The sequence below is a fragment of the Jatropha curcas genome, chromosome 1 (genome assembly GCF_041381405.1).
Source record: "Jatropha curcas cultivar XTBG-Jc1 chromosome 1, XTBG_Jcur_1.0, whole genome shotgun sequence".
Classification (NCBI taxonomy): domain Eukaryota; kingdom Viridiplantae; phylum Streptophyta; class Magnoliopsida; order Malpighiales; family Euphorbiaceae; genus Jatropha; species Jatropha curcas.
In genome coordinates this window covers 26,720,835-26,792,923 of record NC_143151.1, presented here as the reverse complement: position 1 = coordinate 26,792,923, position 72,089 = coordinate 26,720,835, and the positions used below count along the sequence as shown (strand labels likewise).

At 30.9% G+C, this 72,089-nt stretch overlaps 5 protein-coding genes and 2 long non-coding RNA genes across 9 annotated transcripts; 3 read left to right on the top strand and 4 right to left on the bottom strand.

Annotated features, from left to right (window-relative positions):
- Window positions 1–2,260: 2,260 nt before the first annotated feature.
- LOC149499255 (uncharacterized) lies at window positions 2,261–4,420 on the bottom strand. Its single transcript, XR_016322703.1, has 3 exons — window positions 4,103–4,420; window positions 3,237–3,321; window positions 2,261–2,432 (listed from the first exon to the last, which is right to left on the bottom strand). It is a non-coding gene; the product is annotated as an uncharacterized LOC149499255 (long non-coding RNA).
- A 4,969-nt stretch (window positions 4,421–9,389) lies between these two features.
- Window positions 9,390–11,549, bottom strand: LOC149499254 (uncharacterized). Its single transcript, XR_016319405.1, has 3 exons — window positions 11,232–11,549; window positions 10,366–10,450; window positions 9,390–9,561 (listed from the first exon to the last, which is right to left on the bottom strand). It is a non-coding gene; the product is annotated as an uncharacterized LOC149499254 (long non-coding RNA).
- A 13,118-nt stretch (window positions 11,550–24,667) lies between these two features.
- On the top strand, window positions 24,668–25,803 carry GRP2B (glycine-rich protein 2B). The gene has a single exon (XM_012226347.4). It carries the CDS (start codon window positions 24,800–24,802, stop codon window positions 25,415–25,417), a length of 618 nt encoding a protein of 205 aa, XP_012081737.1. The 5' UTR covers window positions 24,668–24,799; the 3' UTR covers window positions 25,418–25,803.
- Window positions 25,804–32,560: 6,757 nt separating this feature from the next.
- Window positions 32,561–36,678, bottom strand: LOC105641753 (auxin transporter-like protein 2). The gene is made up of 8 exons (XM_012226348.3): window positions 36,338–36,678; window positions 36,059–36,244; window positions 35,828–35,940; window positions 35,501–35,684; window positions 35,141–35,238; window positions 34,278–34,485; window positions 33,917–34,174; window positions 32,561–33,118 (listed from the first exon to the last, which is right to left on the bottom strand). The coding sequence occupies exons 1-8, from the start codon at window positions 36,497–36,499 to the stop codon at window positions 32,852–32,854; spliced, it is 1,476 nt and encodes a 491-aa protein (XP_012081738.1). The 5' UTR covers window positions 36,500–36,678; the 3' UTR covers window positions 32,561–32,851.
- Window positions 36,679–43,471: 6,793 nt separating this feature from the next.
- Window positions 43,472–47,386, top strand: LOC105641755 (hypothetical protein). Of its 2 annotated transcripts, none has more exons than XM_020682362.3 (5): window positions 43,472–43,720; window positions 45,594–45,764; window positions 46,131–46,448; window positions 46,517–46,589; window positions 46,659–47,386. In XM_020682362.3, exons 3-5 carry the CDS (start codon window positions 46,293–46,295, stop codon window positions 47,144–47,146), a joined length of 717 nt encoding a protein of 238 aa, XP_020538021.2. In that variant the 5' UTR covers window positions 43,472–43,720; window positions 45,594–45,764; window positions 46,131–46,292; the 3' UTR covers window positions 47,147–47,386. The 2 variants fall into 2 exon arrangements, with proteins under 2 accessions (XP_020538021.2, XP_012081739.2); XM_012226349.4 differs by having other exon boundaries at window positions 46,102–46,448.
- A 376-nt stretch (window positions 47,387–47,762) lies between these two features.
- On the top strand, window positions 47,763–58,314 carry LOC105641756 (Pathogenesis-related thaumatin superfamily protein). 2 transcript variants are annotated; one of them, XM_020682360.3, is made up of 4 exons: window positions 47,764–48,120; window positions 48,211–48,907; window positions 57,704–57,807; window positions 57,924–58,314. In XM_020682360.3, exons 1-4 carry the CDS (start codon window positions 48,054–48,056, stop codon window positions 57,929–57,931), a joined length of 876 nt encoding a protein of 291 aa, XP_020538019.1. In that variant the 5' UTR covers window positions 47,764–48,053; the 3' UTR covers window positions 57,932–58,314. The 2 variants fall into 2 exon arrangements, with proteins under 2 accessions (XP_012081742.1, XP_020538019.1); XM_012226352.4 differs by having other exon boundaries at window positions 47,763–48,120; window positions 57,704–58,314.
- A 6,087-nt stretch (window positions 58,315–64,401) lies between these two features.
- LOC149499253 (uncharacterized) lies at window positions 64,402–64,896 on the bottom strand. Its single transcript, XM_089722463.1, has one exon. It carries the CDS (start codon window positions 64,894–64,896, stop codon window positions 64,402–64,404), a length of 495 nt encoding a protein of 164 aa, XP_089578589.1.
- Window positions 64,897–72,089: the final 7,193 nt, after the last annotated feature.

The window sequence follows — 72,089 nt, the reverse complement described above, 5'->3', positions numbered from 1 at the left end:
TTTTTTTTAATTTATTAATCATTGTAGTCACCACCACTAATTATCATTTATGACCGACCACCACCACCACCGGTTACCACCATGACTACCGGTGGTCACCACCATTGGCCATTGGCGGTTTTCATAGTTTACATTTTTTTTTTTTTTACATTCTTCTCATATTTACCAATAAAATTTTTAAATTCTAAAATTTTTATTATTATTAATATTTTTTTATGGTCTTATGAGATAAAGACTATAATATTTTTAAATAATTTTCAATATTACAATTAAACAATGGAAAATAAATTATTTGGAAAATATTTTTCAAAAAAAAAACTTTTCGAGCAAGTTATTTTACGGAAACAAATAGAGCATATCCATTTATAAATCTCTAATTTCAATTTAAATAATTTATTTTTGCCAAAATTAACTTAGGTGAAAATTGTGGTAAATTAAGGAGGGTGTATTGGATTAAGACTCTATTAAATTTTAAAAGATTTTAAAATTTCAATGGTATTTGATCTAAATTTTTTTGGAGTTTATTAAAATCTTGTGGTATTCAACTCAGACTCTTATCGAATCCATAAAAGTCTGATGGCATTCAATTATTACTTTTTAAATGTCCATACAAATTTGATGGTATTCAAAAAATTATTAATTTAGAAGGATTTTATAAAATTACGGATTTTGTTGGATTTTAAAGTTCTAGATATGAATAAAAAAGTCATTCACAAATTTATCCTCCAACCCAAAGATTTCAAAAATCTTTTAAAATCTAACAGAATTTTAATCCACACCCCTTAATAAGGATGAAAGCGGAGCGGATACCCGCGAATTTTAAACGTTTCCATTTAAAAATTTACTATTCGTATCCATTCTAAACTTATTTAAATAGTCATTTAAGTACCCGTTTAAATTTTATTACTGATATCTATCCAAAACTTATTTAAAGTACCTATTAAATAGGTTGGGTGCCTGTGACTCTTAAACTATTTGATTCGAATTTATGTAAAATATATTTTTACTAATAATGGACAGGGTACTCACGGATACCCACTACCGAACATGTTTAATACAAAGGTTAACAGGTAGTTGGTTTTCAAATATCTATACACGTATCCTACCTATATCCATTATGAATAGCAATTTCACTATTCATATTTGTGTTATAGGTAGTAATTTTATTATCCATATATGTTCCAAACTCTTTTATAATTACCCATGTCCTCTTTAAATAGATTGGAGCAGAGCGTGTATCCTAAAGCACCTATACCACTTTCATCTCTACCTCTTAAGATGTAAAACAATATATTAATTCTTGGATTAGTTTTCAATTAATTCATGTGCTGAAAATTGATATTTTAATAAAAATTAATATTAATGGTGTTATAAATTTTCAAAATTAATTTGATTATTTTTTGAAATTTTTATACGTTGATTTCAATTAAATAATGATTTAATCAAATAAAAAAATTGAAAAAGCTTTGAAATAGTGAGAGAACTAAAAATACAATATGCCATTGTTGTGGCTAGACCACTAGCCTCTGTGAGCCGCAAGCGACGGGCCGTGCATCGATTTTAAATTAATATAAAACCACATCCTTGAGCGAGCTTTAGTAGTTAGCGCAGTTCCTGGCTAGCGGTGGTTGCTAGTTTTCAATTTTATATATATATATATATATATATATACCTACGATTTTCCGATGAAACGGTCGCTATTTAGTCAAGGAACAAGAAGCATGTAATCTTCTGACCACATCATGATTGTTCTAGGAGCACAGGATGGTCGACAGCGAAGCTAGCTATTGCAGGCCTTTCACTGTCAGCAGTGGTAAGGTTTTAATGAAGAAAACAAAACGATTTTAGAGAAGATGACACATTTATTTTTTGGTCCCTCATTGTTTTTTAATTTTTCAATTCAGCTCCAAAACCTTTTAATTTATTTAGTCAGGTCGTGAAATTAATTTTGATTAGATATATAAAAATCACCGTAATTTCATCAAAATCAATCAAAATCTATAAAAAAAGTTCCATCAATTCCATAAATATTTATGTAGAATTTTAGTGGAATATGTGGAAATTTTTAGAAAATTTTAAATTACATCAAACTCAGCAATTCTTTTAAAATCTTATACAATCGTAATCCAATACTGTCACGACCCATTTCCATGGACCGGACCGGCCCTAGGACCTGGGTGGGCTTAAGGCCCCCGAAGCCCGTAGTAAGCCTAACTTATTTAAATCTCACCTTCTATTCATAATTATAGATTCAGGCCCATTAACTCAAAATGCAGTTCATATATTTAATATGGACTTTTACTATTTATTTACAACCCAACTGGAATACAATTGCGGAACTCTACCTTTATATTTACATCGTTATTTCTATCATTAAAAGTCTTCTACAATAAGTGTCTCAACTCCACAAGGCTTTTATTTCTTTCTATTACCTGAAAAAAAAATAGTAGGCAGGGGTGAGCGCCAAACTCAATGAGTAGGGTTAGATAACCCTCTCACCCCACACAATCACACAGAAGCTAAATATTTTTATCTAGTTACCGTTTAATTATATGATCATGCAGTTTGTCACACAAATGGCAATACAGCAGCAATCACAAGTATCATCACCTTCATATAATCACATCACGTGGAAATTAGTCAGTGGCACCACCTGAAACCCCAACGAGCCGTCCTCACACATGGCTCGCCCTCTCATACATGTGCACCGGGGAGCCGATCCCCCATACGGCCAACTGGTCTAATCCTCACTGACCAGTCCTCTCATTGTTTTTCTATTCTCTCTTTTCTTTTCCATACCCACAGGAGGCAACCCGGTGGTCTCCATCCAATCTAGATCATCAAGTGCTCACAACAGGAGGCCACCCTGCGGGCTACAATCAAATCTAGATTATCAGGTGCGCAACAACAAGAAGCCATCCTGTGGTTTTCCATACAATCCATATCATCAGGTGCACACGGGGGCGCCGATCTCCCATTTTCCCGGCCGACGGTCAATATCATATCATATTCAGGATCCATATCACAGACCGTCCTCACAAACCCATGGTGGTCCACTTCATCCCAATTCCACACAAACAAGGCACAGTATATTCATAGCACAAGTAATCAAACAATTTTTACTATCAACAAATAGTGCATCATAATATGGCACTTCAATAGAATAATGCATGATAACATTTAGCCGTGAATGCATGCATGCAGGCGGATGAAGCGAATTATCTAACACTACTCACATTTCTTTATTGTCCTTTAAAAGGACTGTCTTTATCACTCCATGCTTCCAGCTTTCGTCCTCGCATTTCGAAATTTTATAAACCTCTATAATAAACAATAGAATTCTAAGTAAGAATTTTAAATTTGAAGATTCTATTTTATATTCGTTTACTAGTTTTGGCAGTCATTTAATTCATTTATTAATTTAAACTATATATATATATTTATAGATACAGATATTGGGTTTCCTTATTTATTTATCACTCTAATAATCTTATTCTATATTTTTAATTTCTATAAATAATTTAATCTCTATTAAGTAATTTAATTTCTATAATTAATTTATTTTCTACCGAAATTTCGGCAGCATCTCCCCTAAAATTTAGACTATCTACCTGCTAAAATATCAACAATTTCACAATTATTCAATCCATACGGCCCATCCATCGGGCAATTAATCAAACAACATTTTCCCATCCTCCTTTAATCTCAACATCACCACACAATCCAAATTATACATTACAATAACATTATATTTAAACTACCTTAATTAAATCAACACTAAAATTATAACACTGTTAACTACTCACAATTATCAAATTAAATTAACCAAATTAATTAACTACAAATAATAAAATTAATTTAATTAACTAGCGTTACTAACATGAACTTAACTAAACTAATTGACTACAAGTAATAAAATTAATTTCATTAACTAATATTACTAAATTAATTAACTTCAAATAATAAAATTAATTTAATTAACTAATTTTACTAACATTAACTAAGTCAACTAAAATTATTAAAAGTAAACTAACTAAATTTAAGTAACTATCATTAATAAAATTAAATTCATTAACTAAAATATATTTAAATTAATTTATACCCCAATATAATTTTTTTTGTTGAATTTCTGCTAGATCGGAAATTGCCACGTGTGCCGGATCGGAGAGCAGTGGCTGTCGGTGGTCGGAGGCACGCTGGAGCGGCGGCAGAGGCGCAATCCGGTGGTCAGAGGCTTGCTGGAGCTGCTGCAGTCGCTGGCAGTGACGCAGACCCAGTTGCAGGGAAGAAGAAAAGGGAAAGAAAGAAAGAAAAAGGAAAGAAAGAAAGAAGAAGAAAAAAGAAGAAGAAAAAGAAGAAGAGAGGGAGGTGTGGTGGTGCGGTGGTGGGCTGGAGGTGGCATAGAAATGGTGAGAGTGAAGGAGATAGGCGTTGAAGATAAAGGGAAAAGGATGTTTCTAGATGGTTTGGGTCGAACCGGTTCGATTCGGCCCAAATCTTCGATTTTCAACCGGTTTCGGCTTTTTCAATCGGTTTTCGATTCGATTTCTCATAGTATTCGCACTAAAATATTAATAGCAATTTCCAGGCTGTCGGTTCGTTAAATTAAATTGGAAAATGTTTTGAAAATAAAAATTCGGGGTATTTCAATCTCCCCCCCTTAAGACAATTCGTCCTCGAATTGAATCTAGTGGGAAAGAATATGAAAGGACGCACGGGAAAGTTTAAAGTTACAAGAAATGGCTTCCAATACCAAGGAGACAGCTCAAAAGCGAAAATACAGATCGAAGAAAGGCAGCGAGTGGGGTATTCTGATTGTACTTCTACCGCCAATTATTATATTTAGAATAAAATTTCATTCAATTTATATAGTACCACCTAGTTGAAGCTTATAAGAAACTTTATTTCCGAAATCTCCAATACTATCATCGAACAGTTACTGAAATCTTTAGAAAATCGGTCTTTAATTCAATATCTTTTAATTAACTGAGTTGTGCAATAAATGCGTAATAGTAATAATATTTACAAAAGCAAAACAATGTAAAATTCAATTTATGTATAATAAGAATTGATTCATTTAATTTATATATGTTACGACTAAATCGTTTACTAATCAAGGTTGCAAAACTGTTATTTTAATCCAAAATTTTCAAAAAAATTCTCTTGTAATTTTCGTTGTCTATAATATCGCAGGGTTATTCGAACTCACTCTATCGGTTCTTTTTATACAAGTTGTATTCTTATAATATTTTTATGGTACACTAGCGCAATTATTTAAATAGCTCATTTACTAAGGACATCCCTGCACTATTAGTTTTCTTACTCTATATGGATTCCCACATTTTCTATTTAATCGCCTTACTTACATCTACCACTTATTCCTTAAATTATCTTAACATGTATCATTAAAAGTTGCCTTCTATACTACATCTTTTGCTTTTCAATCCTCTATTTCACGTATGTTGCTTACTAATTCTTCCCAAGAATATTGAAGCATACTTTTTAATTATTCCATCTACTATTAATCATTAATAGTAATTTATCTCATTAACAATATTTCATCCTAACATTTATTACTTACCCCAACTATTTACATTTTACCTAATACCTATCAATATATAAAAGTCTTAAATGAAATTTCTTATGTTCCAACTTTATGTTACCTTACCATCCAAATGGTACATCAAATAAATAGGCGTCAAATTCTATGTCAACTAAATAATTTATTCATTTCTATATGAGACTTCAGTTCATGCCTTAATTATGAATTAATAACAAATCTCTAATTAGTATCTATAATACATAAACAAATTATTTCGCTTTTCATCAAAGTTTTAAAATATAATATCAACTTATCTATCTCACCTGTCTTTAGTTCGTTAATCTCTCTTATTTAAGTCTAGCAAGGTATCTATAACTTCCTTTAATTTATTCCTTTAACCTTATCAACTCTAGTTTCTCAGGTTAGCACAAGGCCACATGATGTGATTGTCTAGATTTGACTTAGTTCAGGTCTTTCCTCCTTCCGCTGACATGTCAAAATTCTTATCAATCACCTCACGGTTCATTTCACTAGTTTCTTTTCATTAGATTTATTCTTCTCTTTATCAAATTCATGCGATTACACATTATGACATCATTAAAACCAATTCCAACCAAAGATCATATCTTAATCCAGTAGCCCCCTCAAATCACAATTATATTCCAATCCCACAATCGAATCTAATTATATTTATATTATTCAATGCAAAACAATCATCACCATAGCCACATAGGTTCAGTTTTCCTTGGAAATTTCTTCATGAAATTTTCCTTTCATCAGTTATACATAATCACAATACCAATTAGTCATACCAGATACAAGGAATTCATTAGTTCCAATTTTTCAATTCAAGTCACAAGTTAAGTCTTACCTTATTATTAACTCCAAAGGATTTCTTAAAATTTAAATAATTCTCTTTTGATCAAGTAAACTATCCGAAGGTTCAGATTTAAATAGTAATTTTCCTCTAGTTCTGATTTGTCACAATTCCTTGTAGTCTAAAAGGCATAGTATTAAAATTTCAATTCTTAATATACCTCTTTCAAAGTTTCACTAATTTGTATCTCTTATACCAAGTTAATTTCTACCTTAATAAATTCATTTCTTTTATTGATGTCATATCTCTTTTTCTTAAGAAAGAATTTATTTCAGTGGGTTCATTTATAATAATGGTCTACAACACTAGTTATCTCATATCAAACCTTTCATCAAATGTGTCTACTAAGGATTTTTGAGCAATTTAAGTCTTTATTTACTAATATTCACTGATATAAATTGGTAGATTAATCGTTTATTCAAAAATTCGACGAATGAGTTAACAACTACAGCCTAGGTGGACCATCCTATGGGTAACTGACTATTTAAAAACTTTTAAAATAATTTTCCTTTTCCACTTTTAAAAACATCGGCATGTCACTCACACAAAACCTTGAAATTCTTTTAATAGAAATTTGCATTTACTTTTATTTTAAACCAATCTCAATCGTGGTATAAAAATATTTTCATGAAGTTTGAAAATCAATACTCATTGTATTTTCTACAACCTTTTGGTATTTAACAAAAATGAATTGTCTATCTCCACGAGGACAATCCTGAAATCATCTAGTTCCAGTCTAATGTTACATATTTCATCCCTAAATGATCCTTTTAAACCAAGAATATTCTAATCTCCATCATTACTATTCCTTTCACTATTACTAGCCTCTCAAGTAGATTGGTCCACACCTTAAATTTTCCCAAAAGTTATTTTCAGTAGTGATTTATATTTATATTATTATTTTATCTTTATTTATTTAGTTATTTATTTTATCATCATCATTATATTTTTTTTTATTTTTTTTTTTTATATGTGTATTTCTTACATCTGAATTTTTCTTCTTTCCCAATTTGTTTCTAATTATTTATTCTAGTATTCCACAGTAGATAAATTAATTGACCATATTATCATCATCGGCTTTTCTACGATTTAACATCCCCTAGTCTTATCCAAATTCTTTAGCCTTTTGATTCATTTTAATCTTTCTTTTATCCTTCATATCTCCTTAGTGTACCCAACCTCATTTAAGTCTTATCCGTAAAAGAGTTTTAAGGATGGGTACATGAATCTAAGGCGTAAAACCATTATTTTACACAAAATTTAATTCCATCCTAAGGTCATTGCTTCTCAGATTTCTTTATTCTAATTTTTCAATCTCTATTTCATTATTATGAGTTATCTTTGACCTTTATTCTCTTCCAAATTTATTAACTTTTATTTTATTTTATTTAGCACCTCGATCTAATTTCCTTAATTTATTAAGCTTTCCTACAGCATCCACGTTCCTTTCCCCATTCATTCCCCATTTGTGATTTAAAGTTATTCACCATCTTCTACATTCATTTTATTATAATAGATTTATGAACTTAGTCTAGCCCTTTAAGTATCCTACATGTGCTAGGATCTTAATTATATAATGTCTAATAAATTTATTACAAACTAAACTTTCACCTTACTAATTTTTTTAGATTATACCAACTATCCCTTAGTTACACATTAGTTCCATAAGTCTATTATCGATTCAATCTAATTGCTCATTTTATTATAATAGATTCATAATTATTTCATGGCTTGTAATTATTTCTATTAACTATTAGTCAATCTTTTCCATATTAATCAAATTTTAACTTCACAACTTTTGCCCAATTATTCACTAACGACTTTAATTCTATATTAAAACACCCAAAATTTTACCCTTCATACTAATTGTTCAGAGGAAGTTTTACCTGCTTCTTTATCATGTTTACATTATTTTATATTGCTATAATTAATTTAACCTATTCAGTTAACATTATGTTCTTCACATTCAAGCACATAATTCATTTAACATTTTCTTTTATATTCTTAAGTTTCACCTTGAATAATTGAGGATTTCTTGTCTATTATGATTATTTGTCTTAGATCCTCCTTTTCTAACCCTTGATTTAATTTAAATTACCATTTTCACTTTTTAATCCCTAACAGTAACATTTCTAGAATTTAATCTATATCTTAATTGACATTTTCAGTCAGATTCATATTCTATACTATTTATTATTAACTTATCAGTATTAATTTCTATAGGCCTAATTTAGTCCTCGGGATAGACAATATGATAAAAATTTAATCAAACATGCAATCATTGTAAATAATTAAAATTCTAAAATCAGATAAATTTTTGACATGCCGACAAAATAAGAAAACCAAACAATTAATTGCAACTTCAAAACATTTCCAGTAAGCAAATAATAAAACATGTTTCTCAAATCGTAGTTCAAATAAATTTACTTTCTTATTATCTTTAAAACTCCGACTTCTTTTCTAAATAATTTCAAATAATTTTCGAAGCAGTGTCTCCTGTCGAATCATGGTGTACTGGGTGATCAGACCATTACACCAATTTCCAACTGATCCTCTGCTTCAAAATAGATGGAGGGGATTTAGCAAAACTCGAAGTATTTATTTTAGAAACGTCAGTTACCCGGACTCTTTTTATAATTCCCTATTATTTCTGTACTTTTAATTCTCGTCCTAAGTTTCATACAGATTTCCTTCCATCCTCGTGCACGATGCGTCCACCGGCACTAAAATGGAATTCAATCCCGACTACAGCTCCTTTGTTGGTTACGGCCGATCCCAACATAGGAGTTCTCTATTTAATTTCCTATGTTCCGCAATTCAATCCCGGGCTCTGATACCACCTTTGTCACGACCCATTTCCATGGACCGGACCGGCCCTAGGACCTGGGTGGGCTTAAGGCCCCCGAAGCCCGTAGTAAGCCTAACTTATTTAAATCTCACCTTCTATTCATAATTATAGATTCAGGCCCATTAACTCAAAATGCAGTTCATATATTTAATATGGACTTTTACTATTTATTTACAACCCAACTGGAATACAATTGCGGAACTCTACCTTTATATTTACATCGTTATTTCTATCATTAAAAGTCTTCTACAATAAGTGTCTCAACTCCACAAGGCTTTTATTTCTTTCTATTACCTGAAAAAAAAATAGTAGGCAGGGGTGAGCGCCAAACTCAATGAGTAGGGTTAGATAACCCTCTCACCCCACACAATCACACAGAAGCTAAATATTTTTATCTAGTTACCGTTTAATTATATGATCATGCAGTTTGTCACACAAATGGCAATGCAGCAGCAATCACAAGTATCATCACCTTCATATAATCACATCACGTGGAAATTAGTCAGTGGCACCACCTGAAACCCCAACGAGCCGTCCTCACACATGGCTCGCCCTCTCATACATGTGCACCGGGGAGCCGATCCCCCATACGGCCAACTGGTCTAATCCTCACTGACCAGTCCTCTCATTGTTTTTCTATTCTCTCTTTTCTTTTCCATACCCACAGGAGGCAACCCGGTGGTCTCCATCCAATCTAGATCATCAAGTGCTCACAACAGGAGGCCACCCTGCGGGCTACAATCAAATCTAGATTATCAGGTGCGCAACAACAAGAAGCCATCCTGTGGTTTTCCATACAATCCATATCATCAGGTGCACACGGGGGCGCCGATCTCCCATTTTCCCGGCCGACGGTCAATATCATATCATATTCAGGATCCATATCACAGACCGTCCTCACAAACCCATGGTGGTCCACTTCATCCCAATTCCACACAAACAAGGCACAGTATATTCATAGCACAAGTAATCAAACAATTTTTACTATCAACAAATAGTGCATCATAATATGGCACTTCAATAGAATAATGCATGATAACATTTAGCCGTGAATGCATGCATGCAGGCGGATGAAGCGAATTATCTAACACTACTCACATTTCTTTATTGTCCTTTAAAAGGACTGTCTTTATCACTCCATGCTTCCAGCTTTCGTCCTCGCATTTCGAAATTTTATAAACCTCTATAATAAACAATAGAATTCTAAGTAAGAATTTTAAATTTGAAGATTCTATTTTATATTCGTTTACTAGTTTTGGCAGTCATTTAATTCATTTATTAATTTAAACTATATATATATATTTATAGATACAGATATTGGGTTTCCTTATTTATTTATCACTCTAATAATCTTATTCTATATTTTTAATTTCTATAAATAATTTAATCTCTATTAAGTAATTTAATTTCTATAATTAATTTATTTTCTACCGAAATTTCGGCAGCATCTCCCCTAAAATTTAGACTATCTACCTGCTAAAATATCAACAATTTCACAATTATTCAATCCATACGGCCCATCCATCGGGCAATTAATCAAACAACATTTTCCCATCCTCCTTTAATCTCAACATCACCACACAATCCAAATTATACATTACAATAACATTATATTTAAACTACCTTAATTAAATCAACACTAAAATTATAACACTGTTAACTACTCACAATTATCAAATTAAATTAACCAAATTAATTAACTACAAATAATAAAATTAATTTAATTAACTAGCGTTACTAACATGAACTTAACTAAACTAATTGACTACAAGTAATAAAATTAATTTCATTAACTAATATTACTAAATTAATTAACTTCAAATAATAAAATTAATTTAATTAACTAATTTTACTAACATTAACTAAGTCAACTAAAATTATTAAAAGTAAACTAACTAAATTTAAGTAACTATCATTAATAAAATTAAATTCATTAACTAAAATATATTTAAATTAATTTATACCCCAATATAATTTTTTTTGTTGAATTTCTGCTAGATCGAAAATTGCCACGTGTGCCGGATCGGAGAGCAGTGGCTGTCGGTGGTCGGAGGCACGCTGGAGCGGCGGCAGAGGCGCAATCCGGTGGTCAGAGGCTTGCTGGAGCTGCTGCAGTCGCTGGCAGTGACGCAGACCCAGTTGCAGGGAAGAAGAAAAGGGAAAGAAAGAAAGAAAAAGGAAAGAAAGAAAGAAGAAGAAAAAAAGAAGAAGAAAAAGAAGAAGAGAGGGAGGTGTGGTGGTGCGGTGGTGGGCTGGAGGTGGCATAGAAATGGTGAGAGTGAAGGAGATAGGCGTTGAAGATAAAGGGAAAAGGATGTTTCTAGATGGTTTGGGTCGAACCGGTTCGATTCGGTTCGATTCGGCCCAAATCTTCGATTTTCAACCGGTTTCGGCTTTTTCAATCGGTTTTCGATTCGATTTTTCATAGTATTCGCACTAAAATATTAATAGCAATTTCCAGGCTGTCGGTTCGTTAAATTAAATTGGAAAATGTTTTGAAAATAAAAATTCGGGGTATTTCAAATACACCCCTAAATCAATGAGAAAATTTTCGTTTTCTTTTCCTCCTCACCTTTGCAAACAAGGAGAGAATTGAAAATTTTCTATTACCAATTTATTGTTAATTGTATAAATTGTTTCTAAAATAGGCACTTTGAGTTTTTAATTTTTTTCCATTTAGCTTTTATTTTTTAAAAAAAAATAATTTAATTAAAAATAAACAATAGTTTTTTTTTTTGTTAAGATTTAATTGTCAAACTTTTTATTTAAATTTTATTTTAGATTTTTTTATTTAATTTTTTAAATATGAAAAGATATGTTTGATATTTTTATTTTATTTTACAATAACAAATATATCTGAAAATTTTAAATAAACAAATAAAAATTATTTTTCTAAACCTTAGTCTCAAACTAGTTGAGTATATGTGACCATACGTCCATCTCAGGATTCATAGGGCAACTTTCATCTTGTGAATATATTGAAGATTTTTTTTTATGGTTTTCATATATTCGAAAGTTTTTTTTTTTAAAAAAAAAAAATTGATAAGGAGACTCAATGCATCTAAATAACACAACGAGCTATACAACTGCAGTAGTTCTCTCCTTAACTCATCAAATTGATGAAAATTCTTATAATATATACTATTAAATTAAAAATAATAAATACATTTTAATAATATTTTACTATTACAAGAAAAAAATAAACCATCAAGGATAAAATTTACCTAAACTCAATATATGGCCCACCTATAAATCAAATCAACACAATCGAAAATTTTAAAAAATTACTTTCATTTTTATTTTTATTTTTAAAACAAGCGAGCTGTAAAAAGACCGATGAATCATAGTCAGAAAAAAATTTCACTTTTTCGCCGATCTCAAGCTTCAAAGGTTTAATACAAGAAAGATACAAAAGGTCTTACATTGCCAAACCAATTATATTTAATCGGAGAAAATGAAACGAATTCCTAAATTTAAGATACGAATTCCATTACTTTTGCAAAGAAACTTCGACATCTTTGATTTTTAATTTTGTGAACTATAAGGTGATTCCAAACATAATTTAGGGATTTAACTTTTTTTTTCTAATTAACTTAAAAGACCTTTATATCGCATGAATAGATTAAATAAAAATTTATAAATAAATTACACTATATAAATAAATAAATAAAGGTTTTTGACTTATTATATTTAAAATTAAAACTTCAAATTAAGTGCAATGATTTATTTATTTATATCAAATATTCCCTCCGTCCTCCAAAGATAAATTTATTGCATTTCCTATTTATTTGTTTCAAATTATAGATCTTTGTCACGATTCGTTTCTAAAGACATGATCAGCACTAGAACTTTAGTTAACTTAACGGTTCCAAGACTCACAATAAGCCTAATACCAAGCATGAAGTCCATATACATGGTAAACCTTTAAATTTTGACGATAAACATATAATTATGCGTACAATTATTGTACTTAAAAGTTTAAATTATAATCCATATTAACTACAATTGTGGAACTTTAATGATTTATATTTATATTTTTTATTATTCTAAAGAATAATTGCATTACTTACATAAGTTACAATAATTATACATGATTCATCTTGGTGAATTTAATAAATATCCAAAATCTAAAAATATTTAAGATAAGAGTCAACGTCTAAATCTAATAAATAGAGCTAGATGTCTCTCTCACTTTTATACCCTTATAGGACCTTTCAATTATTTATGAAAGGACAGATATTATGCAAATCAAACATCATCGTCAAAAACTATTGTAATTTCAAGTATTGGACAATGACATCATCATCGAAAATGATATACATACGCCCTAAGTATGCTTCACAATCATAATTCATACATGGTTATTATCATGTACGCTCAAATAACCCATTCTCGTTTGGGCTTGATGGTTTCCAACCTGTCATTAAATTATTTTTTTCTTTCTTTCTTCCAATTTTCATATTTTTCTTTTACCAATATCAATGATGCACATCAAGTTATAGAGTGCACAGAGAAGATGTTCTATAACAATCACAACAAATTACAACTAGTCACATTAATTTCAATACACTAACAAATTATATACTTTATTTCACACGCATTTAATATATTTACCCTTAGATGACAATATATGTATGCATGTGACAATATGTAAGATCATATATGCATGCAGCATACATAAATGGATTGTAACATCCCTTCCCGGTCCACCCGTTAAACCCGAATGAACCGAGCCGAGACGCTACAATCTGGTTGAACCTATGTCCTGTCATGCGGATATCATACTGTATGCAAAATATGAATATAAACACTCCCAATTACACTCTAAACTTCCAACATTTCCAAAGAATCATCATAACACAATAACACTTTATATATATCTTTTCATAATTGTATAAATTCTCAATAGCATTTAATATCTAGCAATTAATTTCATCAGAATCTATATCAAGTTTTCATGACCTAATCATACCAACTATAGTAAACTATTTCATCTTCAATCATTTCATAAGTATTATTCTTATCTCCAACTACTTACACCAAAATAATTACATGTTTCACTTATATTTACAATCACATAAGCTCTAACAATATAATAATTATACATGCCATAAATCTTAATACATGCCATAATTCTTAATTATACAACTCTCAATCTACTATGACTAAAATAGTCACTTCTGCTTTGATAGTACTCTTCAAGTCTTCAAGTAGCAACCACGATCTTCAACCTGCGCGTGATAAAAATCGACGCGCTGAGTATAAAACTCAGTGGTGCTCATAATTCACATACTAAACAAAGTGCGATGGCAACTAACTTAAAATACCAATTTCATAAAGCATTGATACTCATAGAATCAGTAAATTTCAACATGAATGTCTCTTTGTAGCAACGAATAAACTTCTAACTCATAAACATAATTAATCTACTTATCTCATAACTCCTTTACATGAACCTTAAATTACACATTATGATACTATCATGGTCTTCCCTGCTGTTCATTGTGTTGTATGAATGAAATCAATAAACATGTAAGATTACATAGCAGTATATGTTCATTGTCTTACTTGCTATTCATTATGCTGTATGACTTATGCACTTTTAATCACATCATATAAGTTATGATTAATAACATCTCATGATTGTATGGCTCCTTAAGAATTAAATAGATAAACTTGTAAGCATATATAACCTGATACTTTCATGATCTTACCTGACGTTCTTTATGCTGTATGAACTCTGCAACTTTGATTAAACTCAGTGAATATCACAATGAATGAAGAAACATATAAGCACATACATATGTGGAAATAAATACACATTTACTCACATATGGAATGTAAGCACACATATCATGATACTTTCATGTTTAACTTGATGATCTTTCTTGCTGTTTAGTATACTGTATAATTATGCAATTTGTAGTCAATATAACTGTATAGCTCCATAAGGTTATAGTGAAACCGAAGTGATAAGAAAAACTATATAAAACTGGATGAAACTGTATGCTTGGCTGCTATGGCCTGTATAATCATATCCACTCAACGGCCTGTAGCCGGAGTAACAAACTGTATGGGGCGCAGATCTGCTATTCTATGTCGCGACATAGCCTTATCTACATGGTTTCTACCTAACCTCAATGGAGCATATTAATGGAATGACAATAGATAAAACAAAAGCCAAGTAACTGTGTCATAATTTGCATGCTTGTGTCATGTTATTTTCACACCATTTGCATGCTTGCATTTTGTGTTTATACATGTGTTCATGATGTCTTTTTGCTTTAAAATGGTTGAAGACATACAAGTTGAGAAAAGGAATACAATTCATAACTTCATACACCATTTCACATCATTTCACAATTGCATAGAATACAATTACAAGTTGTGTTTACCTCATTTCACATCATTTGGATGCTTGCATGTTGTTTTGATACATGTTCTCATGTTGTATTTTGGTGTTAAAATGATTGGAGGCATATAAGTGAAGCAAAGGAATACAATTGCATTGAAAATGAAATCCAAAAGTGCAGAAAAACAAAAGTCGCGAGCGCGCTTTGCCAAGTCGCGAGCGCGTAAAGCACCAGATGAGAGACAGTGAGTTATCGGGCACAAGTCGCGAGCGCGTACTTGAAAGTCACGAGCGCGTAGAGTGCAAAATGAGAGACAGTGAGTTCCCAGGCCAAATTCGCGAGCGCGCGATGAAGGTCGCGAGCGCTTATAGGCCAAGGGCCAAGTCGCGAGCGCGCACTTGCAAGTCGCGAGCGCGAGAAGGGCCAAATGAGAGGCAGTGAGGTTGCGAGCACAAGTTGCGAGCGCGTACTTGAAAGTCGCGAGAGCGAGATGTGCCAAATGAGAGTCAGAGAGTTTCAGGTGAGAGTCGCGAGCACGTAATTCAAATTCGCGAGCGCGAGAAGTGCAACGCGAACTCTTCATGCAATTCGCGCGCGCGCGTCGCGTCTTCCAGCTTGCACAGTCTGTACTCTTTTGATCATATCTCTCAATATACAACTCCGATTTGGATGATTCAAAAACCCATGTAAAGCTAACACATAGAGGAACAAATAACTCTTCTATGACACTTCCTAATTCCATCATTAAATGGGGTCAAAATCAAGATGAAGTTACTGGTCAAATTTCCAGCAAGCCCTGTTTCAACATAAACTCAATATTTACTTCATTTATTCAATACCTCCCCTGTTTTCTCACCATTACCAGTCCTCCCACTCAACATGAAGCTATATTGTCTCATTAGCAACACACCACACAATTTCTCATGCAAAGAAAATGGTAAATGAAAAGAGATATCACACCTTCACTTAACAAGCTTGGAATCTTCTTCTTAGCTTCCTTTTTCTTCTACCTTTGAGCTCACCTCTCCTATACATGAGAATTCTTATGAACCATCTAAAAATACCACCAAATGATTCAAGTATGAAATTCAAGAAGGTTTACTTACTTGGATAGAATAGAAGTTGAATTAATGCTTAACTCCCATTAAAATCTTCACCACCATTAAACGTGATGGAGAAAGGAAAGTGGAAGAGGAAAGTAGAGGAGGAAAGTAGAGGAAGAAGATGAAGATAAGGATGAAGAAATGATAAATGAAATGGAATCCACGGGTAGTCTCTAGAATGTCATTGATTTTTATATGAAAATTACCAAATGGTACCTCAAGTGTCAAAATGGTACAACTTAATACCTCAACTTTATACTTTAGTGAAATTAAGTCCTAATCCTTATACTTTGATCTTTTTGTTTCCTTCAAGTAAGTCCACTTCTTTTCCTTATTTCAATTACATCTCATTCTAGCCCACTCTAGAATCTAATGGATCGAACCGGGTTTTGGATCAGCCCGACTCGACTCTAAGCAACGACTCGATTCAATAGAAAAATGGGACGTTACATGGATGATGAGAATTATCCAGCACTAATCACCTAATATAGCTTCTATTCTCAAAAAAATTCCTAAAATATTTAAGAAAGAAACTAGATAAGAATTTCTAGTTGTATTTATTATTTTAAATTACTCCTATTCTATTAATAATTAGTAATCCATTCTAACTTATTAATTAATTTCTTAATTCCATTTAAAATTTAATCTATCGAAAAGTTAGACAACATTTTCTATATTTGGGTACTCACCTACTAAAAAATTTTTAAAAACATAAATATATCGATCTACCTCGTTCAATGCGCAATTCAATATTCACATTTTTAAATCCCATCCTCCGTTAATTTATATTATCCATTTTTAATTCATAAATTTTCATTGGCTAAATATATAAATTTACTTTAAAAAATTTTGGCAAAAAAAAACCTTGTATGGCCAATCTACTTTCAAAGTGAGGAAGTTATAAAATTACTAACATCACGTCTTCATTAGTCCAGTCAGCAACACATGTAAAGGCAAACTCTCTTCATGCCGTAAACTTGTTAAATTCCGGGGTGACATTTTAAATTATTAAAAAAAAATTATTGCTAAATTAATCAAAATACTATTTAAACTTAATTTTTTTTATCTCTCATCCTATTTCATTCTCTCTGCTAATCACGTTTGATTTGGAAATTCTCAAATCAAAGCAATCTTATCGCTTGTCTCGCTTAATTACCAAACCAATTTCATCCCTCCTGGCAGAAATATAGAATTTGCAGTTCTGAAATATTGGATAACATGAACAAAAATTCGAAATCTATGCAACAAATGAACTATATATATATATAACAAATGAAAACACTGAATATCAGATTATGTATAATTCTAAAATTGCTTCTACATCTAATAAATTATTGAATGAAAATAATACCTAATAAATAATTAACCAAGCAACAAATATAGACATATAATAAACGCCGAATGGAAAAAAAATGTCCGAACTTTAACATTCTTATCAATTCTAGCCAATTCTTTTAATTTTATCGATCATTACTATGAACTCATTTTTTTCGTATCAAATCTAGCCTCCATTTGCATCATGTCAAATTGATGTTGAGTCTTATTTGTTGATCTTATGAGATGTTAGGTCAATACCATAACACCAGTTTATGTGGAATAGAAAAATTTTATGTAATTAAAAATTAAAAATTAAAAATAATATAAATATAAGATTTTCCTCGAATAAAAATAATTTTAGTAACTTGACAAATAAAAAGAATGCTATTAAAGTTCTATTTTTTTTTTCTACCATTAAAGTTTCAACATTTATATTTTCAGTTTGATTGCATTTGATTTTTTCAATTTTGACACAAAATCTAAAATTAACTTTTTCGGCTTTAATAATTTATAAAATTGTGTTTTTTTTTTTAAATTCAGATATTTTAATTATAAATAAAATTATTACATGTTATAAATTTAATTAAAAATTTAAGATTGTAAAATTAATATTCCATAAATAACCACTCTGTATTTAATTTGAACTAAAATTAAAAATAATTAAAGGTTCATATATATTATTGATTAAATTCGTATAATAAATATAAAATAACAATTTTTAATTTTAAAATTTAATATTTTAATATTTTAAAATTTTAATTACATACAATTGAATAATTTTTTGTGTTAAATATTTTTAAAATTAAATTATTTTTAAAGTTAAAATTTTTTTTATTCGATGTAGACTAGTGTTTTAGCACTACACTCACATATCATATATATGATATGACATTTCATATATAGGATCCACATATCATACTTAAGTGCCACATCAGCAAAATGCAAATGGAGACTAGATTTAGTATAAAAAAAATGAGTAAATCATTGAAAAAACCCCTGAAGTGAGTGTTTTGTTTTAATTACACCCTATTCTTAAAATAACCCTCAGCCACTCGGTTTGTAATTTTTGTAATAATTGACCCCAATTTAATCTGTCCTTTATAAATGATTAAAATAATATTATGTGGGACCCACCATCTGCTTTTGGGTTAAAATTTTACCATTGACAATTAAACAAAACGATGTGTTGCAAACATTGAGGATTTAGGCAACCCAAACACGGTATCCACCAAAATACAATCTGAAACGGTGTCGTTGTAAAAGCAAGATGCCTAATAATGGACTTAGGAGGAACGAGAGTATCAATGTTTGTCTGGTGATTGATCTGATATGATAGCCCCGGGCGAGTGAGAGGAAGAGGAGCGGCTACTTAACCGCTGATTCGATAGCCGTAGCAGCGGAGAAGATCCCAACAACGGCTATTTGAACACCGGTTAGTTCTAGCTCGAAGTTTGCCCTTAGTTGTCTTCAAGTTAGCAGCCCAAGAAGCGGATGCACACTTGATAAGAGCAAGTTGGAGTTGGCCATGACAGATGTCCTTGATTCTCTCGACTCAAAAGAGGAGGAAAAAGAGAAGAGAACCCGAGGAATGAACAGATCAGATCAGATCAACGAGCTCTATCCATTAGATCTTGACTGCGTTTAGGAAAAGATTGTAGCCTCGTATCGGAGAGCGGATAAGGCTGAGTCAAGCTCTTGGGCGGCAACAATGGCAGCGGTGGTGGTGAAGAGGAGAGAGAGGAGGAGGAGAATCAGACCCATCTTTTCAGTGAACGCACCGTTTTGTTTACAAGAGAGAGAGAGATAAAACATTAAAAAACTTTAAACGCACCATTTTGTTTAACTCTAGTTAAGTTTTAACTAAAAAGCAAACAGTGGGACTCACGTATAATATTATTTTAATCATTTATAGAGGGCAGATTTGAAAAAGGGGTTCGATTATTATAAAAGTCTTTTATACTGGAGTGCGGGTTAACTTGAAGAATGGGGCGCAACTGTAATAAAACGCTAATTTCAGGATTTTTTTTTAATGGTTCACGCATAAAAAAAAAAATAAGTTTACAATATTGATTAATAAAATAAAAAAAAAAATCTTAGAATCAATAAAAATGTTAAAATTCAGACTTTTACTATTAAATAAAATCCTAAACAGACCTTACAAAAATCATATTATGCATCGATCTAAATCGTGCCATGTATTTTTTTAGTTTTCTTGAACACTTTATGCCATATTAGGTAATTGCAAATTTACATTCGTACGTTTCAAAGCACAAAAAAAAATTAGACCCATATAAATTTTAATTATCTTATTTTTGACGCAAAAACTTAGATATAAGTTTGGTTTCGGTACTTAGCAGTCGTTTTGATCGTTATCATTACCATCACCACTATCAAGCTTTTGCCCCATACATGGCGACAATGAAGAATCTTAGGGTTTTCTTCTTTGCTCTTCTCCTCCTTGCTTTCCCTCTCCTTCAACATTTCCCTTCTCACTTTTAAATCTAGATATGTAAACCACACCTTTCTTAGACTAAAAGATAGATATGTTTGTTACATTTTTTATCGAATTGATTTATTGAAATGAGATACGATTTTGTGTAAGATATCTGAAGTTTTGGCTTTGAATTGGTCACCACTAACTATGTGGTGATGGTGAGGGTTGTAGAGGTTAAACGATGAAGATGTTCCTTATAATATATTCATTTTTATATTTTTATTCTATATTTTTTATAATATATTGATTTTTTATATTTTATATTAACATTTTATAATTATATTTTCAAGATATTTATTGGAATGTAGTAAATATTGATAAAATTATTAAATGTAATTTTTTTTATGAAATTCTTGTAAAATTCATAATAAATAAAATTATAAATCTAAATATTATAAATAAACTAGTTGAACGCTTGCGCATTGCGCGGCTTTCTTATTATACATTGTATTTTATAAATTTATTTAGTATACTATTAAAAAATGTTTTTCAGCAGATTACTTCATTAAATTTATTTAAATAATATATATATATATATATATATATTTAATTAAGCATGTCTAAGTTTTAATTATAATTTATAATTTAAACAATTTAAATACCATATCTTGTAATTGATAATTCTATATAGATAAAGTTTTTATAATTCAAATAATTCAATATGAATAACATATACATAAATATTAGTTATAATTTAATTATTTAATAATAAAATATAATTGAATTATTATTATTAAATATTAATTCTATAAATCATAGAAAAAAGAAAGAAAAATTAAAATTGATTCTATTAACATTTTAGGTTAATCTAAAATTCATAATATTTCATTAGAGTTAAATTAAAATGAAAGTAAATTGAAAGAAAATGAATAAAAAATGAATTTCAAGAGTAAAATTAAAAATAGACACTAAAAACAAATCAATTAAAACAAAAATATCAAAATTAATTTGCCTACAATCTCTTAATATGTATAAAACTGATAACTACACAAATGGAAATATACAAAAATGAATTAGACAAATATAATTTTGCTAACGAAAAATTTAAGAAAAAAAATGAAAAATAGAAGAGCTTGAAAAAAAGAATAAAAGAGCATAATGAAAAGGCAAGTGAATCATGATAAATAAGAAAAAACAGTAATTTATTCAATACCAAAATCACATACACTTTCACATAACATAAATTGAACTAAACTGAATAAGATTATTACACCCTAACTCTGTAATGGCGTTTTTCATATCTCCAAAAAAAAAAATCCTAAATAATTAATTTTTCTGTCGTTTAGTAATAATGAAAGGCAACTAAATGGATATAGCATGTAGTCTGGATTTATACTTGCATCATCACATGTCAAAGCCACCAATAAATGCAGTTACTCATACCTATATAATTACTTGAAAATCAAATTTCAAATATAAACTTTTCTTGCTCTTGATCTAATTTCAAGAGTATAATAAATAATAACATCCAAGTTTTAAATAGATCACAACATAATAAATTGTCAAAAATTAAAAAAAAATCATGGATCATTTATTCATCGACACAGTAAATCAACATGAGAGAATAAAAAAACTAAAGAAAAGCTCACAAACATGCACCTCTAAAGAAAAATTCACAAACTTGCACATTTGAGTCATGCTCGGGTATGTAAATTCCCTAAAGGATAAATAGTTAAAGAGAGATAAAAAAAATCAATTTAAAAGCATTTAAATATTAAGATATACACAAAGAGATTTGCTTAAATTTGTTAAAGTTATATAGAAAAAGATTTGCTTAAATTTATTAAATTTAATTTTCAAATAGAATTTAAATATCAATATAAATCTTTAAAAATATTTTTATAGGCAATCAAATTAAAGTAAAAAAGAAAAAAGATCAAAAGTCTGTAAAAAAAGAAAAAAAGAATTGCTGAGAAAATAGAATGCAAACTCAACATTTCAAATATATTTTTTGATTTTTTGATTCAAGATTATATATATATAGTCTAAACTTTTGTTGTGAAATATACTTTAATTTTATATATCCAAATTTGAAAAATAATTATTTTAAAATTTAAAATTAATAAAATGATTAATTAAATCATACTAAAATATGGCGAAGCCATCCAAGGGGTCACTCAATATTTCATTTTGCTTCTTTGTAGATAAGATTAGAACCATAAGATTTGGAAAAGATACTTCTGATTACGAAGATTTAAAGGATGGATAGATAGACTCCATTTGAAAGAAAAATAAGTTTAAAAACGAAAAAAAAATAGAATTCAAATGGTGAGGAATTTGAAGATGGGGATAAAAATGAATAAGATGCAAATCGAGATATGAAAATGAAAATGAAGATAAGGAATCAGTACAAATCCACGTTATTCATATTCGCTTGCGTACCACTCGTGTTTCGTCGTTTACTTCCTAGTCCTAATTCACTGACTTATTTGTACCCTGAAGTTATCTTTTTTCAATTCAAGAATAGTAATTAATAAAGGATACCTCTTAAATTTTTGAATTTTCAAACTCTTGCACGAGTATAACAACACCACAATTACTTTCAATCACTTCAATTCAAACAATAAATCATCTTGTTAAAGACAAGTTGTCTAATTCGTACAGTATGTTTTCTATTTTGGCCCTTGGAAAAAAAAAATCCTGACTTTATCACTGAAGAAAGAAAAAAATTTTATCAATAAAGTAGAAAATGAAATACCAATAATTTTATGAATGGGTGTTGGTCTGAGTGAAAATTATTCAGGTCAATTAAGTAAAATGTTACATATTAGTTTGATCAGTCTTTTTATAAAAAAATAAGATGTTGAAAATTTAAAAATTTTCAAATCAACTGACCAAATTGAACAATTAATTGAATTGAATGCTCATTTCCAAAAAAGAAGATGGTGAGAGAGAGTTTCTCTAAAAAAATAAAGACCTATTCAAATTTTAATTTTAATCATAATAAAAAGTTAATAACATTGACCACTTAAAACCACATTAATAATGCTCTTGGAATCCAATAAGAAAAAGCTTCAATTAAAATTGTCTCTGAAATCTCAATCTTGAATCAAATTGAGATCAAAAGGATAAGCTCAAGTTTTAGTATATCTCTAAATGTTTTTAGGATTAAAATCCAACGAGATCTATTGGATGGCTCGTGAGTTTCAATTCGGCTCGATCTTAATAAGAAAAGTATGAGAGGATTTAAAATAAAGGGTGTCAAATTACCTTATTGGTCTAGATAAAAATATTAAAGAAGGTGTAAAATAAATTTATTTTACCTTGTACAATTTTCGTTGAAAATGGAGTGAAAATAAGAAATAATGGTAGAAAAATTACTATTCATATGTAATAATGATAATAATAAAATTATATTACACCAATCCAAACAATGAATGCAAAATAAAGAAGTAAACTAAACCGTATCATTTTACATCTTTATTTCTCCTCATTTATTTTACTTTCTTCCTACTTTCCAAACATAGCTTAACATTAAATCGAGGGACCTTTTATCAATACCGAGATCAAGCAACAACCACCTGAACCAAACCAAATGGAAACATTAATGATCAATTCAAGTTTTGATAGGACTCTCTTCATATGCTTAATCATTCGTTAATGGAACCGAAACCTCTGTAGCCGCTACTTAAGGCAGAGAAGCCTCAAGCCTGTACCTTTCATGGATGGGATTGGAAATGACAAGACACAGACAAGTCCAATCCTACACTTGCTTTGACTGACCATTGACCATTTGACCAGTCTTCCACCATTCTGCGTTCTCAATGAATAACCATTCTACAAAATTAAAAAAAAAAAAATTAAAAATTGAAACAAAAAGAATTAAAAATCAAGTTCCAGATAGAATAGTCTTTTCACTTCAGTATAAGATTTACGTAGGCCCCACTTTCAGGTTATCCAAGGAGACATACGAATTTCTTCTCCTATTCCCAAGTTACCCTTGCAACGGAAAAGATATTTTACTCTATCTACATGGAGAAAGGACCAAATTGGACAAGCCAAGAGACTTCAATCCAGCGGTCCAAATCGAATCACTTCAAATTCCCAACCGTTAGATGAACCACAAGCATCAGCGTGTCATTTCCCCAAACCGGCTGACGTGGCAGCATCACCATTTCCAATATAAGTACCCCACGCCTATAACGCCAAAACCACCCAGCGAGAGATTTTTCAGATTTGCAGAGTCTCTCTCTCTATACATTTATTGTGTTTTTAGGGTTTTTGTTTGTTTTCTTTTTGGGGGGGTTTTTAGAGGGGCGAAGAAGATGAGTGGAGAGAGACTGACAGGGAAGGTCAAGTGGTTCCATGACCAGAAGGGGTTTGGATTCATAACTCCCGACAATGGTGGTGAAGATCTCTTTGTTCACCAGTCCTCCATCCGGTCCGAGGGATTTCGTAGCCTCGGCGAGAACGAGGAGGTCGAGTTTCAGATCGATCACTCTGATGACGGCCGTACGAAGGCCGTAGAGGTCACCGGTCCCGGCGGCAACCCTGTTCAGGGATCTCGTGGCGGTGGCGGTGGAGGCGGAGGCGGTGGACGAAGTGGTCGTGGAGGAAGCGGCGGAGGCGGCGGCTATGGAGGAGGCGGGTATGGTGGAGGTGGATACGGAGGCGGCGGCGGTTATGGAGGTGGCGGTTATGGTGGCGGTGGTGGTAGTAGAGGAAGGTCCGGTGGTGGTTATGGATCTTCTGGCGGTGGCGATGGTGGCTGTTTTTCTTGTGGTGAAATGGGTCATATGGCTAGAGATTGTCCACAGGGCGGTGGCGGAGGTGGAGGTGGAGGCAGGTATAGTGGGGGCGGCGGCGGCGGCGGAGGAGGAAACTGTTACAACTGTGGAGGATCTGGTCATTTTGCTAGGGAGTGCCCAAACAGCGGTCGCTAAGCTAGGGCAACGAGTCGAACATGTAAAATGGTTTGACAACATTTTGCATTGTTCCATCTTTCCTGGGTGTTTGGGTACTGGTTTAGGGTATCTGTTTGGCAAATAGGTTATGTTGGTTATCTACTATGTTGGTTATTTTAAAGTTTCAGCGTTTTAAGGATTTGGTGATTGTGATGTCATGTTTTTGTTTGGGTTTAATGTTAGTATGATTAGGGTTATGAAATCTGGTCTTGAATTAGAGTGGCAGGCAGTAGAGAGAAAATTGGGAATTAATGGTGAAAAAAAAATTACATGTTGTAATTGTAGAACTCTCACTGTTTATGGAAGATGTGTATACACAATTATTATATAATTAAATATACATGCTGCTGGTTTGGTTGGGTCCATCTTACTCCTTGTTCATACAAAGTACATGTTCTATTGAATTAAGATTATTCTATTACAATGTGCCTTTTGGGTTAATGAATTGGTTTTTAAGTTTTGGTTTTTTATGAAACGAACAATTAACGGCTACTAAAATATACATAAGGAGAATTAATAATTTTGCCATTTTTCTCCTCATATTCATTATAATACTATTTCATTATCATTTCAAGAAGAGTAACCTTAAATTAAATGAATGACTATATCTTATTTATTATATGAATACATTATTAAAATTGCATTTTCTTAATAATTTTAAAAATATCAACAGTTTTAACAGTTTTTGAATTCTTATCTAATAAATATATCCTGTTAATTCAAACCTGTTTTAAAATTAAAATTAAGTTACGTAATTGAGAATGAAGAAAAACAAAAATAAAAAATAAAAATGAGTTACGTAATTGAGAATGAAGAAAAACAAAAATAAAAAATAAAAATGTTCTTAAATTTTTAATCTTAATATTATAATTGAAAAATTAACAAATTAGTAAAGACCTATAAAATTGAAAAATCGAAAAAGATACGAGTTATTAAAATTAAAATTTTATTAACATAATATTCCATAATATATGGATTAATAGTAATTTAAAAATAATTCAAAGTTAATTGATGGAAAATTTAAACAATGAATATAATAATTAGATAAAAATAAAGTAGAAAAGCTATTAAATTAATTTTTGAAAATACATATTAACACCAGTACATTTTTGTACAATAGAGTAATTCAGCTTTCTGTTTCTAGAAAAGTCATAAATACATAGGGTATGAAGTTCATGAATTATGCAAAGTAAAGGCAAACCAATTGCAAGACTTGTCACTGTTTGTTAGTCACTTATACTCTGTACTACTTAGTGGTCCATCACTCCATTTGGACATTTTGGAGCACTATTGGAATAATTAATTGTTTGTAGTTTTATTATATGGTTTTATATGATTTTGTTTGGCTCAACACAAAAGTTAATATTTCAACTTTATAAAAATATATTATTAGCATTCTTAATTTTTATACTGGGATGTTCAAATTTTTTATTTATACCACAGGTGTCCGTAATTCATTGTGCTAAATCTAATCATACTCGCATTGCTTCACGCCTAAAAAGAGAAATCGCTTATATCGAATTTTCTTCGTTTACGAGAATTCAACGTGTAATCCCATTAGAATTTTCTTGTAAAAATTTAAATATAAATTTAGATTTTCTTTAGGCCTTTAAAAATGGGATAATAGAAACAAAAGAAGTGGTCCATATGTCAACTTCTATTTTCCACATTTTGAATACCATGTAAACAGACTACTATTTTTATTGCTTTTAAGACTTTTTATTTTGTAAGTTATATTCTTTCTTCTTAAAGTTGAAATTTTTATTTTGGTGGATTCTGATTTAATTGAAAATTACATTCTTAGAAAGCTGTTGAATAAAAGCAATTAAAAATTGTTTTATTGTTTTGAAAATTTTAAAGTAAAGTTCATGCGATGTGGAAAATAAAATACAACTCAATAGGAAAATAATAATAAAACGATATGTAAGTTGGTTGATAATGTAGAGATTGAACCCATGAAAAAAAATATAAAAAGATAAATTACTACAAAGTATATCAGATTTGATCAAATTACTTTTTGAACGCAAGAATTAAATTAATTTAACGAGAATAAATTTTATGAATTTCACTATAATTTCTTAGAACAGTAGAAATGAAACGTTTTTTTTTTATTATCAAATTTAAGGTACTTAATAATAATTTGAATCAATTAAAATAGTATTAAAAACAGAGAGGGGATTGTGATGAGATTGAAAGGGGCAAGCAATGTACAAAACTTTTTACAATGTTTCCCATAATCCCAACAAGCCTTCCCTTGTCTCTTTACAACAAAGCTCCCCAAGTCAATGTCTAAGATTATTACTATCGTTGAAGTTTAGAGTGCTACAAGATTGATTTTAAAATTTAGAATATTATAAAATTTTTTAGTCTAAGTTCATGGTTAAGTTAGGTATTCTGTTTTATTTTGTACAACTTCATTCCAAGTAAACAAAAGAAATAGTAATAATAATTTCAACAAAAAAAAGAACAAGAAATGTGATATTCTATAATCTATTTATAATTTATAAATTTATATTATATATAAATGTGAAAATGAGAAAATAATGATAAGATTTACAGTAATACTCTTCGTGTTATTTAAGATATCCTAAAATAATCTAAAAACTTTTCAATTAAATATATATATATATATATATATATATATATATATATATATATATATATATATATATATAAAATTTTTCTTTGATTTGATTGGATATATTTTATTAAAATTAATTTTTTTTAAAAAGTATGTAGATAGTTAAGATTTTTAAGTTTTAAATATTTCAACTTTATTTTGTTTAAATAAATATATGTGACAATATAAGAGATTTGTAAAATTTTTAGTTTTTAACTCTTCAAATTTATTTTTTAAATATATGATTTTGTTATTTATTATGATTTAAAAAAGATATTATTTTAAGAGAAAAAATATATTCTTTTTATTTTAATATTCTTTTTTCTTTATGTTTTTTATAATTTAAGTGGATGTATTTTTTAAAATAAAACTTTCAAATATATGTATATACTATATATAAACGGGGAAATGAAGTAGCCCATAGGAAATATGCACGACCCGTTTTCAAAGGCCAGACCCACACTAGAATTTGAATGGCTTAAAACCTCCTAGACTCGTATTGAGTCTAAATTAAAATGAACCAATTCACAATTGATGCATATGGCTTCAGGCCCATCAAGAATCAATCTCAGGCAATTAGGCCGGTGGGCCTATCCAACAATTCTAATGCTCAATCCAATCTCATAGATATTTCATGAATACAATATATATTAACACATATATTTTATCATTACAACTCACTTAAAATATAATTACGGAAATCTATAAATTACAATCTTTTATTTCTATAAGCATTTGTAATTAATAAAATTATATGACTACTTATAATTTTTCTTCATCTCTAGTTCAATCTAATTAGATCCATAAGATTCTCTTTTTTTTTTTTTTTTTTAACCTGAAACAATATTAAAATAGAGTTGAACATCTAAATTCAGTGAATACGATTCGATAATCCTCTCACTCATATAATCGTAGAATATGATAGAATTACCAGTTAATTCTAATTTTTTATATGATCACATATGCATTCACACTATAACAAACAAGAGCACATCACAAATAATCAAACCATCGCACTTAAATACACATGGGTAATTTAGAATCACCTCGTTTTATACAGCCGAGCATGTCTGCTACCCGATAGTACTCCTCCTACCCGGCCCCACATCTCCGAGACAAAGCATGACTGCTACCAAGTCCAATGCCCATGATTCTACTTCATCCTAAATCACTCCGCATAGCACAAACAATGCAACAACATTTACAACAAATCAAATGCATAACATATAAAGCATCTTATAAATCATTTTTTACTTATTATTTATATTCGTTTATTTTTTAATATTAAATATTATATTCTTTATCTTATATTATTTAAATTTTTATAATATTAAAATAAAATTTCATATAAAATTAATGCAAATATAACGATTAATTAATAAAACAACAGTATCTATATACACACATATTTCAGCTTAATTTATATCATTATTTATCTAAAAGTCATTACAATTGCAATATGACCTAATAAATATGTCTCAATATATATAGAAAACATAGATATAAGAATAAAATATTACTTATATTTTTAAAATTAAAAATTTTCAATTGTTGGTCATCCTATACAAACATATTTTCATTTTATTTAAAAATAAAATTTAAAAGTGAAAATTTAAAAATTTTGAAGGACTTAAATTTTAGTAAAAAAAAGCATTTAATAAATTTTGCTAAAAAAAAGAATTTAATAAATTTGAATATAAAATGAGAAATGACCAAGATTTTCATACTTGACCCTGCATTTCAACCAGTAAAGATAAAGAATTAAGGATTAATTAGAAGTTCAACCCAATTTAACCATCATTGAACTAGGAATTTTTTTTGATACTTGCACGAGCTCGGAGGCAAAGGGACTGGTCTAGGCTGAGTTTGTGTTGCTAAGAATTGAATCCATGACTTAAGTCATGGTGATCAATCCTGTAAGTGCTCTTTGCTACTGAGCTATCTCTATTCGGGTTGAACTTTAAAATTAATTTAAATTAGTAATAATTATATTATTACATAAATGCATAAGATAATTTTAAAATGTATTACAAGCAAATTAGTATTAGTTAAGTTATGGATTAAGTTATATGCACCATAATATATTTAAAATATTACTTATGTAATCAAGCTTTTTATATGAAAATATATGTTTTTTTATTTCATTTTAGAGCGAGCATATTAGCTATTAATTTTTTTATCTAATTGTTTATATATATATATATATATATATATATATATATATAAGATAAATGGCCTGTTTGAGTAGCGAGTTTCTAAATGTTTTCAAATAGCCAGTAGAAGGTAACGGGAACAAACCAAGCTATGTAAAAGATGGAAGCCCATAACAAGAGCCCATGTAGTATGAAAGCTCATATTGAACCTCAAAAATAGATGTTGAAAGTAAAAAATAGAGGGTCTGAAAATCAACAACAAAAATCATGTTTATAGGAATATTCTTTTAATAGATTATATGTTTCTCTGCGTCCTTCCCTTTTAAATTTCTTGTATTTCATTTATTTCAATTCAATTTTCCTATTTTATTATAAGGATTTCCTTTACATTGAATGGGACGGGGTAACCTTGATTAAATCAATTGAATCGAATCAATTTGGTTCTAGTTTTAACACAAATAGATCGGATTCAGTTTTAATAACCAAAGTTTTTTTTTTCTCGGTTCAGTTTGGTTTTCGTGAAGTACCAAAACCATTTGAAAGTAGTTAAAATCTAACTAAATTGATCCGATTCAATTTGGTTTCAATACATCATTTGATTTGGTTTGATTTTCATTTCAAAAAACTTAAATTTGTTCGATTTGCTCCATCTAGTTCAGTTTGAATCAAACAGACTAAATATTCACTCCTAAATTGAAAACTGATCGTTATATTTAAACACCATTTACTTTAAGAAATATGAATTCATTAATTGTATCGGTCAAACTCGTTACCATGATCAATAGAATATGTTGATATTTTAAAAATTAAAAAGACTTATTTAAATTATTCTGAATAATAAGACTAATATAAATAATATTATTTCTTTTTACTTAAAGATGAAAAGTCCATGTTGACAAGGATATAAATATTCTAATTGGCTACTAGTCCTTTATTTGATTTGAATGACAAAATGACTTCTCTTAATTGACTGTACTTGAATTGCTTTCTCAAATATTATGCATTAATAAAGAACAAGCGATATGATAAAGTAGATAGAGTTGAATTGGACAAGAGGTTAGAATGGTTAGAATTTATAAGATGAAAGTTAAGTAATTTAGAGTTATTTGGACTTAACTGGATGAATGCCAAAGCGTCAGTAGCTAACTGGCTTTTCACCCCATACGGATTCTTAATATTGACAATATATATGTATAAGAATAGTGTAAATGCATGTCTCTCCTTTGTCAATGTCAATGTGTTGCAGTTGGGCAGCGAATAAAGGTGGCAAAGTAAGAAGCTTAAACTGCTGGGTTTTTTTTGTTTTATATGTAGGGTTCGCATGCTCTTACAAAAGAAGATGTGCCTGCTTTCTCATCGCATAAAAGTTAACTTTTGCCAACTTTGTACTGTCTACTATGAGCTTGGAAGTAGATATGCATGGCCTCTTCTGCATTCCTATTCTTATTCTTCTTATTATTATTTATTACTATTGGATTCCAACACAACACTGCATTGTTATCATCTTACATTCTTTACGTCATTCGCTCATCTTTTCCCTACTTTAATTATTAGGGTTTTTGTCTGCTTTTGCTTTTTCATACAACGAACGAGCCATGGAGAAAAATACATAGGAAAAGCAATAATATATGTACGTATATAATAGAGGCCTGTTTTCTTCTTTTTTTGCATGAACTATCATTTTCAAGATCCTCTGCATGTGTTTATATGTTTCCCGTATGAAGGGACTTGTCAAATTTGAAACAAGAAAAGCAAGGAATATGTAACGCATGTCAATTTTGTTTTCATGGAAATCTGGAGAAGGAATGTTATAAAACAATGTGGACAGCCATTAGAGGACAGCCTTTTAGCTTGTCCAATGCAACTCTAAAATTGAAGATCTTCTTTTTTACTAAACAAATTAACCCCAACCAGTCTAACAAAATTGATTCTGGAGTTGAGAAGTTGAAATCGTTTACGTCTATGTGTGACTTCCTTTTAGCATTAGTAACTTCATGTATAAATTGAAGTATTCAAAACTTCATCTCGTGTTTTGCTTACTAATCTTAGGCTCTTAATGAGATAAATTAATACTCGATCACAGACTAATAATTAATAAATTTATATTATGTTAATATGATCTATTCCTTAATAGTCATTTTTATCAATATTGGTCGGGATGAAGTGGTTGAAACTCTTACTTTAACAAAAGTCCCGAGTTTGCGAGTCCTAAATATGAAAATTGTCATGCCGGAATAGTTGCACCTATGCAATACTGGAGCTCTACGTAATCAAAATCCATGAACTTTTTGATATCGGTAGGTATATATATATAAGCAATAGGCGTTTTTGATATAAGAAAGTCTAAAATTAAAATTAAAATATTCCATACATTAATTCTTTTTTCTTTTTGGTTTAATGAAATTCATACAACTTTCTAAGCTTAATACAAGACACAGAAAGACAATAAAAAGAAAGGTAGAATATATATTTGTATTGGAGGGTACATGATACTATTATCACTAGCCAAAGACAAATCTAGGAATTCTTTTAACCTTCTCTGTCTATGGTCCAACCGAAGTGGCATGATGATCATGATCAAGATCAAGATGAAGGGCTAGAAACTTCGTACGTTAGCAATCTTATGGTGTGGGCACAAAATCAAAGGTGGTGAGTGTGGTTGTTATTTGGGTGGTGGAGAGGAGGAGCAGCGGCGGTGGCATTTAGAAGTGGTTGCAATGTTGGTGGTGGACATTGGTAACATTTAGTAAATAAACCAAATGTATCAATTTGGTGTATGAAATTTGTCAAGCTCGCCCATCCACCAAATCCAAACCCAACAATGAAAACCCAGATCACTACAAATACATTTATCATGTATGTCCCTACCCATCTTCCCATGTACTTGGGTGGCTGCTCCACTGCATTCTGCATCACAACCGTTCATCACAAAAAAAAGTCAGAACATCATCCGCGTGGCATATCTCACGGTTGGAATAAAAACTTAGTGGGGCTCACACCCCAAAGCACAGTAGGATCCGTCATATCAAGAAAAGTGAGACAATGTGTAATAAAGTACATTTCCGATATGGGGAATAAGGTACGACCAGATGCTCTGAATTAATGTTGCAGCAAGAATCTTGTGCCTTTTTTCTGTTGTTTTTTTAACTATTTAAATAATTAATTATTACCAATTTAAGACCCACTTATTAGAGACCTTTTCCTATTTATACAAAAAAATAATTTATCAGACTGATTTTAAATCTTAAAACCCACTTTTGAGTTAAGCCGTGGCGAGTCAAGTTGGAACTTGATTTTTTAAATTTGAACGAAGCTCGATATATTTTTATTGAGTCGACCACGAATTTAATAGAACTCACTTGACTCAGGCTGATTTATAATAATTCAATCTCATATAAACTCGAGCTTAACCCATTATTATAAATTTAAACAAGGAAAAAGGTAAGGTACTGGTCTGCTATACTGTGACCACACGCTATGAACCTGCATCCATGTACATTTCTTCTTGTTTACACATTTCTTTATTAAGCTAATTAATGAATTTTAATTCTTCTGCTTCTGTTCAGTCAAACTTTGACATGCATTATGTGTCTGACACAAGCAGGTTGCTCAGATATTCCACGTGGAATTTCTCTTTTTTTTTTAAAATTTAATTTAGTAAATGTAATTAAGTTTTGTTACGATGCGGGAAAGAGTAGAGTGTACCTCTCTAGCGGCCGCTGATCTGAATGTAAAGATGTAAGCCAAGGCAGGAATGATGTAGACAGTGAAGCTAACAAGGAGTGATCCAACGGTGGAATTGATGGGTCCAAAGAATGGGAAGATGATGGCTAAGAACCAGATAGGAACTACCACAGGCAATCTAGCGGCTGCCCTTTTGCATAAGCTCTTGCATTCATGCATCCCTATTGCTTTCTCCCACACAAAGTATAATGGAGTGCATGCAAACCCAAATGTTATAAACTGCACCCATTAAACACTAAATTATTATTATAATCATACCAATTATAGCTAATTATACTCCGTAATTAAGGGAAGTAAGTATATGATGAGGAAGGGTGCATGCCTGGTGGATGAGCATTAAAATAACAGCCATGTTTCTGAAGGGCGATCTTGGGAGGAGAGAAAAGGCATTGGAGTGATTAAGAAGCATGTCTCCAAATGCCCAATATACTGCTGCTGCTGAGGGAAGCGTCAGGGTCAGCACATAAACGGTAGCCAGTAAGTAAATGGCCTTGAACTTCTGAGGCTTCCACATTGCGTGCATGATTTCTCTGTAAAAAATTTTAATTAATTTATGAATAATCGAACCAAAATGGGCCACCGGACGACTCACCAAACCTAATCTAATTTTATTTCCCTGTAATAATTTTTTTTTTTTTTGTTTATTTTACTTTTTAGAATCACTGGACCCCTAATCGGTCTGTTCTCATCATAAAAGCAAAAAAAATAAATGGAAAGATGATTGGCTTTCTACATTGAAAAGGAAGGTAGGGTTCCCAAGGAAACCAAGACTTTTTTTGCCTCCCACGCCTAAGAAAGGTCAATTTAGGAAATTAAAAAAAAAAATCAAAATATCATATGTTTTAAATTAAAGATAATTGAAGAAAATAGTAATAATAATTATTAAATTAAAGTCACGTGGTCAGTACATATTTAACCCTAATGAATGTTTAGTCATTTTCTCCTTTTATTTATTTCTTTATTTAATTTTCTTTTTTGAATACGCATACCAAAAGGTTTAGTCATTTTCAAAAATTACAGTCTTGTCTTTATATGTATGTTTTTTTTATTCTGTTGTACCCATCTATTCTACGACCAAAGTTTAAAACAGACCATTTTTTAACAGTTGAAAGGAAACATAAGGATAGATTTGTAAACAACGTAAAAGACACGAATAAATATATAAATCCAAGCTTTTGGTCTTACACAGTAACGGCATGTCCCCCAAATGTGTAGAGAATGTTTGTGGCCCCAGTGAAGTATAGCACCATCTTTGTTGGACCCGAATGCTTCACCCCTTCTACCTACATTCATCACCAAACACGTTATAATCCTTTACTAATTACACCTTAATCAACATAAATCGATTTAATTTTTTTTTTTCACGCGAGTATTCTTATACCCTTTTGGAGTACGAGACTAACCCTGTTTCAGGATTTTCTTTTAAAAATTTTCAATATATATAAAAATACAAGTTGTGTCTTTGAGATTCTCATTCTTGACAAGAAACAGGACAAGATTGTCGTAACATGGATTCTATTATAGTATATATAGTAGTATACTAACCTGGCCATGGAGGAGAGAAGCAATGGTAAGATACCAAGCTGTGTAAGTGGTCATGAGAAGGCCAAGAAATGACCAGATTCTGTAATTATGAAATGAAGGAATAAAAACTGTGGTGGCACAACAAGCTCCAAATATATATGTCCATGTCCTCTTGTCCAGATTGTCATTTATGTAATATATGTTACTGCAAATACAAACAAATTAGCCGTTAAATAAATTTAAAACAAGATCCCTTTTCTTTTACATGTATATAATTTGAATTGATGATGAACAAGTTAAAACAAGAGTCAAGAACAAGAAAAATTAAAAGGATCACTATGAACAAACCTTGCACAAGCTATGAGTTGAATGACAGATCCAAACAAAAGAAATGTGCAATTAAATGCCAAACCCACATTTCTCCAATATTTTCCAAGTAGCCCATCAAGAACTTCAAACCACTATTTCATAAAATAAAATAAAAATAACCCATGTTAGGATATGAAGTAAAGAGAGAGTGTAGTGTTTTTCTGTTCCTTTGTACTAACAAAGAAAAGAAAAGAAAAGTAAGCTGAAAACCTGGATGACATGGTTTCTAAAATCAACTTTCTCTCTTTCTTTTCTGGTTCTGTATTCTACATAAAGAACGCTAATAAGATAAGCTGTCCAGCTACCCAGTAGCCCATAGAATAGCTGAAATAATATTCCAGATAACATTCCTAGCTGAGAAAATGAGTATGGCAATGTAAGCAATACTTGAGCCACCTGAAAATAACGAAACCAACCCATTTTTAGTAATTAAATTCCGTACAGTACAGTGATTTTTTTTTTATACTAATAATTTAGAACTGTAAAAACCTGATTCGAAGCACAACTAAACCAAGCATCATAAACCGAACCGCCATGCCATAAGAAGTTAGATAATCTTGATTTCATGTTTTTAGGTTTCCCTTCAGTTTCCATCTCTACATAATTCCCTACAATGACCGTCTCCACTACCTTATCAGCTGCAGCTGCCATCTTTGCTCTGTTTCTTATGGAGTTGCAGTATAAAGAAAAGGGTTTTTGAGATTGGAAATTGAAGTGAAGAGAAGGAAATAGGTAGAGAGGTATATATATAAGACAGGAGGGAGGGAGATCTAGAACTAGAAGAGTGAGAAAGGCTGTGGTTGAAAGGGATTTCACATAAGCGGTTTTGGGAAGCGAGTTAAATCCGCTTTTTGGAGCTTAATAATAAAGAAACTAAAGTTGTTGTGGTTCTTTAGGAAATATCATGGTTGTTGAACCCCTTGTTTGTAATTAAAATTCTTGTTGTTTAGTACATTATTATTCTTTTTTTAATTACAAGTGTTATTATTTTAGAGAGCGTGATTGGTTAGTCCGCACGAGCGGGTCGCCCCGCTTCCCGAGCTTATTATTATTCTTGTTATTAATTAATTTTTATTTTTTTTATATATTTGGAAGCTCAATGCAGTAGAATAGCATTATGAGCTATATAATCAGAATAATTTTTTTAATTTCATCAAATTAATAAAAAACTTGGAGAATTCAAGCTTAATCTAGTGGTAAAATCTTAATGCACTTATATACATGAATTGACCCGAGTTAAATGTTAAACTATTTAACTATGAACTTATTTAAAATATATTTTTTACTAATAATAAATTGGATGTTCATGGGTATTTACTACCAAATTTATTTAATATAATAAATAGATAGTAGTAGATATCCAAAAACATATATCAATATTTTATTCATATCTGTTTCGGATAATAATTTTATTATTTATACGGTTGCAAATTCATTTATAATTTTCATATTTTTTTTAATGGATAACGAGACGAATTACTTAAAATAATTGTAATGCTTCATTCCTAACCGTAGTAAATGCCTTAGCGGGTAAGAAATAATTGATTATTAACGCAGTGAACATAGAATTTGAGGTCTTTTATCTCAAGACATCATTTGAGAGTAAGTAGACTAAATGCATTACCATGATAATCGAAATTGAAATTGGATCAAACCAAATCAGTTTTACTTTAGTTCTATTATTTTGAACCAAATCGTGTATTTTGCCATAAAAAATTAGTTATATATAAAACCGAACTGAAATTGAAAACTAAACTGTTATCGCTAGTCAAGCCAAACGATAAATAAGTTTTCAAAAAGTTGATCGAACCAAATTAAAATGTGTCTATTTTGTTCGATTTTCAGGTTAGACCTAAATATTCTTAACCCACAAGTATCACCCTTGTCACTTAGCTAAGAGATCATTTGCCTTATATGCCACTATATTTGGTACTTCATATTTAGAATAATACTTTTTGTATAAAAGACTAAATAATTTAATATATGCCATTGTTTTTTTTTACTATTATTAAAGGTAAAAATGACATTTTTTTATCGAAAACTAATTTAACAGAAATAAACTTCGAGAATTAATCAATATGCGCTAAAAACTACTCTCTCTATCTCAAAATATAAATATTTTTAAGTGATTATTTTGTTTCAAAATATAAAGAATAAATGATAATTTGGTCAAATTACTCTTGATTTTATTATAATCTAGGCGAATTAATTACTTTTTTAATTTTTATAAAAAATCTTAAACGACTTATATTTTGAGACTGGGGGAATATGTGCATTACACAAGAGAAATGAAGATTATTTAAGCCACTAAAACAGTTATTTATTTATTTTTTCAATAAATACGTAAAACAAAGCATACCTTGTATATAGCTAGTGGGTCTCTGCTTTTTATGTAAGGCAAGAGTTAATGATAATTCTGGTTGGAGTTTGGCGTTTAGACATGTATTTCCCTATATTATATTCATTTTGAGCTAAGCATTAACGAAGTTAATGGTCATTTCTCAAACACTTAAACATCAATGGTTGAAAAAATATCTAAATTTACTGATTTATGATTCATAAAATCATAATTAAAAACAATAAAAAATTTGATTATTACTAATTATTTCTTACCTATTATTAATTGTAATTGCTAAACCAAACATATGTTTTTAAAAGCCATTAAAATGTGATATTAATAAACAACTCATTCAAAGTAGATTTTATTAGTTGAAGACATAAACATTGATTTTAAGAATATCAATTTACCTCTTTTTTTATATATATAAAAAAGTAACAAGATGTTAAGTTTTCTACTTTGAAAATATTTCTAGATTAACAAAAATATTTAAAAAATTTAAACTCAATCCCAAGGGGATAGAGAAGAAGAATGGGTAGTTAATTTTCATTTTTTAGATATTTTTATTACTCCATTCGTTCCACCTTAATAGCAACATTTGATCTTTTTACAAAAAATAAAAAATGATTAGAACACAATTTTCTAAAAATATATGATAGAATATCTGAATTGTCCTTCTTAAACTTAAAAACTCTCTATTAATTTTGCTACAGAACACCTAATAAATATGGATAAAATTGAAAAAAAAATTAATACATCCTCAAAATCCAAAATAAACACTTAAAAAGAAATAAGATAAAATATTTATTTATTGCTATTAAAATAGAACGGAGAGAGCATTTATTTATCAATTAATGCGTTGCTCTAATAATTAAAGCATGAGATGAGTAGAAATTAAAAGAAAAAATTGAATTAATTAAATTAAATTAAAAGACAATGATATGTAGAAACACAAGGTACATGGAAGACCAAAAAAGAAAGAAATAATAAGAAAATAGACCACATGATTGCAGCCAAACGGGCGTGGTCGCTTTATAAGAAGAAGAAAGCTGCTTTTATCACATGGCCAAAGCCCTTTCTAAACTCGAGAATCCTATCTCCTCTCCTCTCCTCATTCCAAAATTCCTTACACATGTTACATTTATAATTATAATATCTGCACAATTTCACCTATATAAGACAAAAATATATGGACCATATGGGAACCTAGCCCTTCAAAAAAGGCATCTCCTTTTATTATTTTATTTAATATTTCCCTAAAAAATCTATATGGGCTTTATTATGTGATTTTATGATGATATATTTACAAATAAATTAATTTATATCTCTTTCTCAAATTTATAAGAATCAAAGAATGAAATTTAAGTTGAATGATTCTTTGATTATAGTATTATAATATAATGCATTTTATTGAATTGGTTTCTCGCTGAAAATTAAATTTAAAATGATTTGTGGTTTACGTTTATAATAAATTTTTAATATTAAATGAATTAAATTTTGTAAATTTCTCAATTTTCAAACATAAAATTAGGCAAAATAAAATCAATTTGAAGGAAATTCTTACAAAAAATTTGGTTTCAAAGTAGAAATTCCCCCCCTTACTTTTTGGAGGAAGGCCTTTTAGTTTGAAATTTATGGAGCAATGGGTAAGAAAAAGTGAAAGAGAGGAACAAAAATTGATCAATAGAACAGTATGAACTTTTCCACAGTGCTTTCTGTAACAAGTAAAAGTGATGCTATAAAGCAGAGTAGAAGAATCAAAGGAATCAATAGTTGTGAAGATCAACTACAAAAGAAATATAAAATATTAATTCAAAATTAGGTTTTAAAAGCTCAAAACCTCAAGAATACATTAATCATTTTCCATTCTCTATACCTACCTTGAATTTTCTTGCCTATACCCTAATCTTTTTGAATTTGAAACAAGTGACCTATAAGAGGATTATGTTATTGGTTATCTTTTCTCTCATGATTAAAAAGCATAATGATCTTGTCTTTGTACAAAATAGAAAAGGAAACCCTAATGATATTATTAAAGAAAAGGCATGACACAACCAAATGTTAAAAAAAGAAAAGAAAACTTTGTTTTAGAGCAGTGAAACATATTCATAAGTCTTGTTGGTCACCATACCCACTTCTGGTTAAGTCATGCTTTGGTAGTTTCTAGTGATAGCAGGGACCAGAAACATTCACTGTAACTTGTGTCTCCTTTGACTACAGCCAGAACACCAATATATTTATATATTGCTGTCTTGTTTCATATATATAGCTTAAGCTTTAAGTACTTGTCTTTCATCAAAATATATGTATAGAAAGTATTAATTTTGATGGTTGATTTGAAAAGGGTAATTAATATACCACTTACTGAAACAAAGCAGTAACTGTATTTTAACTGCCAGTGAACTGGTGTTGGAATTGAGGGTTCTAATTATTAATTACTACTTCTTATGTCCTTAACATCAGTACTGTACATTTTGGAGTTATTTCCAAGGCTAATTATATTTACCAGCTTACCTTTTTTTTCACTCTGTTCTAATTGGCAATTCTTTAACCTACAACCTATGTAGTTGGTCAATCTTTGGTTACAAGTTTGCTTAAAGACTCCACAAATAATTACTAAGGCACATGTTAGTCTTGGATTATATATATATACATAGGATCCACCCATAAGTCAAGAATGATCTTTTTATATAAGAAAAATCATCACACACTAATCTGCGAATCATATATATATGTAAGCTAAAAGTTAAGCTAAAGAAAACCTTGTTCTCTCCTCTCAATTTATGGGGCTATAAATGAGTCACATTGATGGTGAACTATACGAAGCTTAATCTTAAGCCGTCTGTAACATAAATGAGCAAATCTGAGCTAAGCACAAGCTTAATTTATGATATAAATAAGCAAACTGAGCTGAGTTCGAACTCAATTTTTAAAATTCAAGAACTTTTTTTTCTCAGACTGCCCACTCTTAGTTATACTACTCTAAATATTTAAATAACCCTTAATTTATAAATAATGAAAACTTGTTTATCAAATAAAAAAAAATCTGCCAAAATATTTTTATTCAATAAGTTACTTTCTAGTTGAAAATTTTTACGACATAGTTAATCCTAACATGAATTACTTAATTGGATATCTCCTCGAAATATATGTTTAATTTTGTATAAAATAACTGAATATAAATGAGAACTGATCAAACAGAAATAAGAAAAAAAAAAAAACAATTAATTCATTTTTTTACATTGCATTCGACAATACACAAGGTTTTCCAAATCAAAAATCATACTCTCAGATGTAAGTCTCACTTTGTTTTTGTGTGCTTGTGCATGGATAAATAATTGATATGCTTTGATCATTTAAAGCATTGAAAATTTGTGGAACCTACCAAATCACACACACCCACAAAAAAAAAAAAAAAAAAAAAATCATGTGAAATAATTATTTTGTTAAGCTTCTAGTGGGCTCTCAAAAACAAATAGATAGAGAGGGTTATGATCTCTTATAATGGGAAACTTACATTGATGAATATGGACAGGGCATGCTTATTGTGACATCTTTGTCTTTGACCTAAATATGTTTATGAGTCACTAACATTAATGGGGAGCACCATTAGAAATTAGACAACAAGCAGATGATTGAATTTTTTTTTTTTTTTTATGGTGGTTTTTTCTCTTTAATTATTTATGGGAATGAAATATTGCTTATAATTATTATAATTAATGAACACCAAGACAAGCTAACTAACCATAAAAAATTAGCATGTAAAAGGATTTAGCACGCCATGCCTGCTAAAAGGTGAATGAATCACAACTGTGATAGATCATGCTAAAGTAACTTATGATGAACAATAATCATCTATAGCTATCATTCCAATCTTTTGCATCATATATGTATATAACTACAAAGGATAATCATATAACTACTTAATATGTATCTTTTTTTTTCTTTTTTAATCAGGTGTAGTAATTTTACAATTTTCAATATTTTTTTTTAATTTTATCCATTGTTATTTTGAAATAATTTTTTTTAATAATTATAGCTTCTGTCGTACTGCTATTCAAATATGTTGATCACGCTCGGATAAATTAGAGTCAAGTTGATTTTCCATTCAAGGGAATCACTAAATCATTTCATGCTTGGGCATTAATGAAAAGAATATATATTTACAAAATGTAGTGAAGCTTGCTTAGGAGATTTTTAACATATATTGATGTTTAGCAAATGATTTAAGGGTCCCCTACTGTATCAAACTTTAGCCTTTCAATAATGGAAGAATTTTTGTTGGATTTTATTTTTTTTTCATCAAAAGAGAAAAAACACATTTGCTTTTTTGGTACTAAAAAAGGGAGCATGGGATTGGAAACCTGCATTGACTTAGGAAGCAATTACAAAATGTGGGGTCATTTTGGTCAATTGTGTGTGCTATATAACTATTGATTCAATTGTGGTCAACCCCAATACTAGAGCATTGGCTGCCTATATTGATTTGAACCCATTTATCAACAAACATAATAATACTAACTTCCCTTTATGGCCTCCACATTGGAAGCAAATTTCAGAATCAAAGAATCCTAAATGCAAAGTCCATTTGTCAATTTCCACTAAAGCTGCATTTGGTCCAAAGCACAAGAAAGCATTCCATTGTGTTTGTGACTTTGTGTCTTATTTGTATTTCTTGCCATTTGATATGACTCTATATTCCTCTCTTTCTTTCTTAGAATTGTCCAATTAATTATAACCTATGCTTTGTGCTTCAAAAGCTTACTTAGAAATTTTGCTTAATACAATTCAAATTTAAGTTGCAAAGCAATATTTTAAGCACCATAATCATTCCTTATGCATCGTATTGCTGACAATTTTGAAGCATTTGGTATGATAATACTACCTTAGTAGATTTTTTAATTCTAGTTTTGACTACAACTTTGAATATTATAATTATTCAAATATAAATTTGTTTTGCATCAAATCTCACCATAATCGAGTAATCGGCAATTGAACCAATAGAAGTGAGCTATATTTTTTTTGTGCAAATCTTATCTATAAGGTCATTGATTTGAAATTTAGAGTCGTCACTGTTGAGAGAATTTCAGTTGAATGGTCGTTTCTATAATTTTTTTATAAAGATTTTATTTTGAAAATTATTCAAATAAATAAAGCAATTGCAAAAGAAACCTCAATCATTATGGAAACTAAAAATGAAAACATTAATCACCTGAAATCACTTTAAAGGATCTAAAGGAATGGGCATATAGAGGATCTAAAGAAATTCAAATGGCTAGGAATGTCGGTTGAAGGGTTTAGTGGCCCATTACAAGCCCAAAAATAGAAACGCCAGCAAAAATCCGAAACATGCAGACATAAATAATCTAGAAGATTGTCTGACGTGGCAATATATAATTTCTTTTCTTTTCTTACTTTCCCATAATCTTAGCCTTTAAACTGCCCACTTAAACCAAATCAGGCGCTTACATAACCGTTACACCATTTGCCGGTCGTCGGAGCTACGATCACTGGTGTTGTTCCCGACATTCCAGGTACTGTTTACGGATCTTTCTCTTTAATGTTTGCGCATCTTAAAGTTAGGTTCTACTCTCACGAAAAGGAAAATCAATGTTATGTTTTGTTTGGTTACTGAGAAAATGCGTGGAAGTGATGGAAATCACAAAGGAAACTGAGTTCGTGTAGTGTATTATCTTTAACTCTTCCATATGCTAGTGATTGAACTAATTGGCTACGAAATGCTTGTTTTTAATCACAGTCATTACTCTGGCGAGTTGCCCCTTATGTCTGATTTTACGGTTTTACAAGTTATAAACACACAAACGAATAAAAAACAATACATAAATTCTGAATTAATTAAAATCAGATTAGAATCTCGTTTTTAGCAGTAGAATGGTTAAGATTATACGAGTTTATGATAAAAATCTTGCAATTTTGAATTTATATATTTTTAATGTTTATGCTTTATGATATTGTTCTTTAATGTATTATAAAATTTATTACTTTTTTTATTTGAAAAAACCATTAAATGTTGTTAAAGTTTTTGAAATTAAAATTTGGTTAATTATACTCTTTAAAAAATATTTACTTAATTAGTAATTAAATAATGCCTTCGTTCCATAATACCGTCACATTTGAGTAAATGATTTGTTCAAAAATACTTGTCACAATTGTGGTTTCAAAAAGTAATAAATTTTTTTTTTCATGTTTACCCTTTGTATATGACTAATAATTATTATTTCAATTTAATGGTTTTCTTAGAATTAGTATTAAATTAAGGGTAATATAGTCAATTTACTCAATAATTTATTGTAACTAAGATAAATTTAATGGCTTTCTTAAGGAGCGTGAAATTCCAAATGTGAGAAGTATTATGGAATATAGGCAGTAGTATAGTAATTGTTATTTATGTTTTGCTATATATATAAATATGTTGTGTAATTCATTGTTAGAATATTACTTTTGCTTTATTATCATTTTTAAACATTCAAAATTAAAGAAGTATTAACTTTAAAATAAAATAATTTGAATTTTACACTTAAGATTGTATTAAAAACACACAAATATAATTTTTAAGGACTACTTACATGATTTGTTATATTCTACAATTTTACAATTTGAATTTGAAAACCCCTTTCTGATTCTTGATTAAAATGCAAGAATGCAAGCTTAACAACCTTGATTGCTGTTAAAATTGGTGTTTACCAAAAGCAAACTACTATATTGGATCAAGTTTTGAGAACTTGTCATATATAATGAAACTGGTCATATTATATGATAATTTGATGATCAATTTAAAGTAGAATTGATGCTTGGATAATTTAAACCAAAAACAAGTTGAATGGGTGCTTCAATGACCTATTTCGTTGGTATTTTCAATTAAACTCAGGCTATTAAGCATTTTGTCTTTTTCGGAAATAAGAAATGCACTTAGGTAAAGTAATTGATGTGAATTTGCTTCTAGTCATAGATTTGAATGGGTGATGTAAGGCTGTGTTTGGGGTCTCCAAACACTCTTAATGTAAATCCTTCTTGTTCTTTTAGGTAAGATTTGAAGGAATCAATTTTTTATGCTAACATTATGATCGGCTCAACCTTTTCATTTTTCTTTTCGCTTTTTCAAACTGACTAATGTTACGTTTATTAGTGTGCTGGTAACTCTTATAGCAATACATATGCTAATGGTTTAGCTCAAGAGGTTAGCTAATTAAAGTTTATGAGGATGTTGAAACATCTCCTTGATAGTTACAGGAGTGAAATAATCACCTGTTTTGAGCTATATGTGAAGCATTGTTTGCTGGACCTACCTTTGTCGGATTATCTGTTGTTTGATCTACTTGCAACTGCATTTGGGGTCCGAAGAAGTTTTGGTCTCAGGTTCAGCACTGACAATAAATTTCACCGCAGTTTCAGGTTACAAAGAGCAATTGAAACAAATACAAGGAAGGAAAGAAGATATTTTTGGATAAGGATTGAATTTGCCATGTAACAAGAGATCCGGCTCTCACCAAACTTGTTCTGCATACAGGGATTGGGTCAAATGAACTGTTTTCATTGACTGAGCAATCATTGATACTGGTATGATGGTAATTCATTTCATGCACTCTTCAGATTTAAAACAACAGATACTGCTATATAGATGAACAGAATGAATCATCTGATGTGGTCTTTAAAATCAAAACAAAAAATCGAAGTAACTAATATTTTGCATTAACGGAATAATCACATACATTTCTGACTGTAGAGGGGAATCATTCTGTTTTGCTCGTTAGTGTGTTCCTCATGTCTCCTCACATATGTTTCAAAGTGGACATGAAAATCTAAATATTGCATAAAAGACAACAACACTTTACTTGATTTTTTGATTTTTTCTACTCTTATATGGTTTTCATTCTGTTTTCCTTTTTGTCGTCAGCAAATTGATACAGGATGTCTGGTGCACAGGATGGAGTCTTAGGAAGACCCAAGGCAGAATGGACGCCAACACGTGATGCTTATCTGGTCGAGCTTTTTATTGAGCAACATAATTGCGGAAGGACTGCCTATAATGAATTTAAAAATGAAGTGATTAGATCCGTCACTCGTGATTTTAACAAGAAGTTTGGCATGAATTTGGAAGAAAGCCAGATTAAAAACCGTTACAATGTGATGAAAAAAGATTATGGTGTTGTTAAAACGCTGCTTGGTCATACTGGATTTGGATGGGATGAAACACGTCAAATGGTTGTGGCTGATGATAAAGTTTGGGATGGCTACATTTCTGTAAGTAACTTATAGATTACATTTTGATGCACTGAAAGAAGCTTACGACATACTGTTTCTATTTGTAGGTACGAAGTGAAGCAAGACCTTTTCGGAGAAAGAGCTTTCCTCTGTATAATCAGATGTCCATCATATTTGAAGGTAAATCCCATGTTCTTTGTTACTAGTGTTTTAAAGCTGTTCTGGTATTTAGTGACTGGCCTGGCACAGGAGAAAGAGTCACAGGGAAATTTCTGGTTCCGGGGGGATTACTTGTTGAAACTGAAGAAGGAAACAGCAATACAGAAACAGTGAGATCCTTTGAGCCTAATAACTTAGCTACACAAGTAGTTGAATGTACTCTTGATTCTGATTCAATTATTCGCATAAATGACACACAACCAAGGAAGCGCAAACCTGGCGTGGCGTCAGCATCAGGTCGGAAGAAACGAGGATGTGATAATGTTGGAGAGACATTAGAGAACGCTTTATATGAGATGTTCTCAGCAGCCACATTGAGAGCAGTGCAAAGGAATGTGTTGAATGAGAAAACTATGTATCAAAAGTGCCTAGAGGAGTTGCAGAAATTACAAGAATTGAATGACACTGAATTTACTAAGGCTGTTAATGTTCTCAAAGATGATAAGAATGCAATTGCATTCATGACGATCAAAGGGCCTCGGCGTCTGATATGGCTGAGGTCTCTATGGCAAGCGTAGTGACTGTATAAATTACCATGTTCTCAAAGATGATAAGAATGCAATTGCATTCATGACGATCAAAAGGGCCTCGGCGTCTGATATGGCTGAGGTCTCTATGGCAAGCGTAGTGACTGTATAAATTACCATGTCTGCTAATCTTAGGAACTTGGCATATACACATACATCAGTATTGTATTGACTGTAATTGTACTATGTCATTGATTTCTTCATGTATTAAATACACCATTGCCTAGGAAAGTTTTGACCACCATTTGCTAGCGATTAATGTCTGTTCTATGTCTGGCAATGTTTGGCTATAAGGAGTGGGGTCATGTCCCTCCTCCTTTTATTTCGGAGGCTTTGTACTTTGATCTTTGCCTACTATAATCTAGAATGCTTTTTATCAAGAAAATCAAAAAGGCAAATGGTTAAAGCTTGAGGCAGGACTTGCACATAAAATTATTGCCTACTCCTCTCTTCATTGTGGCTAGCTACGCTTGTGCACACTGCACAGGAGTACACTTCAGTTTCAACATGAACATTTTAATTTTACTTTAATTTTCTGATAGCTATTCAAATATTACTAGAAAGGAACTGTGAGTAAAAGGCATTGCCCAATTGCTTTTCCCCGTAACTGCTAACTGTTTGTTTTCAGGACTTTTGAATAGTGAAGAATAACCGCCTTAAATAAAATAGCCGCCCAAAAACGGTTACGGGGTCAACAGTCAAGAGCGCAAAAACCACAAAAACAAAAGGTGCAATTAACAAAAGCAGAGATCCCCACACAGACACTATCTAGTATACTAGCTTCTTTCTTGTTAAGAAAAGTAAAGTTCCTTACTCACTCTCGAACGCAAACTTTTTCTCTTTCAATTCAATTCAATTTAATTCTTTGTCTTTCTCATATCTCTTTAAATCAATAATAATGGATCATCTCCATCACTCTCTCTCCGCCACCTTTCTCGCTCTCCTCTTGCTTTCTTCTCCCTCAGGTATTTCCTACTTAGTTCCACTGACAATTTCTGCTGCTTCTTCTTCTTCTTTACTTTTGCTTTATTTTTTTTCGATTTCTATTATTGCAGATGTTGAATCGGCTACTTTCAAGTTCGTCAACAAGTGCCGCTACACGGTCTGGCCTGGCTTACTTTCCGGAGCCGGTACGGCACAGCTTCCGACCACAGGCTTCACTCTCGAAACCGGCGAATCAAAGACAGTAAATATACCCAGATCCTGGTCGGGTCGGGTGTGGGGTCGGACTCACTGTAACCAAGATTCTTCGGGTAAATTTTCTTGTCTTACTGGCGATTGTGCGTCAGGGAAGCTCGAATGTGGCGGGAGCGGCGCTATTCCGCCTGCTACTTTAGCGGAATTCACTCTAAACGGCGCCGGAGGATTGGATTTTTATGATGTCAGCTTAGTTGACGGGTACAATCTCCCTATGCTTTTGATCCCAAAGAAAGTGACCAACGGCGGTTGCGGCGCCACCGGGTGTTTGATTGATCTAAACGGAGCGTGCCCAATGGAGTTGAAATTAGCAGCGCGTGCGAACAGGAAGGTTGGGGTGGCGTGTAGAAGCGCATGTGAGGCATTTGGAGAACCTCAGTTTTGTTGTAGCGATGCCTATTCTACACCTGACACGTGCTCGCCTTCTATCTATTCGCTATTTTTTAAACACGCTTGCCCACGCGCCTATAGCTATGCGTACGATGACAAGACCAGTACTTACACGTGTGCCAACACCGACTACATTATCATATTTTGCCCGCCACCATATTCCAGGTAAAATTACCAACTAACCTTATTTGTTTATCTCTTTTAATTCATAGAATTATAAACGTGTGCAAGGGTAGTTGAGTAATTTGGGTAGCCATCCCAGTTGCCACGCTGGTTGGCTCCAGAAAATTCGGGTGATGGTCAAGTGGAGAATTATTGAGTTGTGATGGGGACAAATGAGTGACCAAATAAATATTTCAAAGGCGACTCTTATAACCATAGAAAGAATGATGCTACATAAATCTGCCAATTAAGTTTTCCTGTGTGATAGGATAATAATTCAATGCGAACAGCCCTTATTCCTGAGTGAGCTAAAAATTTCAATAATTGAATCATTACCTGTACTACATTAGATTGTTTTTGGTACTTGTTTAAGGAAATGTTTGAAAATATCCTATTATATTTTTCAGTGATAATTTCTAATTATAACTATTAATTTTTTATATTATTTTAAATTTAACAAGTAATCAAATAACCACTTTAGCTAACACTTCATCTTTAAAACTATTATATAAACAACGAGATGCTAACAGTGGCTAATATTTTAGAATATCCACTTTTGTAATTTCATCCAATGTTGACTTTTTTTTATCAATTTTACTCAAATTTTAATTCTTTATAACAATAACACTCTCGTTAATATTGGAATTACAAATAAAGAAGTGTTTTCATCCTTTTTAAAGATATTACCTAAAACTATCGATTTTGATTGTGGAGTCAATGTAGAAAATGTTGTCCTATATTGAGACTGTTCTGTATGAAATGATTCCAATTTTTTTTGTTGGCGAAAGCGAATCTACTACAAGTGCATGTAGAGAAACTCTGCAAATCTAGAGGTGTGGCTTACCTAAACGTTCTGAAATTACAAAAACAATAGGAAAACGAAATAAGGTCTTCTGTTTGAACACCTTTGTGTACAACAATTTTTGTGGTGTTTTAGAGATTGTATGGCTTCAAAGCTTCCTTTCATTTGTTAGATGATCACCGAATCCACCTTTGTTTACATGCCCTCAACCTCAACTCTTGCTCCGGCCCCTATTTTTTGTGACAAGGACTTGTGAACTGGTACTGGCAACATCTCTTCTTCGTAGTTCTTCATTAAGTAGTCTATTCTTTACCATAGACATCGTTACCACACCATTTGGAGCTGAGTTACTCAATGACACCACAAGAGTATCCCAACTATCCAGTAGAGATCCCAACAGTAGGCATGCTTGCATCTCGTCTTCTAAGGACATACCGCTAACTGCTAATTCAGTTACAAGTCCTTCAAAATCGTTCAGGTGTTGTGTAATTGATCGTCCCTTTGACACTTCAAGTTCATGACCTTACGCATCATGAAGACTTTTCCTTGAGCATTCGTAGCCTTGTACATATTCTCTAATTTCTTCCAGAGAACTTGGGATCTTTTTCATTTCTCACTTGATTGTACCCAATGTTTGCTTTTTTAATTTCTCCCACTGTCTTTGTTTCATTTCTTCTGGTTTTGCATTGGCACTTTCAATTGGATTTCCACATTGAATAATTCGAATCCGTCAATTTGATCATTGCCCCGTCGTTAGCCATGTCGAATTCTGAATCTGACAAAATTTACTATTCACAAAATTCACTATTCACGTGAATAGTAACTTTATAGAAACTGACAGAATTTACCAACCAAAGACTTTGATACCAATTGTTGGGATTATAACTGATCCCGAGTGGGGTCTACGGAAAAATGCTCCAATAATTACGTATTGGATATTGACAATCGAATCAACCAGAAATAATAACAACGGTAAAAATTAAAAATAATTACCATAAATGCCAGATGAAAAATAAGGACACCGAGATTTACGTGGTTCACCCTTCAACTGTTATGGGCTACGTCCACGAGACAAAAACTCTGAATAATTCTTCTACTAAAAATAGTAGGTACAAAAGAGATTACAAAAATAATGACACTCTAAGTGTTTCACAAAAACACCCCAAAAAATTACAATCCTCACTATTTTCTCTCTTTCCCAATTTTAGGAACCTTTTCCTAAAATTCTCTACACTCAATTATGTATTCCTATTCTATGTTTTTGTGTAAGATCTGTTTGAGGGAAAACCTTCTCCTATTTATAGGAGAAGGGGGATGCGTTATTAACGCGTCCACCGAATGGATGCGTTAATCACGCGTCCACTTTTTTTTTTGCTTTTTCCTTTCTTTCGTAGTCTCCTTTGAACAACAAAAAAAAATGTGCCCTTTTTTTTTTCTTTGTTCAAACTTGTGTGGGTCCAACATGTCGGAGGGACCCCACAACAATTCTCCCCCTCCCGACTACATGGTGGGACTCTCCATCCCTGCTGCTTTGACACATAGCTCGAACTTCTCTTTCGAAATGACCTTTGTCAGTATATCCGCAGCATTTCTGTCTGTGTGGATCTTTCGCAATTGAAACTGCTTCTCTTCAATGGCAAATCTAAGCCAATGATATCTTACATCAATGTGCTTTGTTCGTGCATGATACATAGTATTTTTGCTCAAGTCTAACTCACTTTAACTATCACAATAAACTATATATTCTTCCTGCTGCACACCCAATTCTTGAAAGAATTGCTTTAACCAAAGCATTTCCTTTCCTGCTTCCGTTGCTGCAACGTACTCTGCTTCAGTCGTTGATAACGAAACACATTTTTGTAATCTTGACTGCCATGAAATAGCTCCCCCGAGAATGTAAATAGGTATGTTGATGTAGATTTCCTTTCATCAAGATCACCGGCCATATCTGCATCTGTGTAACCAACAAGTGCAGCCTTTTCACCTCCAAAAGTTAAACATAAGTTTGAAGTTCCTCTCAAGTATCTGAAAATCCACTTTACTGCTTCCCAATGTGTCTTCTGGGGATTTGACAGAAATCGACTCATAACGCCAAGCATTAGCGATATCTGGTCTCGTACACACCATTACATACATTAAACTTCTAACCGCTGAAGAATATGGAACATTTGACATCTCTCCTTTTTCTTTCTCTGTTGATGGGTAGGATTTCTTACTCAACTTGAAGTGAGCGGCAAGCGGAGTGCTAACTGTTTTAGCATTCTTCATATTGAACCTCTCTAGAACTCGTTCAATATATTTTTCCTGCAAAAACCATAACCTGCAGGACTTTCTGTCTCGAATAATCTCCATTCCAAGAATTCGCCTTGCCGATCCCAAATCCTTCATGTCAAATGCTTTTGACAAATCACTCTTTAACTTGCTAATCATATGTGCATCTGGTCCAACGATTAACATATTATCAACATATAAGAGAAGGATGATAAATTTACCATCAGGGAATTTCTTGACATATACACAAGGATCTGCTTCTATCCTTTTGTATCCTTGATTCACCATGAAAGAATCAAACTTTTTATACCATTGTCGCAGTGCTTGTTTCAACCCGTACAAGCTCTTCTTCAAGCGACAAACCATGTCCTCTTTTCCCGTGACCTTGAATCCTTCTGATTGTTCCATATAGATTTCTTCCTTTAGATCCCCATGCAAAAATGCGGTCTTTACATCAAGCTACTCTAACTCAAGATTCAAATTGGCTACTAGACCTAGCACAACTCGAAAAAATCTCATCAAAGTCAATACTTTTCTTTTGAGTAAAGCCTTTGACGACCAATCGAGCTTTGTATCTCACTAGGTTGCCATCATCTTTCTTCAGTTTGTACACCCATTTGTTCTTGAGTGCTCTCTTCCCTTTTGGAAGTTTCATCAGCTCATATGTGTCATTCTTTTTCAAAGAATTCATCTCTTCTTGCATGGTCTTTGTCCAGCAATCTCTGTCTTTGCAAGATTGCACATCTTAGAAGCTTTCTGGCTCCCCCTCATCAGTAATCAAAATGTAATCAGAACTAGGGTACCTTGTAGATGGTTGACGCTCTCTGGTTGACCTTCTTAACTGAGGTTTAACTCCTTCTGGTGGAATGGGGTTCTCTGGCTCCCCCTGCTCAACACCCTCTGCATCACTATTATCATCTACAATCATCTCTTGATCCCCTACGACTGGCTGTACTTCATCTTCTCGTTTTGATTCTGGCATTCCTCTTCCTGTGGCATCATCTGTAGGAATGCTTCCTGGTGTAATATCAACAACACCATCACTTGTGGATTCTTCACAAGTTGTATCTACCACGATCTCATTCTCGTGGAATATTACGTCTCGGCTCTGGACAACTTTCTTTTTTATTGGGTCCCACAACCTATAGCCAAACTCTTCGTCTCCATAACCAACAAAAGTGCAAGGAACTGACTTGTCATCAAGCTTCAATCTCTGCTCCTTCGGAACATGCATGAATGCCTTGCAGCCAAATACCCTCAGATGAGTGTATGAAATATTTCTACCTGTCTAGACCTTCTCCGGGATATCAAAATCTAAAGGTGCTGAAGGTAGTCGGTTGATTAGGTAGATACCAGTATTGACAGCCTCTCCCCAAAATGGTTTAGGTAAGTTGGCCATTTTGAGCATGGATCTGACTCTCTCAACAATGGTGCGATTCATTCGTTCAACAACGCCGTTGTGTTGAGGCGTACTAAGAACTGTCTTTTCATGCCTGATACCGTGCTGACTACAATAATCTCTAAACTCCTTAGAGATATACTCACCACCATTATCCGTGCGCAAACATTTCAATGCCACTCCAGTATCCCTTTCCACCATTGCATGGAATTGCTGAAAGTACTTGAATACTTGGTCTTTTGTGCGCAACAAATATATCCATGTTTTTCGTGAGAAATCATCAATAAAGGTTAGAAAATACCTACTTCCTCCAATTGATTCTACCTCCATGGGACCACATACGTCAGAGTGTACCAACTCCAACTTGTTGTCTCTCCGTCTAGAGCTTTTCTGAAATGAGACCCGATGTTGCTTCCCAAATAAACAATGATCACAAGGGTTTATTTTACATTTGGCTAATGGTATGAGGGACTTCTTAGCCAATATATTCAACCCTTTCTCACTAACGTGTGTCAGCCGCCTATGTCACAAATTTGGTAAAGCATCATCTGCAACTGTATTCAGTTGACCCACATATATTATTACGTGCGTCTTATACAGCGAGCAACATAATTTTCCTCTCGCCACCACCAAAGACCCTTCGGTGAGTTTCCAATTACCGTCACTTGTATGATGGTGATAGCCTTCCTTGTCTAGTACACTCACAGACAACAGGTTCAACAGAAAATCAGGAATATGTCTCACATTTTTAAGAGTTAATGTGCACCCGACACTTGTCTTTATGCAGATATCACCAATTCCCACCACTTGTGAGACACTATTATTTCCCATTTTAATAGTGCCAAAGTCTCATGCTTTATAAGTGGAAAAGTATTTCCTTTTGGGAACACAGTGGTATGAAGCACCAGAGTCTACTATCCACTCAGTATCTGCATCTCCAACATGACAGCAATCTGCATCATGAGTGACACCTCACCATCTTCTCCTGAGGCTGTAGCAGATGTATTTCTATCATTCTCGTCTTCAGTTTGCATGCTCCTATTTGAGTAAATGACAATTTCTTTTGAAATGACCCTCCTTACCACAATGGTAGCATTTTCTCATCTCTCTAGCATGTGGGACCCATACAAGTTTGAACAAAGAAAAAAAAAAGGGCACGTTTATTTTTGTTGTTCAAAGGAGGCTGCGAAAGAAAGGAAAAAGAAAAAAAAAGTGGACGCGTGATTAACGCGTCCATTCGGTGGACGCGTTAATAACGCATCCCCTTCTCCTATAGGAGAAGGTTTTCCCTCAACAGATCGTACAAAAACATAGAATAGGAATACACAATTGAGTGTAAAGAATTTTAGGAAAATGTTCCTAAAATTGGGAAAGAGAGAAAATAGTGAGGATTATAATTTTTGGGGTGTTTTTGGAAAACACTTAGAGTGCCACTATTTTTGTATTCTCTTTTGTACCTACTATTTTTAATGGAAGAATTATTTGGAGTTTTTGTCCCGTGGACATAATCCATAACAATTGAAGGGTGAACCACGTAAATCTCGGTGTTCTTATTTTTCATCTGGCATTTACGATAATTATTTAATTTTTTTACCGTAGTAATTATTTCTGATGGATTTGATTGTCAATATCCAATACGAAATTATTGAAGGTATATGTGGTAATAGTAATTTTATTTTACTTTTACCACTAGTATTTTTCTGCGGGCCCCACTCGTAGGCATGGCCGGTTCAGTGAACCGCCGATTCCGGTTCACTGAACCGCCGGTTCGAGATGTTTAAAATTTTAAACCGAAACCGACCCTTGAACCTCTGATTCCAGTCCGGTTTCGGTTTTGGCACGGTTTCGGCAAACCGACGGTTCGAATTACGGTTCCGATTCGGTTCTGGCATTATGCAAATTTTTAAAAAAATAATAAAATTTTGATTCCGAATTCATAAATAAATAATAATTTTAAAATGTTTAAATTTTATTAACTAAATAAATTATTATAAAATTAAAAAAAAAAAAAAAAAACTTCTATTAACTAACTTAGAACTATTATTATATTAAATTTACAAATTTTGCTAATTCTCTAATATAGAAAACTATAAATGGAATATAAAATTAATGAAATGAGTTGGAAATTATTATTTTCAAATACTAAGAAAATTATTAAAAAAATCAAATGAAGTAAATTTATGAATGGAAAAAATTGAGATTAGAGAAAGAATTTGGAATAGATGTAAGAAAATAAAAAATAAACAATAGATAATTTCAATATTAAGAAAAATAAAGCAATAGAAAAAATAATGAAATATGGAAATTTGAGAGAATTTTGATTGAGAATAAGAGAAGAGTTATGATATAATTGATTGTGAAATAAAAAATCATCAACTCATCATATTTATACATGTTTCTCATTTATTAGTTTCCCAAATTGTCCCTTATAATAGAAAAATAACAACTATATTTTTAGATAATTTAGTAAATTACAGTAAATAAATAAATAAATGATTAAAAAATGAATAAAATTTATTTACCAAAAAATAAATAAAAAAACACCTATTATATCAAAAACTATTCGTTACACTCTTTTTTTTATACACTTGAAAGTTTTTTTTTTTTTTTTTTATAAATCAACTATCCATGTACCATTTTTTGTATACATTAAGTAAAAAAATGTGTATTTTTTTCACCACTTTTTTTAACTTATGTACCATTGTACTTCTCTTCACCATAAATCAAATCAACTACAATCAAATCAAGTAATATAAATTTTTTTATAAAAATTTTAAGTTACAATTTTTTTGTGCATCCGGTTCGAACCGGACCGGAACCACCGGTTTCGGTTCATATTTTAAGATTCACATGAACCTTAACCGCCCTTGAACCGTCGGTTCCGGTTCAAAATTATGAACCACCGATTCCGGTTCATCTACAGTACGGTTCGGTTCCGGTTCGAACCGAACCGGTGGCCATGCCTACCCACTCGGGATCAGTTAGAATCCCAACAGTTTTGACATAATTAACTCAACGAAAGCATGGTCAGATCAGGATTTTGATTTTGAACAAACCTTCAAGACGCTAAGCTGACAAAAGAGCTTTGCGACTTCCTGTCCGAGGATAGAATGTGAATCAATAATGAATGTGCCTAGGAACTATGATTCTGAAGAGGCTACTTTCCCGGCTTCCCTTTTTCTCGTTTGCTTCCAGTTCATGGAAGATGGACTAAGGTTCGGGCAAGGCTGGATTCCATTCAGGAAGAGCAGCAATAATGACTGGTTTTCTGTGACCCTATTAGAGGCAGATTTTTGGGACAGGGATAAGAGTCTTGTCTGCCCTTATTTGTTATAATAGCTGTTAGTTGTTTTACTAGTATTCTGTTAAAAAATTTTTCAGAAATCATCAAATCATAAAAGAAATTTGTCTTTAAAAAAAAAACCATTGAGGTAAATTCACTGTTGTTTCCCTTTGCTTTTCTGCACTGCAATTTGAAGGAATTGCAAAACTTGCAAGCGCTTTTCTTGTTTGTTTTTTCCCTTTGCTTTTATACACTAATTTTTTAAGGAATGTGCAAATCCTGCTAAAGGTTTTCTTGTTTGTTCTTTCCCTTTTCCTGTTATTTCCCTTTGCTGTTCTGGGCTGCTTGGTTAGAGAGAAGAAGGGTATTGACTTCTCTACGTAGTTTGCTTCTCTTTTACCTTTTAATAAGTTTGTCAATGAATTTCTTAAGATAACATGATGTGGCGTTAAATTATGGAGTTAGTCTATTGCTAATGTTATAGACATAGTCTACCTAAAAGTTTCTCTAATAACCGAGCCAATTGGAAATATATCTTCTAAAGGGATTAATATATATTTGTATAGTTTAAGGTACCATATGATATCGCGCTGATATTAGAATTGCAACAAAGTGTACATGTTATTTGCATATAAATTAAGTTTAGATTTCTCTTCCTTATTACTTAAAATAATGGCTGAAATATAGTATTTATTTAATTTATTCTTTTGAAAAGAAAATGTTGAATTAGTCTAGTGGTCTTATTGAAGGATCTCTCTTTTTTGTTCAACTACTGAAGCATAGGGATATATACAGCCTGTATCTCATATCAAAGAGAGTTAATTCCAGTTAGATCCTTATCTTAAAAGCAACAGCTCATTTCATTTCCTTAAGGTTTAAAGGTTACACGTTAAAACATTCCAATTTGCATTTTATGCACGTTGGTTTTACGCTATGCATTGCTAGCATTAAAATTGTTTTTTTTTTATTCTTTTTACATTGTAAATTTGTCTTCACTACATGGTTTCATATACACAAGTACATAATTTCTGCGGATATCTGCAGCCAGAAATTGCTGGGAAGACGAAAAGATGGGGCACAACTACCACTGGTAAACAAGACAATGATGTATATATCAAGCAAATATACAAGTAGCGCATCATCCCCAGGTGTAGTTCAAGTGCAACTAACTAGTGCTGGTGCAGCCTATTTTATAATAGCAGTTTTGCTCATTTGCCAATTATACCCTTGTAACTAACGATTGGCCTGGACTGGACACTTCCAGGCAGATAGTAGCACAATTTCCACAGCTGAGGAGCAGAGTCATCTTCCTCAAATGCATATATAATGTTGATCAAATGACTCAAAGGGACTTGCCAATTTCAAACACTCAAGAGTGTGTATATTTCTTTCTCTTACCCTCTGTTAGCTTGTTCGGTTTTGGCTATACATGGGATAGTGATTTTGGGGATATTGTATTTCCATTGTCTTTATTTCTTTTTCCCCTTTTTTTTAATTGATTTTTGTAATATATATAAGTTTTCGAAATGATTAGAAGATTGGTAAACGTCAAAGCAAAATTTGACATGTGACAAATTTTCTTGAACATTGGAGAGAATTTCCAGTGATATATTTGAGATCAATCCAAATAGAGTTTTCTTTTTTAATTTCAATAATTGGAATGGTAAAGATATCCTATACTCCTATTTTGCATTTAGGGAAATGTTATGAGAAACCTTGTTGATTTGTTGTATAAGCTAAGATCTCTGGTGATGGAGGAATGATTTCAAATGAAAATTTTCAATCTTTTGCTCTATTTGTTTGGAAGAAAAACAGAAGGGTTAATTGTCTCAATTTCTCAATTTTTGCTATTCTTGTTTCTAATAAGAAAAAAAGTTGTGGTTAGGTGTGTCAAACATTAATTGTTTTTGCAATCAAGTGTTTATTGATCATTGGCTTACTTGAGCACCGAGTAGGTTGCAGACAGCCATCTGATTGTACACCTCATGTTTCAAATTGAAAAAATTGTTTGAACGTTAATAAACTGCCTCCAGCAAAACATCACTAACAATTCCAACATAACCAAACTAAAAACTCCTTATCATTTTAGAATTCACAAATAATGTCTGTTTATAGAAAAATAACATGAGAAAAACCTTCACTCAACAACACCATCACCAACGGGGTTGGTACTAGTGAAAACAACTCAGTTCATTAAGCAAGAGGTTCAATGTTCAATTGTTGTGAATTGAGAAATTATCTGTTGGAAAGGTTTCTCTCTTATGGCTTGACGCGACGCTAGTGGAATTAAACCTAGGTCAACGGGGCTAAGGACAATTGCGGTATAAATCAAAATAGAAAAACATTCACTCAACAGAACAAAAAAAACATAAAAAAGCAAAAAAACCAAGTAGGTAAGAGAAGGAAAGAAAAAGAGACAATAACTGTTACCCAAATTAGTTATCTTTGATCAAAGGAGCAGTTTTATGAGGGCTATGCGATGAAGAAAGATAACTTATCATTGATCATCAAACCCAAAATCCCCACTAGAGATGTTGCTGAGTTAGTACTCAAGTTTATGCGAATTTGAAAAATTCTTAATAGTTTTACGATTTCTCTAACTGTAAATCATAATAGCATAACTCTAAAATTGGGTCGTTATAAGACAAGGAAACTTCTGCTGCTGCTGCTGGCTTTTCTCGTAACTGGAACAGCCCATAACCCAATTCCCAAGCTTCTAGGCTTTCTTCCTTTTCTTTTTTATCTTATGAGCTACACCTCTTATCCACTTATTAAACATAAGTATAATTTAAGATTTTATTTAGTATTAAATTAAATTAATAAAAGTGCTTGGAATTATTGTGAATCTACATAAATTTATTTACTAAACTCTAAATTAAGCTTGTATTTGCATGCTCAAATCATTATTTCAAAACTTATTTCTATTATGAAATATCTTACTTTATGTTTAATTTAAATTTTTTTATTAAACTCGTAGCTCAAATCAAATATTATTATTTTTAAATGGGCTCATGTAAATATTTTTTGCCTAAAGTTGTTAGCCTTAAAAAAAAATTCAATTTAAAACTATTTAATTAATAGTGTAACACTGTTTTTTTTTTTTTGTTATTATAATATAAAAAATATTTGTTTTTACTTAAATTTTTATCAAAAAATTGAGTGGATAGATTCAAGAGAGTCAATGGCTAAGGAGAAATAAATAAATAAAATGGCTAACATTTTAATCGTAAACAAATTATTAACCATCTCTCTATCTATTTTTCTAACTTCTCTCTCTCTCTTTTTTTTTTTTTTTTTGGATAAATAAGGAGAGAGAAAGCTCTTAATGATACAAAATAGGTCTTAGGTATGTTTGTACCCGCATTATCATGCAGTATCCATGAAGACAAACTAGGAGGGGGACTCGAAAGAGTGTCTAACAGTAGTCTTTAACAACTTTAGAAAGGAAGTTGGTATAAAAATTCGCTTCTCTATAAATATGACTGATTTCACAGCTGCTGAAATGGTGAGTAAGATATTGAATGGCAATAACTAATTATTGGAGAGCACGAGAAGATTGTGTAACTCCTTTAAGGAATTGGACCACCAAGCTATCGCATTTGACTTGCAAGCGTTGGATCCCTAAGTTCTTATCAAGATATAACCCTCCCATGACAGCCCAAAGTTCAGCATTAGCGATGGAGTAGGTCCCTATTTTGGAGATGAAACCTTTCAGCCACCTGCCTTCATTATTACGGAGAAGTCCACCATCACAGGCCATGTTTCCTACCACAGCCCACCTATATTAAGTTTGATAATATTAGGGAGAGACGGGTTCTAAGCAATCCAAGATGTCTTTTTGTGGGTAGCGAGAATGTCGGATTTGCCCATATCATCACCCGCTTGAGAAATATCTTTGGCCAAGCTATACACTTCCATAATCAATCCATGGATCGTTACATGTCCCAGATTTTTTAAATAGTAGACTAAGATTCACCCGAATTGTGTAGCAGCTTTGTGTTCAGATTATTGAGCAACCACTCCTTGATCGTAACTTGAGAATCTAAGAAAAAAGACGGCTTAGGTTGCTGTAAGTCATACTAGCTAGGCCTGCTTTACATAACAGCAATCCCTCAAAATACGAAGAACCCCTTTCATTCATTCCCGGACATGCCGAACCAGGAGGAGAGGAGTATAAATGTCTTTTACATCGCTCAACGTTTATAAGAATTCTTAGGTGCATAGCTAGCCATAAAAAAAATTCTCACTCGCTAAGGACCCCTCAATTTACATATTGGATTCTATTCTTTTGATGGTTGGTGACTTGAGCCTGTGTAAGCCAGTTGTAAACTGATTTAATGGAAACATTCCAAAATTAGTACGGCTCCAATAATTGTCATCATTACCTCTTTCGTGAGAGGTGGAAGGACAACTGCAATGCAAGTAATAATAGTATGGGGTAGAAATAAACAAAATTTTTCCCAAGCCCAAGATCCATTACAATCCACGAAGTCAGCTTTCCCTTTTCTTTGTCTAAAACAGTATCGTTCCTAGCAAGCTTAAAGTTTGTTTTAAATATTATTTTTTCAGTCCTAAAATTATAATCTCGGGTTCTTTTCTTATTGTCCCAAAATAATACTCTTTTTAGAAATATTTTTCATCTTTACATACTATCTTTATATAATAATGCATATGAATAATTAATATTAGTTAAATTTGCTGGATAGTGGAAAGAAATCTTAAGATAATTAATTATGAATTTTGATATACTAATTATTCATCCTATTTTGAGAGTCTTAAGAATCATTAATATACAGTATATATAGAAAAATATAAAAAATTATAATTTAAATAAATATTTTTAAACTGTATAAAAAAATTGAGACTATAATTTTAAGACGAGGAGAGCAATTATAATAGTTTTTGGACCCCACAATGCTGCTAATATTTCTATTCTAAACTTTGAGATCACATGTAGTTGCACCCAATTTTCAACTTCTTAATGCTTATCTCATAACTTAACTTGAAAAAGTGTATTTGGACTCGTAATCCAATTAGGGTCGTTACATTCGAAATAGTAAACATAGGTAAATTATATAAAAGATGATTTAACTTAACACTTAATTTCATAATGTTATATAATCTTAATTTATTATTTTTCAGTCATCCAAACTTTGATTTTTATTTCAACGGAAGGTCATCCATTGAAATTCAGACATAGATAATACTGACTTGGTACTAAAAATAAAATATTTCATTTTAAAAAAAAATCATATTTTCTCCTAATATATTTATTTGAAATCTATATATTAATTTATTCAACAAAATAACACTATTTACATGAAACAAGTTCATAAAAAATAAAAAAGAAAATGAATTTATACTCTACTATTTATACCTTGTAGCATTTTTTCTTCTATTTCCTTTATTTCTTCGTATCATATTTTTTTTATGAAAAGTGTAATATTTAGTGTCATATTGTCATTTCAATTACCGATTCCAGCGGCATTTATTTCCTGTTAAAATAAAAATTAAAGTTGAAATGACAAAAGATGACAAATTGAAATTGTGTAAAATATAGATATTTATTTTAGGATTTTTATTTGATTCACACTCAATTAGTCAGAATAACATTAGAGTTACACAAAGTAAAATAGTTTATGAAATTATAGCTGAGGATTCAAACTTGAAATCATTAGGAAGAAGATCACTATATATATATATATATACATAAATATAAATTACGAGATGTTCCCACCACTAATGCGGATGGAACTAATCCTTGTTTAGGATAGCAATGAGGAATAAAGCTTTGCTTGCCACCAATTCGTTGGTAAAGCCCGCCAATGGGTCCTGTTGCCGTCCCAGCTATTGCATATGTACATTAAATAGAAGCACAATACAAAACTAAAAGAATTATCCTTTTTTAAAAAACTAAAAATGAGACTACAATTTTCTTTGAAAAGAAATAAGACTATAATTTGAGATAATACGTAAAAAAAAAAAAAAAAAAGGCAAAGTGGATTTTTTTTTTTTCCGTTCACTTAACAGAATATCTTTTATTTAAAAAAAAAAAAAAAGGCTACTTGCTAACGAGAATAAGTATAAAATACTATTTAATTCTCTGAGTCATTAAAAGAATAGGAACTTATTAATTACACTGCAGATTAAATAATAATTTATTTACTTATGGATTTGTGACTAAATTGGCAAAACAGATTGAACATATGGGAAGAATTTTTGCATTCGATCGCCGTAAAATATATCTACAGGGAGAGGCGAAGAGCCTTAACTATGATTAAGCCACAAGCCTGAATAAGTGGTCCCTGGTAATAGGTCCGAATACCGACGGTTTACAAAAAAAAAAAAAATATATATATATATATATTCTACTTCAAAAGAAAATACTAATAATAAGTAGTATTCCTTCCGTCCAATTTTGTTTGCTTATTATTCCTTTTCTTGATGTCCAAAATATTTGCAAGGTTTCTAAATTTAGACATATAAACAATTTTTTCTCATAATAATCTTTATAATTGTTCATTGAATGAAAGACTTTTAGTATCGTATTTAATTATTAAGGATAAATAATAATAAAATAACTTTTATTGACTAAATTTTTAGTATACATATTTTATTAAACCATATAAATAAAATGGGACGGATGGAGTATTACGTTTGCACCACCAAATAGAAACATAGCGAGTATTTGTCCCGTTCATTAAGACTCTCGTCTTCCTCCAAGATATTACATTTACGGGACCACAAACATTATAAATAAGACACGAGAGGCATTGAAAGTTGAAACTTGATAATCCACAGCTAATCTATAATAGGAATATGAGCTCTGCACATGCCTTGTCTCAAATGTTTCTCTAATTAATTTAAATATATAAACAGCCTGGCCTCGGACCATTCTCTGATGTTGTTGGAATTTTCAGGCACCCTCCCTCTTGCTATTTGCAACATTCTTTCTTAGTACAACTTTCTCTATTTAGTATTTACATATACAATAGCCTGAATTCATTGAGTTTAATTGCTTATATATTAAAAGGAATTTTATTCATTTGTCAAAGCATGTTGCTTCATTACATTTTACGGATAAAGGAATTTTAATTGCTTATATTTTTATGACTTTTTTTGTCTAAATTAACTCAAATTAAAATTTTAAAGATAAAAAGATTTAATATATTAATTTTAATTTCATTTATACAAATTGCCTATTTCAATTTAAAGATAAAAACTCTACTGGAAATACCATTATTACACTATAGAGATATTATTATGGTTTATTATATAATGACATGTATATGGTAATGACAAAAATATTCATAACGTTGACTACAAGTTAAATTATTATGTTTCAAGTTAACAAATATAAAATATTATATATAAACTTTTATTATAAAATTTCAAATTTTATTATATTATGATATAATTTTAAAATTATATTTATAAATATCTAATTTATGATAATTAATCCGCACATGGCGTAGGTTGATGTGTTGGTTGATTTCTAAATTTCTTCTACATTTGGCAATGAAGAGATTCTCATATTTTAGTTGGAAACTTATCTTCTTAATTATCTCTTCTATCCCCACTCATTTTGGCCTCGTTTTTGTTCTATAAGGCTGCAAAATTCAACTGACATTCTAAGCATGTTGTTAGAAAATCAGACAGAGTCAGTGAAGGTTTTTTTTTTTTTTTTTTTTTTCGAACTGAATATATTCATTAAAGCCAAGGCCGAAAAAGATTACAGGGAATCAGCAACCAAAAAGGGGACATAAAGCAGATGGGGGATTAACAACAAAATTAAGAGGAAGTGTACCACTAAGACAAGATTTTGCAATCCAATCAGCAGGTTGGTTTGCTAATCGTCCCACCCACTCGAGAGAGGAGGAGGGAAGATTATGCAAACCCAACGCAATGGATTGTACACAAGAACTAATTTCCCAAAAAACAGAGCTAGGATTGGTCACTGCTTTGAGAAGAAGCTCTGAATCTGTCTCAAAAATCACATTCTGATCATTCATGCTGTTTGCTAAATTGGTTGCTTCCAATAGAGCATAGGTTTCTCCTACCAAAGCTGAAGAACATGGCTTTCTACAAGAGAGGCCATCTATTAACTCACCTTCATCGTTCCTGCAGATTATAGCAATTCCAGCAACTTGGGAGCTATCTTTAAAAGCAGCATCCACATTAAATTTCAAAAATCCATAAGGGAGGTGGATTCCAGGTGTTGCTAGGATTTGCAGCATTGTTTTGGGGTAAAAGACTGGCTGAAAGAATCCATTGTGAAGGTTAAGGATTAGGTATTTCTTGGTTTTTGATTATTTAATTAGGTATTTGTTAAAGTTAGCTCCTTTAGTTACAGATCAAGGATAATTTGGGATTCTGATGTCATAAAGTTATCTCTATGAAATTTTGATAAAAAAAAATATATATATATATGTGATTGTATATTATGGCTTTTTTTTGTTGTACATAAGCTTATGAAAATGTGATTAGGAGATTAAAAAAAAAAAGAAAAAAAAAACTCATTTTTGAGTAATTCGTATGGTGCAGATAAGTTTATATATGGGTAAATTAAGGATTTAGTCCTATTATTTAAGTTTATTATAATAACTCTTAATGTTGAAAAGACTTAATATTTTAATTTAAAAAAGCAATTGTAACAATATCAAATTGAATTAAATTTAGAAAATGAAGTGAAAAAATTATTAACTTGAGAAAACATGCTCAAAAGAAAAAAAAAATATTACATAATTTGTCACAGAAGTACTCTATTGATACTCTAAATTTCTTTAATGTTCCTTTTAATTATCAGAAATGATATTTAATCCATGAGATTCGACATAAAAATATTATTAATTATATTAATTTTCTATTTAATATTAAAAATAAAATACATTCTTTTAGAAACTTACAGTAATTGTTAATAACATGTGATATAATTGATCTTCTCACTTTCTATAAAAATATAGGAGCCAAAAATTTTATGTTTGAGTGCTTTCAATCACAAGAAAATCAATTTAGTAAATCAAGAGAGAGTTACCACTACTGTGTAGTTCATGATATTATTTCAATTTATTGAGCCTTATAATGAATTAAGAAACAAATGTCAATTTAGCCCTTCAACTTGTTAAGCTGAATCAAAATGGTCAAATTTGACTATTTCAGTCAATTTAACCCATGAAATTATTTGAAATGATCGGAGTTAATATTTTGGGTTAATTTAGTCACTGATTATTTATTATATTTATAGATATTTAAGATTATAGTTGGAATCAGACTGTGTAATTTATTAAAAAATTAATTAAATATGAAATAAAGCAAAACCATATATGAAGTATATATATTATATCATTTTTATCTTGACCGATGATTTTGGATTTATAAATATATATTAATTTAAAAATTTTAAAATTATCTTTTCTTACTGGGTTATTCTTATATTAAACAGATTAAAGTTATACTATATAAATTTATTGTGTTAGAAGAAATGATACTTTTATGGATTTAAACTTCTATTCATAAGTGTTGAAAGGTTGATATGGTGCTTTTAGTATAGAACAAGAAGGTAGAAAAGCTAATACTGTTAAATTGAATCAATTTATTAATTTGTAGAAATTTTAATATCAATTTAGGGACTCAATTAGCGTAAAAAGTTAAATATGATTTTTTTAATTATTTTAATAAGTTCAGGGATTTTTATCCCGTTGAATAAGTTTAAAAATCAAATTGGCATTTATTCTAATGAATTAATTAACATTTTTTTGACCATCATCCATAGAATTTATTATAAAAAAATTATTTATGAAATCAGGTTTACGTTATCAAAATTTTAGTTTATTTTTCTTTGGTTATGATTATTATGAATAGATTGTTTTTCCATTCTCAAATTTAGAGGTCTTGGATTAAGATTCTGATAGATTTTACAAGATTTTAAAATTCTAATAGTATTCAATTTAGATTTTTTTTTTTTAAGTCTATTAAAATCTTATGGTATTCAATTCAGACTCTTATAAAATTTATAAAAATTTGATGGTATTCAATTATAACTTTTTAAAAGTCCATACAAATTTATTGGTATTCAAAAAATTACTGATTTAGAAGGATTTTATAAAATCATTGATTTTGTTGGATTTTAAGGTGCTAGGTATGAATAAAAAAATCATTCACAAATCCATCCTTCAATCCACAGATTTCAAAAATCTTTTAAAATTTAATAGAGTTTTAATCCAATACACTCTTAATAAGGAAGAAAGTATAGCGAGTACCCGAGAATTAAACTACTAGGTATCCGTTTAAAATTTTACTACTCGTATCCATAAGTCATTTATTAAATACTCATTTAAGTACTCGTATTCGAACCTGTTTAAATTTTATTACTTGTATCTGTTCGAAACTCGTTTAAAGTGCCTCTTAAATGGGTGGGGTACTTTTAAATCTTAAGCTATCCAAATTCAAACTTATTTAAAATACATTTTTTTACTAATAATGGATAGGGTATCTTCCCACTACTGAACCTATTTAATATAGCGGTTAACGGGTGGTGGGTATCCAAATAACTATAAATGTATCCTACCCGTATCCATTACGGTAATTTCATTACTCATATCTGTTACGAATAGTAATTCTACTATCCATATTTATACTAAATTCATTTATAACTACTCATATCTTCTTTAAATGAATCGGAGCGGAGTGGAGCGAGTACCCTAAAATATCTGTGCCACTTCCATCCTTACCCTTTAAGGAGTAAAATAAAGTATTAATTATTGGATTAGTTTTAAATTAATTCATGTGCTAAGAATTTGATATTTTGACAAAAATTAATATTTATGTTGTTATAAATTTTCAAAATTAATTTGATTATTTTTTGAAATTTTTATGTGTTGATTTCAATTAAATAATGATTTAGTCAAATAAAAAAATTGAAAAAGATTTGAAACAGTCGATGAACTAAATAATAGAATCTGCCATTGTTGTGGCTAGACCGCTAGGCTCCGGGAGCCGTAATCAACGGGCCGTGCACGTACCTATCTCAATGTGTGCCGCCTCCTTGCACAAGCTCTGGCAGTTGGCGCAAGTCCTGGCTAGTGATAATTGCTGGTTTTCGGTTTTAATATATATATATGTGTGTGTGTGTGTGTGTGTTTATTCATTTATTTAAATCTGCGATTTTCGAATGAGAAGGTCGCCGTACAATCAAAGGAGAGAAGCATGTAATCTTCTAATCACATCGTGACTGTTTCGAGAGCATAGGATGGCTGTCGGCGACACTGGCCATTGCAGATTTTTCACCGTTAGCGGCGATAAGGTTTTAACGAAGAAAAAAATGATTTTGAAGAAGACGACATATTTACTTTTTGGGCCCTTGTTATTTTTCAGTTTTACAATTGGGCTCTAAAACCTTTTAATTTATTCAATTAGATCCTGAAATTTATTTTATTTGCATATATAAAAATCATTGTAATTCCATCAAAGTCAATCAAACCTATAAAACAAGTTTCACTATTCCATAAAACTCTATGTAGAATTCTAGTGGAATCTATGAAAATCTTATGAAATCCTTCAATTCTATAAAACTGAATAATTCTTTTAAAATTTTATATAATTCTGATCTAATATACCCCTTAAAGTTAGACATGAATCTCAAAGTAATATACTTTAATATGACTCATGTACAATTTTTTTTTTTTTTAAAAGGAAGTGAACAAGTTTAGTAGCAAGATGATGCATTTACTTTTGAAGTAAAAAAGTTTATCCTACAAAGTTAGGGCAATGTATAAATTCATCCTTGTACTTTACACTTCATGTAAAATAAATTTTATGGTATTTTCAACTTTTATTATGAATTACTTTTAAACATTTCAATTTTATAAAATTGTAACCATTAAATCATTCAACTTGCAAAGATAAATTTTTTAAATTAAATCGATTAAATACTTATTGGATAGTTGAAAAATATAAAAAATTATTGTTCTAAATACTCATTCTATTTCAAAATATAAGTCGTTTTATGTATTTTAAAAAGTAATAAATGATGTTTTTCCAATATCGTCCTTATTTACACGAAATACAATAAATACTTCACAAGCAAATATTGATTTTTGAGATAAAAGATAATTTGGTCAAATTACTTTTGAGTTTGTTATACTCTAAGAAAATTAATTACTTCCTTAATTCTTGTATAAAACCCTTAAACGACTTATATTTTGGGACAGGAGTATTAAACTAACCACACATCAACTGAAAAATATTTTATACATAAATATAAAAAAACCGAAAAATTTTTTTTTTAAGGAACCGAAAGAAATTATTATTACTGATATACAGAGTGGTACAAAGTTACTAAAATTCTGAATTTCAAGAACATTGTTGTCTTAAAATTTAGAGTGAAACAAAATTTTGTCCTAATCACGGACTTAAATTTATGCATTTTGCCTAGAAATTTGCTTGAAGAGAATCTCACATGCCAACAAACAACTTTTGATATTTGGGGTACTTGACCACCACCTTGTCTCCCAGTCAATTCCACCGCGTTGAAGTAAATTGATTATAAAATCAAATTCATATATTAATTAATTCTGAAACAAACTATACATTTAGTAAAAATTTTTGAGATCAACTCGACATTTACCAGATGTATAATGTTAAAGTAATAGAAAAGGTACAAACCTAATATAACTTGGAAAAAACAGTAAAAAAGGAAAAAATACAATGCCAACTTTCCAGTATTTAGTTATTTTTTAATTATTTTGATATTAAATGGTAAATGACTATTTTATTCTAGTGCCATTATTCAAGAATACAATTTAAAATTAAAAAAAAAATGATAATTCATGTAAAATCCAACAACTTCTGAACGGGTCAGGCCCAACCCGAGCCCACAAAATAATTCAACGTATCTAAAGAGAATCATTAGACCCCTATTTTACGGCACTGCCGTACTGAGCACTGGACACACAACGTGTCAGAATTTGGCTTTAATAATTTTAAACTCCTCCGCTCTATTTACCGGAATCATTGAAGTCAATATTTTCTGCATACTAAAATCGAAATCATAAAAAGAAGAGACCACAATGGAATCCAATGCTTTTCGCATAATTGCACAGCACTACTATCTACTCATGGACTCTCGGTCCCACTTTTCTACGTGGCATAAAATCAACGGTTATTTTTTCTGGCGTGGCATTTGTATTCACCAATAAAATTGCTGTCCCCATCGCCATCTCAGCCTACATCTCAGCAGTGATGGGTGTCTCACTGTTGATGTGACACTGAAAGTGGATGACAAAAGGTCGTTGGTGGGGCCTACATCGTAAAACTGGATTTCTTTTTTGACTTCCTTGTGTTAATAAATCGACGGTCCCCAAATGTCAAAAAAAAAAAAAAAATCGACGGTCCCCATACATCTATGTTTATTCACTAATGTACCAGAATAGCCTTGGAGTAGGGCGTGCATTATAGCCGTTTCTGAGAACCGGACCGTCCTGGAATTAGGATGATAACATAAAGGAATAAAAGTATAAAACTCAATTTTACTCCGTAAACTCAATATAAGGTTTTTGACAAAAATAATACTATTCAGAAAGCTATTTTTCAATCTAATACTATTTTTAAATTATTTATCAATTTAATATTTATCTTGATATGAAAAGAGAATATTGCACTGAAACCACTAATTGAGTTTGTGGTTTCATTACAATAGAAAAAGTAACTCGTATTGACAATGAGTCAACAAAATATAGTTATATAAATAAATAATAATTTTTATTTTGTATTGAAATCACCAATCCAATTGGTTGTTTCAATACAGAATGAAAATTTAAGTTATCATTTTGCCTGTTCACTAAACACACAATTCATTTGGCCGTTTTAGTACAATTATGTGATGTGACCATTAGTAAGTAAAAAGTACATGAGAAAATACTATTTTGTTAAGAGTACACTAGATTAATTAGTGATTTCAATAAAAAATATTAATTATAATTTTAGTGTCTGAACTATAGAAAATGTTTTATTTTAAAGCCTCAATAGAAAAGTTTTGCAATGATGTTTGAACCTATTAAAAATTTTCAATCAAATGCCATGACTTACGTGGAATGTTGAAAATACAACTAATCCGGTAGTTAACATACCACGTTGGAATTTTTATTGACTTGGAAAAATATGTTAAGTTGTCAACTTGTAACTAGTCATTTTGAGTAGAACCCAACAAAATAAAAATTACTAAAATAACTTTTCCTTCTACTGTTGAAATTTTCAAAACCACCCAATTGAAGTTAGGGATCTGAAAATTATTGAAAGGAAGAGACAGAGACAACAAATTGAAGCTTGAAAGAAAAATATTGTTATTTTTGGTTGCAGGTTGCTCTATAGCAAAATCAACTATTCTATTTTTTCTAGGATTATTAGACACTTTGAACTTGATCATCAATTATAATATTATTGTGTCTCTTTGTACTTATCAACTGAATACGATATGGCTCTTGTAAAGAGAGTCGGGAATAAAAAGTTTCCTAGTAGTAGGATTCAACCGCTTCTCTTTTTGGTGGGTCCACTTGTGTTTGGTAGGTGTCGGATTAGTTGTATTTTCGGCATTAAGCCACGGACACTTGATTGAAAATTTTTAATGAGTTCTAATGAGTTCAAATACTCAATTGCAAAAGTTTTTGTTGGGATACTAAAAGTGGAACATTTTATATAGTTCAGACATTAAAATTATAATTACCCATTTTTTATTGAAACCACTAATTAATCTTATGGACTCTTAACAAAATACTATTTTTTAAAATACTTTTTGCTGATTAGTAATCACATCCCATAGTTGCACTAAAACCACCCAACGAATTATGTGTTTTAGTGAAAAAGCAAATTGATAATTTTAAAATTTTCATTTTGTATTGAAACCACCAATTGGATTGGTGGTCTCAGTACAAAATAAAAATTATTATTTATTCATATAACTATTTTTCTGATTGTTTATCAGTACGAGTTACTTTTTTTATTGCACTCAAACCACCAACTCAATTGGTGGTTTTAGTGCAACACTTCCTCTCCATGTTAGGACAAACATTAAATTGACAAATAGTTTTGAAATTTCATTAGATTGGGAAATAATTAGATTGGGAAATAGTTTTATGGAGAATATTATTTTTATCAAAAGCCCGAGAATATATTTAATTTATCCAAAAATTAATTTTATATATAATTTACATGTTGAACTTGCACCAAAAGAAAAAAATCTAATTTTTTTATTTAAAAGAAAAATAAATATTTAATTTAAATTAAAATATAATTAAAAGTAATTAAATATTTGATTTGGATAAAATATAACTGAGAAACAATTAATTAAAAATAATAAATATTTTAAAATAAATATTTATATAATCAAATATTTTTCTAATTCTATAATTTTTTTAAATCAAATAATTTTTTAATT

Bases quoted from the DNA above. Each gene is read 5' to 3' on its own strand.
- GRP2B (XM_012226347.4), top strand. From the start codon at position 24,800: ATGAGTGGAGAGAGACTGACAGGGAAGGTCAAGTGGTTCCATGACCAG.
- LOC105641753 (XM_012226348.3), bottom strand. From the start codon at position 36,499: ATGGCAGCTGCAGCTGATAAGGTAGTGGAGACGGTCATTGTAGGGAAT. The intron at 35,685-35,827 runs GTTTGTTCATAG...TTGTATTTGCAG, and splicing joins CAACTCATAGCTTGTGCAAG to TAACATATATTACATAAATG. The intron at 34,175-34,277 runs GCATGCACCCTT...TAATGGGTGCAG, and splicing joins TTTTAATGCTCATCCACCAG to TTTATAACATTTGGGTTTGC.
- LOC105641755 (XM_012226349.4), top strand. From the start codon at position 46,116: ATGTCTGGTGCACAGGATGGAGTCTTAGGAAGACCCAAGGCAGAATGG. The intron at 46,449-46,516 runs GTAAGTAACTTA...TTCTATTTGTAG, and splicing joins TTTGGGATGGCTACATTTCT to GTACGAAGTGAAGCAAGACC. The intron at 46,590-46,658 runs GTAAATCCCATG...GGCCTGGCACAG, and splicing joins GATGTCCATCATATTTGAAG to GAGAAAGAGTCACAGGGAAA.
- LOC105641756 (XM_012226352.4), top strand. From the start codon at position 48,054: ATGGATCATCTCCATCACTCTCTCTCCGCCACCTTTCTCGCTCTCCTC. The intron at 48,121-48,210 runs GTATTTCCTACT...CTATTATTGCAG, and splicing joins CTTGCTTTCTTCTCCCTCAG to ATGTTGAATCGGCTACTTTC. The intron at 48,908-57,703 runs GTAAAATTACCA...GGATATCTGCAG, and splicing joins TGCCCGCCACCATATTCCAG to CCAGAAATTGCTGGGAAGAC.
- LOC149499253 (XM_089722463.1), bottom strand. From the start codon at position 64,896: ATGCTGCAAATCCTAGCAACACCTGGAATCCACCTCCCTTATGGATTT.